The sequence below is a fragment of the Eptesicus fuscus genome, chromosome 12 (genome assembly GCF_027574615.1).
Source record: "Eptesicus fuscus isolate TK198812 chromosome 12, DD_ASM_mEF_20220401, whole genome shotgun sequence".
Classification (NCBI taxonomy): Eukaryota; Metazoa; Chordata; class Mammalia; order Chiroptera; family Vespertilionidae; genus Eptesicus; species Eptesicus fuscus.
This window is the reverse complement of record NC_072484.1, coordinates 61,971,903-62,043,991: the sequence shown is the minus strand read 5'-3', so window position 1 is coordinate 62,043,991 and position 72,089 is coordinate 61,971,903. Positions and strand designations below refer to the sequence as shown.

Here is a 72,089-nt window from a genome sequence, read left to right as displayed (position 1 = left end):
CAGAGGCTCACATAGACCCAAGGAAGATGAGTGGCTGAGATAAGCTATTGCCCAAGGGCTCTAGGACGAGGGGAGACTAACATGTCCCACTAGGGAAGAGGTTCTGTTCCACTTTGCAGATGCTCTTAGAACGGCCATTGTGACCGCATTTCAGTGACGCACCAGCGGGTCAGACCACCTTGTTCACAGCACTTCTGCTACTAATGAACGGTGATATTCATTACACACTTCCTGTGCTCCAGACCCGTGAGCACTTTATATTTTTGTCCTTATTAACATTCATAATGACCCTTGGAGGCCAGTGCCATTCATTTCCCCACTTGCTGCGCTGACAGATGAGGCATGAAGAGGATGAACAGTCTACTTTCACCCTCTTGGGAACTCAGAGACCATATCTGTTTATGAGGCTGAGACCATTTTGCCCTTTGTATGAGTTACCTATTGTAGTGCAACAAATCAGGGCAAGGTAATGACTTAAAAGAAAACCCACTTAGCTCATTTCTGTAGACCAGCAGTTAGAGCACGGCTTGATTGGTCCCTCTGATCAGGGTCTCTCAAGTCTGCAGTAGGTATCAGCTGGGCCATCGTCTCATTTGGAATTTCCAAGCTCATTCATCTGATGGTGGAAGCCAGTTCCTTGCAGTTGTAGAACTGAGGTCTCTGCTTGAGGCTCTGTTTACTGGTGACCACTTTCAGCTCCTAGAGGCTGCCTGCAGCTCCTGGCCAGCGAGGGGAGACTTGGAAAAGTCCATTTTGTTTACCTTAATATTGCTTATTTATTACATGAACATTATTTTTTTAATATATTTTTATGGATTTTTTAGAGAGAGGAAGGGAGATGGATAGAGAGTTAGAAACATCGATGAGAGAGAAACATCGATCAGCTGCCTCCTGCATACCCCCTACTGGGGATGTGCCCCTAACCAAGGTACATGCCCTTGACCAGAATCGAACCTGAGACCCTTCAGTCCGCAGGCGAATGCTCTATCCACTGAGCCAAACCAGTTAGGGCTACATGAACATTATTTAGCAAGGACATAATAGATGCTTGGAAATTTTTAGGAGCTTCACAGATATTAAATCCTAACAAGACAGTAGGAGGTAGGCACTATTATGCTTGCTATTTTACAGATGAGAAAAATTGAGGCACAAAGATTGTTGCCCATGATCACACAGCCGGCAAGTGGAGCCTAGGTGCTGACTCCCAAGTCCGTGCTCTTAACCCCTGCCTGGCACTGCCTACAGCGGTCGCCAACTGGTGGTCCGCAGACCACTGGTGGTCCGTGAGGTCCAAAAGGTTGGCGACCGCTGGCCTAGACTCTCCTCCTGGGAGATGGCTCCTTCCCACCTTGGGCACTGGAGGGCTAGGCATTGTTCTAACAGCTTGCGGGGGCTGGTGGGGTCAGCGCAGCTCCTTTGGAAAAGAGACATGTCCCCTGCTTCAGTTCATTCTCTCATGTGGACACACCACCATATAACCATCTCCTCATGCTTGAACCTTCACTCTCTCATTCTTTTGAAAGCTCTAGTACATTACATTCATTCAAATGGTTTGGATGGTGTTTGAGTTGATTTTAATTTTCCTTTCATTTTGTACAAGTCATTTAAGTTTTTTCTTATGTTATTTCTGGGAGGGGGGTGGTTATTTGGAATGATAAGGGCTAATCTGAATGGTGAGCTTACTCTTAATATATATAGCATCAGAAATATTGAAACAATTAACATTGCCACACAAAAAAATTGAATGGTTTACTCAAATCCTACTGATTATACTAGGTTTTATCATTCTTAGATTTTCAGTTAGGTTTATAATGATCATAATGATACATTGGAGTTGCTTAAATTCACATTTCCTTTATTGTTAGTGATATTGTTAGTGTGCACTTGAGGGGTGATCTTTTTACCTTTCAAATTTATTTATTTGTGTACTTATTTAAATAGCATTAAGAAACTTTAAACTCTAAAGAGCAATCTGCATGGTAGAATACACTTTCTCTTAATATAAGTTGTTATCCATAAAACGGAGTTTTAACTTTGGATTTCAGGAAAGCTAAAACTCGAAAGGTCACACTGTTGTGTGTTTTGGGAGGCACTTATATATGTCTGCTAATTGATTGACTTATTGACTGTGTTTTCATGCATCAGTTCAGCACATATCAATTTCTCCTCACATGTGTTGAAAATGACACGTCATATCACCCATGACTGAGCGGGCAGGAAAGTGATGGAGGGCAGGTGGGAATGTTGAAAAGGGAGTATTTGAGAACTACCGGAGTTCATATGTGCTTGAAAAACAACCTTTCCTCTGAGTGTGTAAACCTGGACTCTGAATTTACTTTACAAACAATGGATTCCAGGCTCTTGAGCAAGCTGGCTGAAAGTGCTGACGTGTCAGAAGAAAGCACCCAGCTGGGGTATCTCCAAGTAAAGGTCTTGATGTCAGGACTGAGTGGGGTGTTCCCCCACCTCAGGGGAGGAGGGGAAGCTCCCACTATGGGGCTGTGGGGCTGCACTGAGCTGGGAGATTCGACTGGCTTCCTCCAGGGGAAGGGGAGGAGCGGACATACAGCTAAAATCAGGCTCAGGTTGATGGGGAAACTTGTGCTTGAACAAGGTCGAGGTGATTATGGGGTCGATCACTCTAGCTGCGACGGACATTTACACAGGTGCCAGACGGCCAGTACCTCTGAGCTCCTTTGTCAGCTCCCAGCCAGCATTTCCCGGACACATCAACAGATGGTTCTCTGAAGCTGGCTGGAGAAGAAAGACCGCTTGATAATGAGCTCAGGGCTCTCGCAAGCATGCGCTCTCTCTTTCAATTTATTTCTTGGCATGAGAGATGGAAGCACTTTTGTCTTGCCCTTCTGACCAGTTGAAGAGGGGAACATGCTGACTTCCTCTCTCCGCCCCCAGCTCCCGCTTGTAATTATGCCACACCTGTCTGTTAATGCAGGTAGAGGGTAGGAAATCGCAGGGCTTGCACCTTCCAATGGATGCACCTTCTGCTTCTGCAGGCTGATGTTGGGGCAGGGGCCATCCTCCCAGCACAGGACCCAGCCTTACTGCCCAATGCAGGACTATGCACTCTGAGCCCCAAGCTCTAAGGTTTTCAGAAACCAGAGTGGATTCGCAGGAGGAATAGCTCTTTTGTGGAAGGTCCATTGCCATCCCAGGCTGGTGGGTGGATCCGAGGCCAGGCCCTCTAGGAACGACGGGGTCTCAGCCCTTAGATCAATAGTCTGTAAGGAAGTTGGGTGCCATGGGCAGTGTCTATGGGAAATATTTTCCTTGAGAGCCCAGACTGCTTTGGGGGAGGGTCTCTCTCAGAAAGGGTGTTCTTGTTTAAGTTTTCCCTTTGTAGATAACAATATGCCAAAAACCAGGCTTTGTGGCTATGCGACAGACTTTCTGAGTGCCATTTCAAACATGCATCAGCTTAGACCTTGGCCTTGCTTCTTCTCACATACGATTGAGCCAAATTCCTTATCTTCTGCTGATTTAAAAAGTCCTCTAAAAGCCATTGCATTTAAGAAAACACACAACACTTGTCTCCTTGTCACCATCACCAGAACTCAGCTTTCATTTTAGATCCCTTTCTTCATCGTTAATTATTTCCTCTTCGTTTTGATTTAAAACATTCTTCACCATCAGTTGATAATTGATAATGAATTTGAGAGAACATAATGGATCCACAGAAAGGATGAGGCTATTTAATGTTTTCCAGATGCAGGCGGCTGTCAGGAGAACTGAGCCATCTGAGAGCCGGGGGGCCCTCCAGCCCTGCTTCTCACGTGACCAGGACTCTAGGTCCACGCTCTCATTCCCAGAATCCACATTCAAACCACGGGATGAGGTTAAAAATGAGTCAAGTGATCAGGAGTGTTTGTGAAGTTCCACCACCACGTTGTCAACTTTTATTCCAGTCTCCTACTTAACAAATATTACCATGCACTGTTTCTATCGCACTGTTGAAAGTTGCATTTTGATCAAAAGTATAGTCACAAAATTGACAGATGAGAGTTTACGGACTTGAAGCATGGAAGGAAATAGCACACTTGATAAGCACATGTTATGAATATCACAATACAAATCCGATCATCTTTAGCTTCCACATTTATTTTTCTTTGGTAAGTGATAAATCATTTTATAATTAAAATTTGTTTTTGAGCTAGAAGATGGTACACAATGACCACTAATCCCAGCTGCAAGAAGTCTTTGTGGAACTGATTCTTATTTCTAATTGCAACATTGATGCAATATTTTAAAGTTTAATTTTATTTCAAGCCATAACAATGCAAATTTGAAAATTGATGGTCCCTATAAATAAAATTGTTCTTTAAAAGTACTTTTGAAGCCTGGCATGTTTTCAAACTGTTTTTTCTAGTTATCACATACGTGAGTAAAAGGAGTTAGCAGATTCTGGTAATTGTGTACAATTTTAGAACTGGAGTTACAACTCAGCGTCTTCATTTCCTAATTTGCCACTGGAATTGGAGGTGAGATAAAGTACAAAAACGTGAAGCCTTCTAACTGTGTGGCTCCCTGTGCCCTTCAGCTCCTGCCCTTTGTTTTCAGCATCTCTCCTCACTGCACATCTAATCCTCTTAGGGTTTCCGTCTCTCCAGCTGCACTGAACCTCCCGGAACAGAGGCAGGAATTGGCTCTGATCAAATCCATTGGCAAGAAACCAGACTGGGCTTCGTATTCTGCTCAGGACTTCTGTGCTCAGCGAGAAGGCCTGGAGAGATAGTGGAGGACTTTAAGACACCAAGCTGGGGCAGAGAGATTTGGGCTGTGCCTTCCCACTCCCCACATGGATGAACCAGGCCAGCAGGGATGGCTGAGTACAGAGCCAAAGCATTAGTATGAAAGCTGCTCTAAAGGCTAGAATGAAATGATATTCTTACCCAAAACTTTGACCTGAGGCAATGGGCTTTAGGGATAAGGATTTCTCTGAGTATCTACTTCCTTTTCTTTTCTTTTCTTTTCTTTCTTTTCTTTTCTTTTCTTTTCTTTTCTTTTCTTTTCTTTCTTTCTTTTCTTTTCTTTTCTTTCCGTTTCTTCTATTTATTTATTTTATTTTATTTCTAATGAGTCAAAGCGCTTTTGAGTTCCTTGGGTGCACGGCACTCTGAGCATTTCAAGGATATGTAGTGTTAGTATGATTTTGATGGGTGGAGTGCAAGCAACTCCTTCAAAGCCTTAGGAAAGGAAACCCATGCAATAAATTAGTCACAGCCTCATTGAAGCGCCCAGCCTGAGCCCAGCTATTCACACTACTCCCCGCGTCACGTGTTTCGGCTGCTCTTTTCTCTGCCCTCCATATAATCCCTGAAAAAATAGAAGCCTTTTTGTGTGCAGGGGATGGGGTGGGGGTGGGGACTGGCTGTGCAAATCCCCCTGCATGGATGCAAAGCGGGACTGGGTTGCCAGGGAGTTTTCCAGCCTTTGCGGAAATTAAGGAGCTCATGGAAGGAGCTTATTCTTCATTTATGGTGAGTTCAAGTGGGACAATGGGTCTGTGTGGCAAAGGATTACTCAGCCAATCACAAAAGCATCAGGACCTTTTAATCTGAAAATCAAAATGGTGCACCCAGTGACCCCATCACCGGAGGAGGACATAATGCTAAAATGAAGAAACTTTTTTTTTTTCTCATGATGGCAAAACTTTCTCAGTATGGAAACATCACTGGTAAGCTTCTGGCCTTCACCAGCCTTTTCAGAACACAGGCTATGTAATTCCTTTCCCTCATCCTTCAAGGGTGAGATTCCATTGAGAGGAGCAGTGGGCACTGCCCTTCTCCATGCCCAAGGCCTGTGATGCCAGAGGGAGCATCGAATTCATCTTAGAGGTAGGAAGGATGCCAGGGTCTTCAGGTGGGGCCTGAGACCAACCATCCATTCTCTCTAAGCACATTGGTTCCTTGGAAGAATATGTGAAGGATTCATTTTATTCAATATACTGTATATCTATGTACACTGAGTGGCCAGATTATTATGATCTCTGAACACATAATAATCTGGCTACTCAGTGTACTTCCCTTGAGTACCTCATTTATTTGATATCAAAGATACTATAAATCGTGCACCTGATCAGTTTTCCCCTTTGCACTGGCTAATAGAAAGCTCATGGCAAATAGGTGGTTGATCTCCAGCAAAAGTCTAGAATACTTTTGGTACCCATTTGAGATACAAATACACTGAGTGGCCAGATTATTATGTGTTCAGAGATCACAATAATCTGGCCACTCAGTGTATATCTACTAGAAATTCATGCACTGGAGGGGTGGTCCCTCAGCCTGGCCTGCCCCCTCTCACAGTCCGGGAGCCCTCAGGGGCAGAAGGTGACCTGGTGATCAGGGGAAGGCGACACCCCATCACACCTCTCTGCTGCCCGCAGCACAAGCCTCAGCCCACCCTGGTTACCTGAGCCTTGGGCGGCCCTGGGTGGCTGGGCAGCTGCCATCCAAGGCTTGCCTGCACCTCAGGCCAGTCCTGGGTGGCTTGGGGGAGGGGACTGGAAAACTCTGGAGGCAGGCATGGGGCAAGGCTGGGCCCGCCTGGGGACAGGCCCAGCCTTGCCGCACGCCTGCCGCTCCGGCGGGGCCGAGGGCACTGGGCGCCGGCATCTTGTGGCTGTGGGCACCATCATCTTTGAGGGCGTGGCAGTCAATTAGCATATTCCCTCCTTATTGGCTATGAGTGCCGCCATCTTCGAGGGTGTGGCAGTCAATTAGCATATTCCCTCCTTTTTGTCTGTGGGCGCTGCCATCTTTGCGATGGTGTAAGGGTCAATTAGCATATTCCCTCTTTATTATATAGGATAATGTATTTGTGAAATGGATTCCAAAGCCAAGAGTAAATTCATGCTAACTCTTCTTGGCTAGGATCTAGTCATTCCTACTCCCTTTTGTGTTTATGGGTAAGAGTGTAGTTTTGTATGTCAGGAAGATGTTAAATCTTACCAATGGCCTTGAACTTCTCTTGAACTAATCCTGTTTTAATGTATGTATCAGGAGACAAGGGTACACCTCTCTATATATTTTGTCAATGTTGAAGTCTCCAAGACCATCCTGTGATGTTTGAGAAGTACTACCAACAAGGTGGAAAGACTCTCACGTGCCTGACCATGGGTGTTTAGAAGTTTGTTTTAAAGGCTGTGGAGTGGCTGCTCCTGCTTTATAAATACTAGTGTGTGCTGAAAAGACCAAGGCTGATTTAAGCACCACTCCCCGAGACCCAGAGAAACGTGGCAGATGAGTCCAGGTGTGCAAAGTCTATAATAATGCCTTTTAGGGAGTAAATTATTCTTTCATCTTAGATGGGCTCTGAGCTCTTCATCGTGGGAGTCGTTGTAGATGTGCTTCTGAAAGGCATCAGCCCATCATTTTGTCATCATCCTCTGGAAGACCAACAGGAGCCTCTGATCACCACACCTGAGGGGTCCTGAGGGAGGCGAGGAAGGCACCGAACAGGCAGTTCCATGCCAGTACTCCTCCGGCACTGCTGCTTTGGGAGAGGACACCTGGGTGATGGTGTTCTCCCAGCCCACTGTCACTTGGAATGTGACAACAGCCTGTAAGGGCGAGCAAGACAAATATGGCTGCCTCCACTTTTCATGAAAAAGACTAAAAACTCAGATGGTTTAAGTGATTTCCATGGTTTCCAGCAGGTCTCCATGGCTGTGCTAAAATGGGAATCCAGGGTTCGTCAGTTCTATTGGTTTTGTCATTACAACTGTGAATTGAATGAACTGTTGGATACCTTTTCCTCAGATCACAGAACACTATAATTTAATAAAACCATTTTGTCTTAACAAACGAGTCATTTTTTGCTCAACTAAAAGGAAAAACAAATGCTAATAAGTTTATTTATTATTCCAAGAGCTGTTTTAGCCTAAAAGTCCATATCATGAAAACAAATGCTATTTCCCCTCCCCACCCCTTCTACTCCACCTCCCTCCCCTCCGCTCCCCACCAGTGTGGGTACCTTCAATTGACCAGGACAGCTTTTTCCAATGAGCTCAGAGGAAGGCTCAGAACATCACATCAGGCAGCAATTTCCAGTGTTTGGAGTTAGCCCCCCAAATGGCAAATCAACTGCAGTATTTGCAAATGTATTTGCTTAATTTTTATTAGATAATACATTAACATGTTTTATAAATCAGAAAATATAAAAATATATTATCTTCCTCCCAACACATTCCACATCTACCCAGTTTTCTCCTTTACCAAATTAGAAGGAAGCAACAAGTAACCATAATTGTTTGCTTCTTGTATATCTTCTCAGAGGTTTTTTTTCATGTTTGCATCAGCAAGTACAAATATATATTCCCTCCTTTTGCAGATGTAATCTATGCTGTCTGTACCAATATATCATGTGGACATTTACCTCAGTACATACAGAGCTTCCTTACGCTTTTTGCAGTTGCATCATATTGCGTTGCATGTATACACCATAATATATTTTGGATCATTGGTGAATGCACCAATTCCCTGCTAATGGACAACTGGATTTATACTCCTTTGCAGATACATGTATTAAATAACTTTGTACATATATTATTCTTCCCTCCCTCCCCCCTATGTACCGATATACGTATATGTAGGATACATCTTTTGGAAGTGGCATTTCTGAGTCAAAGGATGAAAGTATTTATAATTTACTAGATATTTCAAAATAGCCATCTCCAATTGTTTTACATTTTCACACACCTGCCAATTCTATAGGAAAATGTCATTTTTCCTGCAGTCTAAACATAATTGTCTTACCAAACTTTAAAATTTTTCTGTCAAATTAGTAAATTAGAAATTGTATCTTAGTGCAGTTTTATCTAGAATTTCCTTTCCTATGAGTGGAATTAAACATTTCGTCTTATGTTTAAGGTGTATTTTTTTCTTTCCTTGTTTGCATCATCACCACTTTTTAACTCATTAATGGATGATTGATAACGTACTGCTAAGGGGAATGGCATTCTCAGCTAAAGGGGCAGCCGGGCAAAGGTACAGAGCTTTGCTGGTTCATGGCTTGTTTGGGAATGGACTGTGTCTGCATGACAAGACCACAGGTCCTATGAGGTCCGGAATTCATTGGTATCTTCCTACTGTCATACATAGTCATAGCATGCCACTAAGAAATGAATTGAGTGTTGTTTGATATATTTCAAACCTCAATGCAAATTGCCTTTGAATTGGCTACTTATTGCTTTGAGCGATTTCTGTATTAGCATGAGTAGCCCCAATGAAAAATGTACATTGATGTCTTACTATGAACAGGATGTGGGGGAGGGGAGGCGGTCCTTTGATCTTTTCTGAAGCCCACATATTTATATATTATGTGTCTGGCAGAGGGAGAAGAAACCTCTGGTCCCTGTTTCAGAGCATACAAGTAAAAATATTTTAGGAGCTTGATTTTCTCATGTAAAATACATTTACCTGTAACATTGTGACATTGAAATTTATTCGTGAAAATGAACAGGTTTCATTTATTGAGTCTAGAATCACAGTAGTTGATTTTATTGAACCAAATTATGAGAGCAAATGCACAAACAGAAACACACAGGACAATTTTGATAATTTTGTGTTGAACATTCTGAAGTGTGTGAACAGGTGTGTGTGTGTGTGTGTGTGTGTGTGTGTGTGTGTGTGTGTGTGTGTGTGTTTGCATGTGTGAGAGTGTGTGTCTGGCCCAGCTGGCTTGGTTCAGTGCTTGAATGTCAACCTATGAACCAGGAGGTCACGGTTTGATTCCCGGTCAGGGCACATGCCCAGGTTGTGGGCTCGTTCCCCAGTGTGGGGCATGCAGGAGGCAGCTAATCAATGATTCTCTCTCATCATTGATGTTTCTATCTCTCTCTCCCTCTACATTCCTCTCTGAAATCAATGAAAAAATATTTTTTTAAAAGAGAGATTGTGTGTCTGTGTGTGTCTGTGTGTCTGAAGAACCACACAGCAGAAGCAGGCTGTTCAGTTGCTGTCCCATCCCAGGGTTGCATCTTCACTCAGCATTGTTCATTATCCTCTCTCTCCCTGAGTAGACAGATGGTGTTCACACTCATGTTTTGCCAGAGATAATTACTTCAATTCTCAGCAAATCCCAGAGCTCCAAGTCCCCCTGGCTTTCAGAGCTGACAGTATAGACTCCCTGGGTGGATGAGTCTGTGAGAAGTTGGCCTTCAATATCAAAATAATGAATAGGCTTTAATGTGATTCTAAAAAATCATTCAACCAGGAAAAGTTGGCTAGTTGCAAGAAGCAGTTTTCAGTGAGTTCTCATTTACATATGGCTTTCCAAATGCATTTTCTTAGGAACACAGAAATACCGGTGGCTTATTAAAAAGATTCCCTTGTTAATTTTAGGTTATCTGTACTAACCAAACAAATACCAGTTCCTGTACTTTATAACTTTCTTCAAGGCTGTAATCTCAAATTATCAGATGAAAATGAAATCAGAGACTTGGCTATTCCATCACAGTGTACTTCTTAACCCCCGGTAACCGCAAAGTAATAACCTACACATATATTAGTTTAGAGAATGAAGAGATTCTGCAACTATGGCACTTGGTTCTCATATAACTCTACAAACTCTCAGTAATATTGTTTTTTTCAGATGACAAAACAATGTCAGAATGGTTATTGAATTTCCCAACTTTCCTCAGAGGGCAGGGCTTTTTGTCTGAATCGCACAGTTTTACTGTAATGTGTGTTATACCTTGGAATGAAATTCTAAACTAGACAAGACTCTGACTCTACATTTTTCTTGCATACATTTTATTTCTAGTGAGCACAGTACTCTTTTGTACAACACAATTTTATGGATGTCCAAAGCAATAAAAGGGAAAATTTATGCCCATCTTTAGGTGAGAATCTGAAAGGCCACCTTCCAAACTCTTGGCATTACTGGAATCACCTTCCCCTTGAACCTGGCACCCCCTTCCCCCAGCAGTGCACAAGGCCTGCTTGCTTTAATTCTAAAGGTCTTCTTCTTTGCTTGCTTATCTTTTAAGTAGAAATATATGCAAACACCCTAATACTCAATATAAAAGACCAAAAAAGTCCTAGCCAGTTTGGCTCAGTGGATAAAGCATTGGCCTGGGGACTGAAGTGTCCTGGGTTCGATTCCCAGTTAGGGCACATGCCCAGGTTGCAGCTTCTATCCCCGTGCAGGAGGCAGCGGATCAATGATTCTCTCTCATCATTGATGTTTCTATCTCTCTCTCCCTCTCTGAAAACAATAAAAATATATATATTTAAAATAAAATAAAGACCAAAAAAATTAACATGTATCATTGCTTGTTCTAAATATTATTAAAATGACACATATAGAAGATGATAAGTTTGCTTCCAGCTTTGACACTCATGTGCAAATTCACTCACCTCCTCTTCAGAAAACCACCATCACACATTTTTTTAGCGTTCCTCAACTTAAATTTTCTTTACATTTTAATTGCATATATATTCATAAATAACATATTGTTTTGTGTTTTTAAATTATGTATAAATGGTATAGTAAACTTCATTTTTTAAACTCAGCACCATATTTTCAAAATCCATTTATTTTCAATCACATAACCAACACATAGCTGGATTTTAAAATTCAATCTCTCTTTTAAAATGTGTGTTAAATTAAGTTATAGTTAATGTGATTACTGGATATATTTATATTTATTTCAATTATATATATGTTTTCCATTTACTGTGCTTTTTTGAGACATGTTCTAACTTTTATTCATTACATTCATTTCCATATTTTATTTCATTCTTGGAGCAGCCCTGAGACCCTAACTCATGTGTTATTCTAAGCAAGTTTCTCTCACCCTATCTCATTTTCCCTGTTTAGGTGGTATCGTTACATGGCCACAAGTTTTTTCCACGTGGCATGTTGGTCATCTTTAATAACAATATTAACTATAGCAATAATAACAGCTGCCATTTATTGAGAGACTATTATATTTTAGACAGCATTCCTGAAAACCAATAGGCTCTTGATAAACATCAGGTCTGAACCAATTGCAAAATAGACCCAACAGTCAGAGAGTGTCCTTGCAGCTGGACTAATAATGTGTTGTGTCCACCATATCAAATGAGACTTCTCATTCCTTCCTTCTAAGTTTAGATGGAAAGAAACGCAAATATACAATTATACCAAGAATCTCTGGCCTAGGAGATTGCAAATACCCTTGAAACTCACCCCTCAGATAGAGGCTAGAGACATTATGATACAGATGTCTCACTTTCCATTCGTATGCATCTATTACTGGGATGCATTCTTCCTCCATCAATCACTTTTACATTCTAGCACTGGCAAGGTTTAGCAGTGGATATGACACTCTGAGTTGATAATTCATTAATTGTCTAAACAAATCAACAAGTAGAAGCAATCTTTTACATCTTGGTTTGCTTATGATCCAGAACATTCTGCTAAAACCAACCTATTGCTTGTCAGTTATGATAAACCCTAAGGAAAAAACATCCTAAATTCAAACAAAAAAAAATATTGAACAGGGTTATTGGATAGAATACTATCTCTTGAATATCTGGGGCTTGAAAGAAAGAGAAACGCACAAACTGAAGATGTATGGGAATATTATTTCCTGGGAAGTCTTTGTGATGAACAGGGAGGAATATGGCAAGGTCACTATCATCAGGATCTGTTGTAAAATGATTGTGGGATATGACTGAACTTCTTTTTAGAACATATCTGTGAATATCATCCGTTTGCTCTTGCTACAATTTCCCATTTCAAATTTCTGTGTTTCTGTGTGAATCTGGAGCTTAGCAGCTCAATAGATATTTGGATTGAAAAAAGAGGTCTGTTGGGATGAATGCATAAGATTCTCACCACATGAAACAGTCTTTGATGGAGTCACTTCTGGTCAGTTAGGATGCAGCGCATCAGGACTCTATTGCTGTACTTAGATGGAGATACCAGGGCATATGGACTCGTCGTTTGCACCCTGCATGTTATGCCATCACCATGAGCCATGAATCAAGGCACATTATTCTTCCATTATTATGGTGGTGCAAATTTTAAAATGATTGCTCATTTTTAAATTCCTGTAGAATGATCCTAGTATGAATGCTTCTAGTGTTCCACCTATTGGGCAAACGGTCTTTTACTCTATTTTTTTTTTTTTTGAAACAGGTATCATTTGGTAAAAATGACCCTCATAACTACCCTTGGATCCCTGTGCAGTTAGACTGGTGTGCCTGTTGGATTAACAATGACCCAGCCCTCTGAGCATTCTTGTGCTTCTTAGAGGGATGAGCAGCGAGTGAGCCCTCCATGCTTATGCTATGGGACTGTGCCATGGGAGTTGTACATTCCATGCTGGGCTCCATCTACTAGTATACTGTGTGCTCGTGAGACTGCTACTCTTCTGACTGCATTCACCTCCCTGCTTACCTGGAAGGAGCTATAGCTTCAGATTTGTCATCAGTCATTTCTGTAGTTAAGAATGAGGACAAATGTGGATTCTGTTTTTTAATTGGTTAATGTTTAAAACAACTGGGCTAAGATATTTGGGTTGGAAAAAAGGAGTCTGTTTGGTTAGTCAGTGCTCGGGGCGATTGCACTCATTAGCAAGCACATATTTACATTAGTTTCAGTAAAAACACGTTTGTTTGTACAAATATGGGACAGAATAGGAAAATGTTTACAGCAGCCCTGTTTGCCAACTCAGAAAGGACTCACCCTGCAGACAAACAGATGAATCAACCTCCCCTCCTCTGTCCCCGGGGATCAGCAGGGAACGCAGCCTTGGCTGTTCATGGCTGACTTCTAAGCCACGAGCTCGCCTCTATGGAGGAACCCTGGCGGCCTCTGGTTCCCCTCCCCATCCCAAATTGGAGTGGAGTATCTCCTCCAGCATCCCGGACAGGTGCTTCTCCAGCTCTTCCTGAACAACTTCAAAGACATGATCTCTTCCTCCTTAGGGAATGGTCATTGCTTTTCTAAACAACTCTGTTAGAATGTTCTTTTTATACTGATACAAAGCTGGGTCCTTGTAACCTCTTCCTATCTGCTCTTATTCTGTCTTCTGGAGCCAAACAAAACAAAGCTTTTTCCTCCTCCAAACAATAGTGCTTCAAACATTTGAAGGAAACGCTGTCATCTACCATTTGCTGTTTTGCTTGCAGTGAAAATCTAGTGCTTTAAGCATTTCTCTTAAGACCTGGTTTCTAGTTTTTTCACCATCCCAGGTGCCCACCCTGCCCTTGGGTTTAGGCTGGTCCAGAGCCAAGAACATCCCCCCCCCCCCCACCTCCACCTTGCAATCTCCTTCTTCCTCCCACTGATTTGGATTTCTTCTGATAGATTTTAAGTACGCAGCCACCATTTAAAGTCAGAAAGTAGTTGTTTTTGAACATAGTATTATTATTATATTATGAATATGTATCTAATTTTCTGGTTATGATCAATCAGTAGTTGGGGTAGAGACGTGTGTTGTGAACGTTTATAAGATTTAGTCGCTGTTGCTTCTCCTCCTGCACAGATAGTGTAGAGGCCCCAGCTGGCCATGCCTTGGACAGAGGCTCTTAGTGAGGGGAGGGCGCAGGCCGAGCAGTGGAGGAGTGGAGAAGTTCACAAAAGGCTTCCTGTGACTTTGGTACTCATCTGTCCCTTTTCAGGACTGAGCAACCCTGCCCAAGGACTGCCCTGCTCTTTGAAAAAAGACACCTGGTTTGTCGCCCAGGTTCCACAGAGAATTCCTGCTCACCAGCCCAAGTGCACCCACTAATATCTGTGGCTCCACTCTGTCAGGATCTTCAGGAAGAAAAGTTTTCTGTGGGTTTGACGCTGATTCTGGACTCTGATGTCCACACACAAACTATTTGTAAAGAACGCTGCATCCTATGGGGACACCAAGCACCCGAGTGTATGGCCTGTGTGTTTCCTCCCAGGGCCCCCTGCTGATCTCTGCCTGGATGTTTTAGGGAGGCCCAAATGACAAGAGCAGAAGGGATTACAATCAGAGATTATTTGGAAGTTTAATGTCTTAGAACATTTTTCTTTCAAATTTGTTATTTTAAGGACACAGTAATTTAATGACTCTTTTTGTTAGTTCAGTTTGCGGTTGAGGTCCGAGTGCTGAGGAATGCATGTTTAATTTTTTTTTTTTGATCCTATAACCAGTATTTCATCTTAGACTAAATATATGCACATTTTCGAATTCCCACAGAATCACTGAGAGGAATACTGATGTTTATATAAATGCTTGCATGTTTGAGTGACTCTAACGAAAGGAAATAATCAAAGCTGCTTCTAAAGGCTTTGTGGAATTTTGTTAAGTCCTAAATTCCCTGTCAGCATCAGTCCCTCCCTCGTCTATGTCCTTATAGGATGTTAGGTATAAGCACAGCACTGCCACTTATGTAGGGACACTGGGTCGAGTCTCCCCACTGACTCTGAACCTTTGAGACAAGAGGATGTTACATGCATCTGGACCCAGCACCTAGCTCAGTGAGTGTTCGCTTGCTGGACTGAGGCTGGACTCTGGCTGACTTGGACATTTTCATCTTCTCTGAAGAAGCAGTGAAGGGAACTACATGGCTAAGGAGAGGGGGCACATGAGGCGGGGAGGGGCCTGGGGGGGGGCTTTACGGTGCAGCCTGTGAAGATCAAAAGTCTCCATCTTCCCCAGGAAACAAGGAGAAGGAACAGATCACTCTTTCAGGTTCCTTCTAGTCCTGATGGAGGCAAGGCTAGAGTTTCAGTTGGATAAATGTCTCTGAATACCAGAGAGTGGAGAACTCTTGGCCACAGAGGAAAGAACTGTCTAAAAATGTCTCTTTTGTTGGCAGTGCTCAGTGGACTGTGTTTCGAGAGAACAAATGCACACCTTGTTAATTTCTGGATCAGTAGTGCAGAACATGCCAACCATGCCAGTTGCCCAATGAAAGTGCACTGGATCTCAATGAACAAAAAGGTAAGAGACTAAATCAGGGTCCAATGGAAAACACACAAGGATAGTTCCCGGGGACCTCACAGCCACACGAGTGAAAAAAAAAATTATTTAAGAATGTGCACATGATTTCCCAGTCATAGGCACGGAATTCCTAGAACCAATTGTTTCTGTTTCCACTATTGGACACGAATATGCAGAAACTGACACTATTACTCAAATAGATGCGGGACATTAATAGAAAAGGAAACATTACAGATAAACAAATGAATCAGCTTGAACAATGTTTCCCAAATCAGAATTACAGCCACATGAAAAGGTAGTTTTTAAAACAATCAGCGAATTGAATGTCTGGAGAGTTTTCTATGAATTCTATGACAATTGGAGGACAAATGTTTTCTTTGGCAGAATTCTGAAGTGGGAATAGGTGGGGGGAGAGGGTCACTCCCGGGCCCACCAGCTGGCAAGGGAGCTCCAGCCTTTTTAATGGTATCGAGTAGAGCGCTGTCAGGGTTTCCAAGAGATTTTAATAGTCATGCGGTCAGAGTTCCCTGAGTAAATAGCTTCCATTTCCACTCTTGCTGCCAGCTGGCCAAGGAGGGGACCACCTAAGTTGTATACCCCAAAAGGAAATGGGGAGGCAGGTTCTCTTCTCCCACAATTCGGCCTCTCACTGTCTGCCTGAAACACCACCATAAGAGTGCAGTGCCTTTAACTTAAAATTTATTCCCAGTTAAAATGTAAATACTACCAGTAAGTATAGAAGCTTAAATTGTGTTACTCTTTTCCAAACCTATTTTCATTTACTAATGGGTTTTAGAACCTGTTTGAAAATAGGTATTGATTGGGAGGAGGTGAAGAGAGCAGAAAAGCTCTGGTCCAGGAGCCCCCAGGAGCAGTGGGTCCATTGTATTAGTGTTCAATCTATTCACATCCTTTCCCATGTGACTTTGCAGCTTCTTCCACTAAGAGGTGGAGACTATTTACCAGCCCCTGGATTCTGAGTTTGGCCATGTGACTTCACTTGACCAATGGGACAGATGACATGCTTGAAAGGCACTTGTGCGATTGGGATTGGGCTTGATGTCTCTTGCTCCTTTGCAATTGTTATGAGAACATGCGGGCGTGAGCCTGACGGAAGCGGAAAGACACATGGATCAAAGACGTGTGGCACCAGCTAGTCCAGCTGAGGCCACCCTAGGGCAGCCAAAAGCTAGCCAAGCCCCAGAAATGCAAGGGGACCACTCAGATCCATGGAATGGCTCAGACTCATGAGTTAAGTAAATGTATATTGCATAAATCACTGATGCTTTGGAGTTGCTTGTTGTGTGATGCTATTCTGGGAGTAAATAGCTGATACTCTGGAGAAAAAAGGGCCCATGATGGAGATGAGCTTGCCTCCACATTTGAGCTCCCAGAAAATAGCAGAATATATAAACACTAGAGGCCTGGTGCACGAAATCTGTGCACTCCAGGGGCAGGGGGTTCCCTCAGCCTGGCCTGTTCCCTCTGGCAGTCCGAAAGCTCTCAGAGGATGTCCGACTGCTGCAGAGGCAGCAGAGGCTCCTGCCACTGCTGCTGTGCTCACCAGCCATAAGCCCAGCTTCTGGATGAGCAGCACTCCCCCTGTGGGAGTGCACTGACCACCGGGGGCAGCTCCTGCATTGAGCATCTGCCCCCTGGTGGTCAGTGTGCATCATAGCGACCAATCATTCTGCCGGTCGGTCGATTTGCATATTAGCCTTTTATTATATAGGACTAGAGGCCCAGTGCACGAAATTCGTGCACGGGGGGGAGGGTGTCCCTCAGCCCAGCCTGCACCCTCTCCAATCAGGGACCCCTTGAGGGATGTCTGACCACCAGGCAGTTGGACATTCCTTTCACAATCCAGGACTGCTGGCTCCCAACCTCTCGCCTGCCTCTGACTGATTGCCCTTAACCGCTTATGCTTGCCAGCCTGATCATCCCCTAACCACTCCCCTGCCAGCCTGATCAATGCCTAACTGCTCCCCAGCTGGCCCGATTCCCCCTAACTTCCCTCCCCTGCCAGCCTGGTCACCCCTAACTGCCCTCCCCTGCCAGTCTGGTCACCCCCAACTGCCCTCCTCTGCTGGCATGGTCACCCTTAACTGCCCACAACTGCCCTTCCCTGCAGGCCATCTTGTGGTGGCCATCTTGTGTCCACATGGGGGCAGCCATCTTTGACCACATGAGGGCAGCCATCTTGTGTCTTGGAGTGATGGTCAATTTGCATATTACTCTTCTATTAGATAGGATGATAGTAATGCCACAGTCAGCCTCCTCTTCACAGTCAGTGGACACTGGCATATCCTCCCATAAATATGAATACATGGCATCTGTGTCTTGGTTGGAGGGGTGGGTCAGAGCAAAGAGAGAAGGACCAAGATTCATTTCATGGCCATTATGCACCAGTGACTGTATTATAGGTTACATAGAACTCATGCAATCCTCAATATGTTCCTGTGAGTTGGGCATCCTTTTCTCCATTCTACAGAAGAGAAAAGTAAGACCTGAAAAGATTAAGTGGCTTAACCGTGTACATCAGGGACTGGCAAGCCTTTTCTATTAAGCAGCAGGTGGTAAATATATTAGGCTTTGCAGGCTTCTGGGTGTCTCTGTCACCACTACTCCCCTCTGCTGTGGTGATGTCAAAGTAGCTGTAGATAACGCCCAAATGAATGATTGGGCACCAATAAACATGTATTTATGAGCATGAAATTGAATTTTATGTAATTTTTACTTCACTAAATAACATTCTTTTGATTTTTTCCCCAACCATTTAAAAAGGTAAAAGCCATTCCTAGCTCATAGTCTGTACAAAACTAGGCAGCAGGCCAGAACTTGCCAACCCCTGCTGTCAATGGCAGGGCCTGATTCAAGCCTATAAAAATTTGCAACTAACTGGGAGGAAAAAAAAAATCTAGAATCTGAATGTTTCTTTGGTCCTGTAACCTTCATGGCTGCCACTTAATAGTCTCTTATACAAAAAGAGATAAACATCAAGAAAATGTCCAACTCACTCTTGAGAAACTACTGACACTTTACTCACAGTTCTCTTGGAATCAACTAGATCGACTGAGAGTGTGCATGCATGTGTGTGCATGTGTTTATTGTGAGTGTGTGTTGATGTGTGCATTTGCGTGTGCACATGAGTGTGTGTGTATGTGAATATGTGTTGAAGATAGACGTCAATGAAGTAATGGTATATCATGGAAGACAATATAAATATGAGGTAGATAACACTAGGTTATCTACCTCATATTTATATATTTATATCTACCTCTTTGCTGCAGCTAAGGAAACTGGGGCTTAGAGATGATAAGCAACTTGTAAAAGTTTACTCTGTAAGGGGAGCCACAACTCAAACGCTGCTTTGTCTGGCTCCAGAAACAGCACTCTAACCATCCACTGTGCTCTTCACTCTCCTGGGAAAAGGCAGTCCCCTTTGGCCTTGGCTGTTCCGAGAAGCCCTTGCCTGCCACCAGCTCCCTCTGCGTCACACTCTGCCACCAGAACAAAACAGAAAAATAAATAGTCAAGACAAGATAAAAGGGGCCAGAATGGACTGTTTAAAATCATGAGTGAAAAGCAAACTATTGGAAGACAGTTCTCCTCCCGGGCCTTTGTGCTGTGTTTATGAAGTTCTGGTGCTTGGTGGGGTCAAATGCCATCCCATGAATATTTGATTCCTGTAAGAGAAGCTGGTCCAGCACCAATGTGTCACATGCTGCATGCCCCATAGCAGAGTTTCACCCACAAGACAAGCCAGGTGCCCTTTCTGACCATGAATGACATGTCCACAGCCTTCTCAGAACAAAAGCACTGACTTCTCCTCTCTGGTTTGTCCAAAGGGTTCCCCACCTGGTAAAAGCACACGTCTCCTCCAGGTCATTGCCACCCTGGCCATTCCTGTGCTACCAGGGCCAGAACCAGCAGGCTCGGGTATGATGATCCTCCACTTGGCCCTTTACTTCCCATTAATAAAGCATGAAACACATCAAATTGTCTATAGTGTAGGTCCTTCTCTCCCACGTGTGACACAGTTACATCGAATTTGGCATGAGTTATAAAGTAGGATACAGAAACCCTAGTTTCTATTTCTTTGAGCAGCCTTGTGAATATGGACAAGATATTTCAATTTCTGAGACGTGGTTTCCTTCCTTGTAGAATGAGTGGCTGAAATCATATTTGTAAAAGCATTTTAAAAACTCTAAAAGCCCATGTGTATGTAAGCGAAAATGCTATCAAATCCACAAAGAGTCCATAGCTCAGATTGCGACAGCGCTCAGCAGTCAGGAGGCTATTACTGCACTGAATGTGATTGGAGTGAACTCATGAAACCCACTGGGTGGGCCAGGGTGTGGCCGTGCACCAGCCTGTCAGAACCCCCGCTGCGTATCCTGTGGCCCCTGCTGCAGGTGCTCTGCCGCTTCCATTGCTTCCCTTCTCCAAATGTTTTCAATGCTGATGCATCAATTTTTTTTTTTTTTCAAAATGGCAACCACCACCTCTTTACAAGCTGATCTGGCAGCAGTACTGATTCTGCCTAAGTGTTGGAAACAAAAAGCGGAAGGAGTTATAAAGTATAATATGCAGTCAACATATGAGATTTAAGAGGTCATGCATTCTTGCTCTTTGTCATGCAAGAATGTTTGATTAGTCATAAAACAGATATGGTTTGATCTCAACAAATAAAGTAATAATGGAATGTATATTTACCTTTTCTTTTGGGTCTTCCTTTTCTTCAGGTTCTGGCAGCCACACTGTTTACCTATGCTGTTTACTTATGCTACACGCTGTATGCAATGCAGCACTAGCCATACAGGTTCCATGAAACAGCTTTGGTCTACTGAGTGGGCCTGATGGGATATTCTCAACACGCTGGTCAAGGTGTCAGTTTTGGACAGGTAGGATGGGACCAGATAATGAAAGATCTAATCATTGGAAATTGCCTTACAAATCGTGGAGGGCAATTAAAAGGCTTACTGTGGACTTATTTGCATCTTACAAAGATTACTCAGGCAGTGGGATAGATAATGGTTTGAGGGGAATGATAAAGTCAGGAAGATCAGTTAGAAAGCTACTTAAATAATCCAGCAGAGGACAGATGACTGTTTAAATCAATAAAGTGAGGCCAGAGAAGGGGAAGTAAATTTGATGGCTACATAGGGAAAAACAGCTATGGGACTTGCAGATCAGTTAGATGAAGAGAGCAAAGAAGAAAGAAGACTCCCAGTTTTTTTTGGATTGGGGAAGGGGGGAACATAGTGATGTTATCTGTAAGGGAATAAATGGGGAGCTAGATTGTGGAGGAAGAGGATGTGTTCAGTTTTGACATGTTTGGAGTTTTGCAGTCTTTTAGATACATCCAAGAAGAGATACCCAGCAAGCATTGGATAACACATCAAAGCCAGAAGAAAGGAACCAACTTTCAGGTGGTAGCAGAAACCATGGAGTTTCAATGGCCGTGAAATCACCCAGGAAAATTGGATTGTGTGGGAAAATAAGGTTACAGATGAAGCCATAATAAATTCCAACATCTGTGATAAGGACATAGGAAAAGAAGACCTTGATGTGGGCTGAGGAGCTGTGAGCAAGGAAGGAGCCTGGAGTCAAGAGATGCCAGAATGTTAAATAATGGATGTCCAGGAGTGTCAAATATTGTAGAATTTGATAAAATGTCAGGACCAAAAACTGTCTGTTGGAATTTGCCATCCAGAAGGTGGTGAAAAGTGGTGACATAGTTTCAATGGAGAATAAATTACCTCTAAGTTCTTGTTCATTCTAAGATCCTATGAGTCTGTGAAAGAAGTTCAAGATTAAGAGTTCTACATATTTCTGTTTTGTATAAATATGTATTTATATTTAAAATTCCTAATAATCACCTACCTTTTCTAGCCAAGTTATATTCCAGTTCAATATCATTGAGAGTTTATTTAGTTATTTATTTTTACCTTCTGCCAGATTGAAGGGCAGCTAAAACAGGTGTGGCACACCTGAAAACTAGAGTCCATTGGGTCTAGAAACTAGACTCAGCTCTAACTGCCTGCTAATGTTTGTTGACATCTTGATGTCAGCTCTGATTTTCCACGCAGAGCAATAGCAGTGAACTTAATTTCCTCTTCAACTGTGCGGTTCAGTGCCTGTCCCCTCAAGCCATGCAACAGTTTCCCACTGCTGGACTAAATGTCCCCATGGCCTGCTATTTGGTGATGGGAGGCAGAAACTATTCAGTGATTTCATTTTTTTTCTTCAAGTTACAGAAAATGTACTGGTCCCTTCCTCTGGGTCTTGTGTCAAGAGGTTGGGACCCAGCTGTGGCAGGTGAGCAGCTCCCATTCAATTGATCAGTGTAATGTGTGAGATGAATAGAGGCCCCGAAATGTTTACATAGCATGCCAAGGAGTCTTAAGAGGCCAAAATTAAAATCTATAATGTTCCTTCTGTAAAGCACAGCCCAAACGGAATTAAGTAACGTGCCGAACTACACATGCACAGCCAGCAGATGAAAGTCCATTAGTGAACATTTTAAGCACTGTGGAGCCTGGAGCTTTATGAACTAGAATAACTAATGTGTAATGGTGATATTTCTATTGTAAATTCCACACTGGCCACTAGGATCTTTCCTGCTGCCTAAGTTTTTCTCAAATAACTTCACTTTATATTGTTACTCACAAAGAATTATCTACTCAAAAACTATTGTAAGTGCATTTATTTACTTCTGACATGAACTGAGGAGACGTGCCTGTATTTTTTATCTCACACACTCAGACACCCTCACAGGTTGCAATTATTGTAAATCCATGCATGGCCTCTTAAGGGATTTTAAGTCATAAATGTTAGAGGACAAACTTGTAGCTAGAATTAAAAATCTTGTGACTTTCCTTAAAACTCTTTTTTAAAGGCTCTGGAAAAGTTGCCTTCAAAAATTAGTTGTATAATTTAACTTTTATCCTTAAAATTTGCGAGCCCCAAATTAAAAAAAAAAAAAAAGGTTAGTTCTCAGAGCACACCCACACTCAGCTGACTTCCTTCTCCATAAGCCTGAGCCAGCAGACTCTAAAGTTTAACTGATCATCTGGTTTATTTTATCCACAGTCAATTTTCATTTGTTAGGAGAGAAATAAGTCCTTTTTATCTCTGTCTTTCTTCACTAGTTAAATTATATCAGCCCTCAAATACAGGGGAGTACTGCAGGCAGAGTTTTATTCTTGAATGGCATAGATCTAACTTTCTAATTTCAAATAAAATGTTTCTTACTTATTAAAGCTTGCCTTTATCTTCCTGATAACTTAAAAGAAAAAGTCATATAGGAATAATAGTAACTCACACCGAACTTACAGGACGATAAGACCTATTCAAAAGACAACCTTTGTTGTAAATGATTCCACATAGGTACTAAGCAAAACCTTGTCAGAATCATGCTCAGAAAAGTCATGGCAACCTTCAGGATTTAAAAAGTTTAAGAAAAATATGGAAGTAAGTTTTCCCTTTTGCCTCCATGCAAACACTTTTCTGCAGAGTTGTGTTTCTAAACTGGAGTTGTAAAGCCTTTGAGGGCATCCTGGGCAGGACATGGTGCATCTCTTAATGATGTGCTGGGGAGGGTCAAGGAGGAGGGACTGCTGGAGGAGGGACTCATCCCTTCCCACATGACAGGCTCCAGCCTCAGCCTCCCAAATCCCAAGAGGACATGACCATTAGGATCACTATTTCTTCTTCAGGGGCCATGCAAGCCATAGGTGCTAACCCATAGGTGGGGTGTTGGGGAGCAGAGGTTTGAGGCAGGAGCATGCCCCACACTTGGAATCAGGGTTGAGCTTACATCTTACTCTGGGAGGCATGGAAGGAGCTAACTGAGCTGCAGGCCTGAAAGAACCTTGTTAAGTCAGAAGCCACTTGGATTTGGCCTCAGGAGACATGGCATCACAATGCACAGAGCTGGAGGGGCACAGACTTGGAGCATGAAGGCAAAAAGTGGCAAAAAATAAACCCATGAGCAGGCTGTGACTCCACATCACAAAGTATTCTGTGAAGTTTCTGGAATAGCTTATGCTTCGCTTCCCATCAAATTTGGACTGGCCACGGCAAAGGAGGAAAGAGAACAAATACAGGAAATCCACAGATAATCCCCAAACCTCCATTTGAGCTAATAGTTTAAATTCCTTCTATGCCAAGTCAAGCCTATTTTGTTTGCTTGTTTACCAAAGTTGAAAATGAACCAATCCTCTTTTAACCTCCTTCCTGTGCTTGCAGATGGAGAAAGGCAAAGGGCTATAATGTTTAATTGGAACAGATCTGCATGAGCCCCACGTTGGAGGACTGGCTCCCAGGGAGCAGGGCACGGGCCACTGCAGCAGATGCTATGGAGGAGGGCCTGCTGGGAGCCACAGTGTTGGTGGTGGGGCTGGAGGGTACCCAGCAGAGCAGTGAGGGGCAGTGTGCAGGGATGCCCAGGTGGTAGCAGCCAAGGATGAGCGTGAGAGTGGACCTGGCCATGAGTCCCAGTCAGGAGCCACCTGACATGGCCTGAGTGAGAGGCAAAGAGGCAAGGAAACAAGCTGAGAAAGTGAGTGACTGGGGGGGCTACCTAGGATTGAGGCAGGAATCTCTCTCTTGCTCTTTCTACTTAGACACCCACGTGATTAAAACCACAAGATTGGACATGACGAAACCAACCCTGAACTAAACGTTGCCTTTGGTGCATCGCTGCAGTTTCAATGAGTCTGAAGCCACAGCCCCAACACCAATGCACAGAGGCAAATGGCTTTCTTTACGGTTCCAGGCTTAGAGCTTCAAGATGCTCACCGTGAGCTCTGCGGTGAGATGACTTCACCGCCTTTTCTGACCTTCTCAGGTCACTTTGACTGGGGACACCTCCAGGAGAGTGGAAGCAGCTCCAGGGAGGCAGGGCTGCAGGGCGGGGCCAAGGTCCAGCTGTGTCACTAAGGAGCTAACCTCAGGTAGGTCACTTTTCTGCTCTAGGAGCCTTTGCCTCCTCTGTAAAATGGGCATTAAAGTAGCCCATCTCACTTCAGCTCACAGGGCTGACACAAGCTAGAACATGTCCTTTCTATTTAATGAACTAACTGAGAATACATTTTAGGGACTTTTTCTCTTCCTTTTTTCCTTTCTACCTCCCCTCCTTCCTTCCTCCTTTCTTTTCTTTCTTCCTTTCTATACATTTTTTTCCCTTTTCTTTTTCTTTTATTCTGTTTGGGAGTACCTCCCAGCATTCCCCTACTGCTATTCTGATGCTTTTCAACTCTTTTCCATATGGTAATAATTTTATAACTGTGTTCTGCAAAAGAAGAATTTTAAAGATAATATGATATCAACACAATGAAACAGTGGGCAGGAAAGTCTTTCAGACACTAAGAATATAAGTTTATAAGTTATTATTTAAAAACTGGAAACTTCTGGGGACACAGGAGGTACAAAGGTCAAATTGAGCCTCAAATTCCAAGTAGTTTCAACCGGACTGATTCCCATTCAAATTTCTTCTAGAAAGTGGAAGTCCTGAACAGTCCTGGAAGGACATTGATAACAACCTCATGTTCTTTTCCTTTTGGTATGTGAAATGCTTTAGCATAACAAGAGCCCCAATGCGCCTCTTGCTGGCTTTCAATAATCTCAGGCTCATACGTCAGTATTGCCTCTATCTTTCTTCTGAAAAGAGAAAAATCCAGCCTACCAGTTCATTGCTAAGCCCTTAAAGAGTCCCTCGTCCCAAAAGTCAACTCATCCTGGTCCGTTTTCCTCACTCTGAGGACAGAAAATGGGCTGGCCCTTCCTCAGACTTCCAGAGGATTCTCTCCTGCTTCCCTCTCCTCCTCGCTCCCCTCCCCCTCAGTCCTACCCCTCAAGCTGCGGAGGCAGAGAACTAACGCATCTTTGAAGCAAGAAAGGGGCTTCTCTCCTCTTGGGCCACATCTCCTGTGTCTCACAAGTACTCCCATTGCGTTAGTCCTGTCTCAGAGCCCCCTGACGCTGCTGTCCACTCCTGCCGAAGCGAGCAGGCCGATGTCCCCAGGAGACGCATAGCTCAGGGCTTCCTGGGGAGCACTGCTGGCACTGAGAGCAGACAGACAGAGCACATCAAACAGCATCCAGACAGAAAAGCTGTTGTTGGAAGTAGCACCCCCACCAAGAGAGGTGAGGCGGTGGTTCCGGGAAAACAATCCAGGGCAGCCTGTCCTGTTCTGTTTTCTTCTCTCCCTTTTCTTCCCTTCCCTTCCCTTCCCTTCCCTTCCCTTCCCTTCCCTTCCCTTCCCTTCCCTTCCCTTCCCTTCCCTTCCCTTCCCTTCCCTTCCCTTCCCTTCCCTCCCTCTCCTCTCCCAGCGGTCCCCTCCTCTTCCCTCTCTTCTCTTTTCTCTGTTAGGACATTAGGTACACATGTCCTCAGAATTAATATGAAACTGCTATTACTGCGATTACTCAGTTGTTTTGGAGAAACGCAGTGATGAGCTCCAGCCCTAGGACCTCGCCAGCACGTCACTGCTCTTACATGTCACAGAAACAGCAATCACAGGGGTGGGTCCACCCAAGTCAAGAGAGAGGACCTCCTGGTTTTTGCATACTAGTAGATCTTTGTGATCTAGGAGGTATTTGCCTGGTCTTGGCAGTCTGGTGTCCCTTGAAGGACTTTTTCTAAAACATGAGACTCACTCCATATTAGGCATTTAAAACTCAACCTTTTTTTTTTTTTCAGTTGCAAAAGATATTATTTTGCAGACCATCTGTTATTTAGCCATGTGCATATTATGAATAAATAATCCCAGATTCTTTTTTGCAAGCCCAGCTATAAACAAATGCGCCGCATGCCAAAATAGAAGTCATTCTCCCTTTGAAAACTCATTAAGTTACGCGAGATTGGAAGAGATGGGGGGAGAAGCTTCCTAGCAGATGCCGGAGAGGGTTATTGCTGCACGCAAATAATGACATGAAGCCAAACACGGGCAAGTCTTCGGGAGTCTTCCGCCTGCTTCGCATTCTCTGCAGTGAGAACGGATCTTCTCCTCCTGGGGCACATTCTCTGCAGCGTCTCCCCACACGCCGTCCATATGCGCCTATAAAACCCCTAGGGCCGGTTTATGTGGACAGGTCTCACTCTTTCTTTGAGTCAGATAAAACATTGGCAGTCTATGACTCTTCTCCTCCAAAACAATAGAATATCACAAGTAAAAATTACATTAGACTTGTTTATTCCTAGAAAGTTGTTGGGAAACCAAATCTCGTAAGTGCTTCACTAAACTAGCCACCGCCACTCCACAGGACACTCTTGATTTGTGACCCTGCTGAAATGATTCTCGAGGGAGGGTTGATGGGAAGTAGGAGAAAACTAGTAAGGTGGGAAGTCTTAGGCGAGCAGAGTGCCGCTCTCTCCAAAGTTGACTGTTTATTCTCTTGGAGAAAAATCAAATTTCCAGGGTCAGCAGTAAGGCAGAATTAGGGCATGGGTCAAGTTCTCCTGGACTGTCTGTTCCTTTCTGAGGGGTGTTTTCTATTTACCTATATTCTGAGTCAAGTTACTTGACCAAAAGGTCTGACTTGAGAAAGGCAGTTAGCTTTATAGCAAAAGTTTTTCCATCTACAGTTACCACCTTCAGAGAGCTGACATTACAGGGCTGATGTAATCTGCCGGCTCCCTTTGAACCGTGTGCAATAAACTATGTCAGCCCTATAGAAAGTCAAACAAGTACCAAAAAATAGGACAAGTATGCACGGTTCAGTAAAGTATAATGTTATCTTCTCCCCATCTACAGATGAATCAATGAAATAAAACATGAACGATAGTTGACTTGGTTTCAGGAAACACCACTGAGAGTTCCATTATTGTTCTCATCTCATCTTCAGTCATAGACAGGGATTTTGTCGGTCACCATGCTGTTTACTTTGTGGATTGTAGTAGAGAAGGAATGCAGACGGACTTGCTCAGAATTGGTAATGAACTGTGGTCCCGACTCTTCTTTCCACTTTTCAGGTACAACCAAATATTTGTTGGTATAAATCAGTGGATCAAATGAACAAGAAACATCCAACAGCAGCAGAAATGTCACTGTAGCTGCAATCTGTCTGATCCCCGAATGGATTTTTAGCTGGGGTCGTTTTCTGAAACTTTCCTCTGGGTGTTCTGTTATCTTTGGCAGTCTTGCCACACTCAATATCAAACTGCCATCTTTCAAGGACCTCACCACTTCCAGTAGTCGAGATGACCCCCCCCCACCCCATTTTCTGCACTGAACACTTGTATAACCAATCTCTTCATTGTTCCACCACATTGTTTAGTTATTTCGTGAGCTCATATTTCTGCACTCGAGTAAAGGTTTCAGATGGATGTATGTCATGCTGTTATATAAAATGCTGTTGATATCAAATGAGAAGAACTCACGCCAGGTTACAAGGTGACTGATGCCTTGCTCAGGGAGAGCTGCCTCACCAGGCCAGGCCTACAGACGTGGTGCATGCCCACTGCACATGGAGACCACAGAGCCCCACAGCCAGTGGTTTCAAAAGTAACATGCAGCACACCGTCACCTCATAAGATAATTTTTTTAAATGAAAATGTTCACATAACTATAAAGGAAAAGATTCAGATACAAAGAATCCCCAACCCAATTTCTATAGAGACTGTATTCTGTCCATTAAACATCAAGTTACAGTATAATCTTAACTAAAGAGATTTAAGTAAATTGAGAAATATGCCTGCTATTTTCAACTTTCTTTATAATAATCCCAAATTTTTAAATTTGGAAGAAGAAAAACTAAAATACTGTGTAGATGTACATGGTGAAAATCGTAATATAAATGATAGTAATTTATATAATAAAACAAAACATTTCATAAGATTTTCTGGATAAAGACAATTTATCCCAACACATTATGATGTATGCACCATGATATGTCAATTTTATGGTTAATAACTGAATGTAAAAATTCCTTTAATATTCTTATTGACATTTCAGTTGCTATTCTCTTAGTAGAATAGTTTCTCCAAGTTGAAATTAATTAAAGTCAATGCAATAACTACAATGATTCAAGAAAGTCTGCTTCATTTGGCATTAGTGGCAACAGAACACAAATTATGTAAAAATTTTAATTATGGAAGCATAACTAGTGACTCCATTAAAACAAAGCCAAGAAAATAAATTCCATGGAATAAATATATAATAGTTTATTAATTACATGGGTCTTTATTATTTTACTCTCCCAAAAATTACTAGCCCATCAACATATCACTCAGATATATGAAATAATAATTAAATTTAGTTATCTTTGATATTTTGCCAACCATCACTGTACACGTATTTTCAATTTAGATAAACACAAGTTGCCAACAGCAGATTTAGAAGAAGTAGAAAACCAAAATAGTACTATTTTTAGGAAAAAGTTCAAATTTGCAATTAAACACACTCCCCAAATCTCCAGAACCAGAAGGATTTACTGGCAGATTCTTCTTACCATTTTTACATAAGCTTTTCCAAAGAAATAGATAATGCTGGCCTACTTTCTAGCTCATTTTATAAGTCCAGAATCACTAAATGACAAAACCTGACAAAAACACTAGCATGAAAGACAAGTTCAGGTCAATTACCCTCATAAGTAAAGATGCAAAAAGCCCTAAATAAAATGTTAGCAAATACTTTAAATCATATATACTTTATGATGTATAGTATATTTTGAAGTACATAGTATCAGCAATATATAAAAATGACAATCTATCAGAAACAAGTTGGATTTATTCTAGGAAGCAGGGTTGGTTTAACCTTTGAAATGAATCACTACATTAATAGAATAAAAGTGAAAAGAAAACATGATCATATCAATCCTATCTAATAAAGAGGAAATATGCTAATTGACCATCACGCCATCACAAAGATGGTGGCACCCACAGTCACAAGATGGCAGCGCCCAGTCCCCTCAGCCCCGCCGGGGCAGCAGGCGCTCGGCATGGCTGGGCCTGCCCCCAGGCAGGTCTGGCTGCTCCACACACCTGCCTCCAGAGTGCCCCAGTCCCCTCAACCTCCCAGCCACCCAGGGCTGGCCCAAGGTGCAGGCAAGCCTCAGATGGTGGCTGCCCAACTATCCAGGGCCGCCTGAGGCTCAGGTAACCAGGGCCAGCCAAGGCTTGTGCTGCCGGCAGTGGCAGCAGCAGAGGTGTAATGGGGACATTGCCTTCCCCTTCACCGGGTCACCTCCTGCCCCTGAGGGCTCCTGAACTGTGAGAGGGGGCAGGCGGGGCTGAGGGACCCCCCTCCAGTGCATGAATTTTCATGCACCGGGCCTCTATTCCTATATAATAAAAGGGTAATATGCAAATTGACCCTAACTGCAGAACCACTGGGAATGACCAGTCGCTATGATGTGCACTCACCACCAGGGGGCAAATGTTCAACACAGGAGCTGCCCCCTGGTGGTCAGTGCACTCCCACAGGGGGAGCTCCACTCAGCCACAAACTGGGCTAATGGCTTCAAGTCCAGCAGAGGTGGAGGGAGCCTCTCCCACCTCCTTGGCAGCGCTAAGGATGTCCAACTGCAGCTCAGGCCCTCTCCCCACGAGGATCTGGCCTAAGCCATCAGTCGGACATCCCCCGAGGGCTCCCAGGCTGCCAGAGAGTGTCTGACTGCCAGCTTAGGCCTGCAGGGGATGTGTAAAAGACATTTAATAAAGTTCATTGACAATTCATGAAAAAAGTAGCTCTTAGCAAATTAGAAATGGAAAGGTAACTCAGTCACTATCAGTGCCTTATCCATGTTACAGCTATGACTCTCTCTAGGCTTTTTGCTACCCTGGGAGGAGAGCAGGTCACAAATATTGGGGAGTTGATGTTTAAGACCCAGCATTCAGCCCCTTTCTCCTGGTGGAGGAGAAAAAGGAGGATAAATACTCCAGATTCCTCACCCTCTGGCCAGGTTAACTGAGGTGCTCTATATAGCCTTCAAATGTCCCCAGGGCACTTAGCTCCAGTTGCCCACGTGCTAAATGGCTGATCTCTCTGTGTAGCTCCCTCCTTGCCAAGATTTTGCTTCATCACCAGCCAGCCTGTCCTCCCCAGACTCTTGCTCTTTCTGTTCCACTCCAGTGCCCTCCTGTGCTGTGGCTGGAAATCTCTCCACCGGTAGTGAGCTTGGATGGTCATGGAACTCAGCACATCACTCCCCTGTGTGAAAATAAATAAAGACCTCACAAATGGAACAAGCAAATCCTCTGCCTGGATGCTGTAGGTGTGGAGAAGCTGTAGAAAGGCTATCTAGAATTTGGGCATCTTGTCTGATTGGTTAGGAGTACATAATTTGGCTTTCTCTGGTTAGTTTTGAGTTGGAGGTGGAAACAAAAACCAGGGAAGCTGTCGTTTATTACCCAAGTCTTGGCTATTTGGGGCTGATTGTTTCAGGGGTTATTGTTTGGCTTCCTGGAGAGGTTACTAGAGATGGAGGTCTCACTTCCTAGGGACCGGTTACTGCAGGTGGTAGGTTGGCCTCCTGGGCTGGTGGCTACAGGTTGTGGGTCAGCGTTTGATTTTTATGTGTAGTCTGACCAGGGTTTGTGTATTCAACCTCTCACTCCCAGTGCAGCCTCTTGGTAAGGTCTGAAAACTATGATTTCAAATGTTTTGCTCAGTGTGTTAGGTTTTGGTTTTGTTTGTTTTGGTGGGAATGTAAACTCCAGCCCTGCTACTCTCTTGGCTGACTGCAGAAGTCTCAACCTCCCAGAGTGAGTTTGGGGTTAGCCATCACCCTATAATCTGCCTGCTTGCTTTGCCTCCATCTTCTTCTCCCATTTCCTCAGCCCCTAGACTTTGACCTTGGTATTCCCTTTTGCTCTTCTTTGTCACCGGTGCATGGCAGCTGGACACTCCTCCTGACCCTGAAATCTCTGCTTGGATCCTGTCATACACAGAAAAGAGCTCCTGCAAACAGCAGGCAGCACCCATTTAACCATCCACCCTGGGTGCTTCTCGCTGCTCTGCTCTGGCTTTGCTGAATCCCAGGCACTGCTCTTTCCTGGGACCACAGCAGGATTCCCGAAGCTTTGCTTGAACTCACCTGTCTTCTGTCTAGGCCAGCTTCTGTGCCAAAGATGCTCCCAGTAAAATTTAACAAACAGGCGGATCAATGATGTTTCTCTCCCACCGATGTTTCTATCTCTTTCTCTCCTTCTCCCTTCCTCTCTCTCTAAATAAATAAAAACATATATTTAAAAAATTTAACAAACAGAAACCTCAATTAAAATGAAGTCGGGAGGCCAGGAAGGGGAGCTCTTACCCCCTATGTCATTTGTGGGGCCCAACAGGAAGAACTCTGTAATAGCTCTCTGACTTCCTCTTTGCTATAAAAAGAGTTGCCTCTCCTTTGTTTCTGGGGACTCACTTGTGGTTTGCCTTTAGACTGCATATCCAAAACAACCCAATCTTTCTGGACATATATCTGGCTGTCTCTTTGTTAAAGGTCAGCACCCCCAACTCTTCGTCATACACCCCTACCATAGTCTGTATTTCAGACAGTCCAGAAGGCCTTGCTTTCAGACACACTCCCTTTAAGACCATTTAATTGACTAGAATCTCTGAAACACTCCAAAATGTTACTTGGAGAATCCTTGCCTTTTTATTTATTTACTAGAGACCCAGTGCACAAATTCGTGCACCAGTGGGGTCCCTCAACCTGGTCTGTGGGATAGGGCCAAAACTGGCTCTCCGACATCCCCCAAGGGGTCCCGGGTTGCAAGAGGGTGCAGGCCAGGCCAAGGGACCCCACTGGTGCACGATCAGGGCCAGGGAGGGATGCAGGAGGTTGGCCAGCCTGGGAGGGACCATGGGAGGGCTCAAGGGCATGTCCAGCCCCTCTCACTCAGACCCGATCAACCAAACCCCAGCAGCAAGCTAACCTACTGGTCAGAGCATCTGCCCCCTGTTGGTCAGCACATGTCATAGCGAATGGTTGAGTGGCTTTAGCATATCATTAGCATATTATGCTTTGATTGGTTGAACGGCCAACCAGATGACTGGATACTTAGCATATTAGGCTTTTATTATATAGGATTTTACATTCACTAATATAATAGATGGTCATTTTAGCTGCATATGAAGCTCTTCATCTTGGACATTTTCTCTTTTCTGTGTTTGTTCAGCATGTTCTGCCTATGGCAGGTTGTTTTAAGGGAATTATCTTCAGAACCTAGAAAAGTGTCTCTTTCCCTGGTATACAATAATATGTTACATTTAGTCATTAGATTTGAAAAGTGTTTTTAGCTTTTAGATGAAAATATAGGTGTGAGTGTATAGACATTTGTGTATATGCACACACAAATACAGAGAGAGAAGTCCACAATTCATTGAATGTTTACTGACTGGACGCACCTGTGTCGCCAACATCAGATCAAGAAACCGAACACTGAAATTACATTGTATTTATATTTTACTTGGCTGTATCTGCTATGAAACTGACGGTTAGTTCCATGACTTCATCTCTATTGTTCGCTCCTGTGTCTTCAGGGTTATATCAGTGTGTCTGAGCCGCACAAGGGGATTAATTTGTTGAAGTGTGTTGGCTGATATTGAGGAGAAGGAGCCATACTCTTACTGGCAATAAATTGAACCACATCTGTAAAAAATGAAATTCTTTTTCTGTGGCTGTTACTAATATATTTCTCCCATACACAACAGAGCTCACTAAAATTACTGTTATTGAAAGTAAATTCAAATAATTACAAAAACAAAACAAACTCTTTCTCTCTTGTACCTGCAAACAAAGCTGCCATGGCCCTTTGCAATCTTGCAAATGATAGCAATTAAAATAGCTCACTGTAAGGATGGTGTGAAAAGCTGTGCGTGTTTGTGAAGGCAAATGTGTTTGGGGGGAAAATGCACTAAACTTGGCAAAATCCATATTGAGGCAAACCAAGTGACAATAAGGATCTCATTCTGCTCCTCTTGGATGAGAAGGTGAATGATACTGCTCAAGGCCAGAGTTTGAGCCCAAATTCTGTAAGCTGAGTCCAATGTCTTATCCATGGTGAATATGGCCATCCTCACCACACTCATCTTCTTGTATTTATCTTTGAGAGACATAAAGGTGGAGAAACCTGTGGCCTAGGTTTGCTCATCTGCAAACTTGAATCACTGTGTTGGGTGTATATTATCTCCAGTGCTGGACACTCACCAAGATAATCAGAGGACGGTCCAAGGGCCCTGGGCAGAGGAGAACAGACAGGGAGAACTAACCCAGCCTTCCCACCACCATCTTGTTGCTGGTACAGCTGCTGTGTTTTTTCCCTTTCATGAAGGCTGTCTTTGTTCATGCTCTTGGGAGGAAGAACTCAGTTAGAACCTAGTTTATCTTGTGAAGGAAATGGGGAAAGCCTGGTATAGGTGATAAAAGCAACACCCCTTAATAGCTAAAGAGATGTGGTGGAGGGCTCCACTGGGCCACCCCACTAGATATGGGGATGGGCAGAGGTGGGGCTGAGTGGGTGGAAGAAAGTGCACTGTGGTAAGAGCAGGAGTTGCACTATGTGTGAATTGTTCCAATCCTTCGAGCTTCCTGCCAGGGCATTGAAATCTTTGGCTCATTGTGAAATTTGGATCTGGAACAATTTGCTCTAAAGGGGGTTTGGCATAGATAAGTCATTATTATTAATAAACACTTGGTGAATGCCAACCATATGCCTGATGCTGAAATAAAGCTCCCGCCCCCTTTTTCTTTTTCTTTCAGGTTAAGTTACCAAGTAAAAGAGAATGCAAGTTGGCTGCTTATTATCCCAGAAGAGGCAATTTCATAGTCCTCCTGGCCCTACACTTATGTCTTTGAACCCCTGGGTGCATTTTCCCAGGGGTCTTTTCTATTTCAAGAAAACATTTCAGAACATCATAACTGGCGACTTTACACTCTATATCCCTTTCATTATTGAAAAAAAAATAGATTTCTGAGAGGAATGTAAGTGTCTTCTGACACAGCCTTCAGTCCAACCTGCTCTTATAGGGTGACTCATTTCACACTGGCTGGGTTTAAAGCTGTGTGGCATCGAGTGGGGCTGCTTCTAAATGACTGATCTTGAATTACACAGCTGAAGCTTTAAAAATATACAGTAGGATGAGCTATGTTTATTTCCCGGCAGTGACCTGTGTTTAGGAGAACTGGCACCAAAACAGGATAGCTCCCTCTTAAAGAAGATTGGGTAAGGGTTGGAGAGAGAATCAAAGGAGCACCTCAAGCGAGAGGAGGAGAAACAACCACGCTGGTGTCTTTATGATGATTTTCATCTCAGAATCTATAAGCACTTTATAGACATGTTCAAAGAAGATATCACTGACAATTTACAAAATAAAGAGGCCTGAGGAAAGCAGAAATTTAAACAAAGAAAAGCTCACATAGTGCTTTCCGTATAGTGTTTGGGGACACTGGCCACATGATACCCCAATTTCTCTTACTGCCTCTCTCATTCCAGGTTCGTTTGTAACCATAGGCTGCATAAATTGACCTTATTGATATAATTTGTGAAGTCATGCTCAGAGCTCCCACACCCTCCAAATCCCTTCCTGGTTAGCCCCTCAAGGTGCTTGAAAGTTTACCACTGAAGAATTATTTATTTATTCATTCATTTGTTCAACAACGTCTTATCATGCGCCGATTATGTATTTGAGCAGAATGACCTAGGCTTGGTGTGAGTTGCTGGTGTTCCCCATCTCCCAAGACCATGGCTAACAACACTAATAGATCATTCTGCTGTTTCTTGAAGAACCAAGATCCTCCCATCAATTTGTTTATATCACTCTCCTACTTAAAATTCTTCAGTGGCTTCTCTCTTTGTAAGATGAAGGTCAAAGTCTTCAAAATGGCTCCCCAAACCCTATGGGATCTGACCCTGCTTCCTCTCCAGTCTCCCCTTAGACCAGCCTTATCTTTGCTCTCTGTACCCTGGCTACATTAATTTTCTACCAGCTCTCCCAAAGTTCCCTATTCCTTTGGCTTTGAACTTGCTGTCCCTATGACTAGAATAGCCCCTGATTGTTCCAGCACACCCTTGTTACCTAGTTAACTCCTATTTATTCTTGAAATATCAGCTCAGATGTCACTTCCTCAGGAACTTTCCCTAAATCAGTTCTGTGCCTTGTCTTACTCCTCACCTTCGTGGAACATGGTCCTATTCTTTCCAGACCTGACTGTAGTTTCCAATTAGAGTCATCTGTGCTATTAACATGTCTCCTCTGACAAACCTTCATATCCTGTTGTCTTGTCACATTATCCTGGAGTACAATTTGACTCCTGATTCTTAGTAGATTGTCAACTAAAATTTATTGAATAAATGAGTATGAGCAGACACGTGAAATAAAATCTGTTCTTTACTGTTTTCTAGGTTGAGCATTTAGGTAAAAGGTGAAATATAGTAGAAGGAGCATAAACCTTGGAGTCAAAGAGGGAAAGGGACAACGCCAATTCTTCACTTCTACCCATGTGACCATGTCAAGGTGCTAATTAGTAGCTATCATTAATAGAATGAGTGCCCGTTCCAAGAACTAAGCTAGATATTTTATATATACTCTCTCATCTAACCCTCACAACAATACTATAGTTTGATATTGTTGTCTTTATGTTATGATTAGCAAATTGAGAGATTAAGAGATCACATCACTAACTGTCCCAGAGACAGGAGTCAAATTCACGTCTATCTAGTGACAACACCTTGAGTACTACCTGTATTGTTTAACGTCTGCCAGCTTTGGTTTTCTCATTTTGCAATGAGGTAATCACTTTGTAAGTAACTGTCTACCATGAGAGCTTGTGTCTCACAACCTTCTCGTCCTATTAAGTCTCTTTACCCAACACTTGCCACCATCAGAAAAATCCCTGTGCTCAGTTGACGGGTAGTGGCAAAATCTTCCCGGGGTGCATTCCTAGGGTGGGGTTGTAAATTTGTCAAAGTCACAATTTTCCCATTAGTTTCAGTTTGCCTTTACTATACTACAAAGCACCCCAAAATGAGGTGGTTTAAAACAACAGCTATTCATTATTTCTCACAATTCTGTGGGTTGGCTGAGTGGCTTCTCAGCTGTGTCACCTGGGTTCATTCATGTGTCTCTGTTCAGCTGGAAGGTTAGATGAGCTGGAAGGTTCAAGGTGACCTTGCTCAGATGCCTGGCAGGCAGTGCTGCCTGTAGGCTGAGGCGCCTTAGCTGTCATCCTCAGGCTCTCAGGCTTCCGCACATGACCCTCCCAGGGCATGCCAAGAGGGGAGATGGACGTGCAGGGCTTCTGGATGCCCAGTCCTGCGAGCCTCATAGCATCACTTCTGCCACATTCTGTTGAGCAGGACCAATGACAAGGCAGCCCAAATGTGAGGGAAGTGGGAAAAGAAATCCCTCTTCTTGAAGAGAGAAGGGATAAAGCTCATTGCAGAGGAGAATGGGAGAAATTAGTGTGAACATCTTTGACCAAAAAAATAGCACAACATATGATGGAATATGACACAGTGACTAAAAATAATATTCACAAACATTTGCCATCAATACAAGAAAAGCCTTATGAAAAATAGGGGAACAATAATATGTCCTATCATCACAGCAAAGTTTAGAAGCAAACAAACCATGCATAGACTGAAGTGCAAAAGAAAAGAAAAAGCCACATGGGTAAATGAAGGAGGAAGAGGTTGGAGTGTGACCTTCAAGTCACTCCAGGATTTACGGCACCAGGAAGCTGTCCAGAGCAGAGCTGGCTTTGACACCTCCTCTTGGAGACTGCCTTCGGGGATGGCACGCTTACGGGCGTGGGGCCCCTTTCATCCTCTTCCCTGTGGAGTCTGTCCTGGTTCTGTAGGGCTGGGCCTGCTAGCTTCACCTTTCCTTAATCCCCTGCCTCCTTCTGGATCCTCTCTCACCTTTCCAGCCCACATTGTGCAGCTTGACCTGAGCGGGCAAGAGCCGCAGCTAGGAGGACTCCCAAGTGCAGAATGGCAGAGCAGTCTGCCCCAGGTCGTGAGGAGAGCAGCTGGAAGAGGAGAACCCGTGGTGTCCCAGAACCAGGACTGGAGAGGGTGAGCTGGAGCAGAGAGCAGCGGCTCCCCCTCAGCTGGGAGGGGCTTCTTCCTTGGAAGGAAACCCAGATCTCGGTTTAATAAAAGGGCACCAATGCCTTTAGGCTCTCTGGGGCGCTTGTCCTTTAATGCAATGAAGGCCTTCTTTAAGGCCTCTGCACAAGGTTTATGCTTTTTTTTTTTTTTAGAATCTTAGGCTTTAGAGCTTAAAAGAACGCTAGCCTCATTGTGCTCTCATAGTGCCCCACCCAAGGACCCTGAACCCCAGGCGGCTCTGTGTTTAACCAGAAGTTTTTGTTGAATGCAATACTTAAAAAAAAAAAAAAAGGCTTTTATCTTAGTTTTAATAAGTTGTAAATTTGATATTCTTTTTTAAATAAATCTAATTGCTTTAATGAAATGAAAGTCTCAGTTTCTGTTAAATAATAACTTTTCAGGAAAAATAAAAAGACATAGCTCTGTATCTTCACGTGTCCCTAAGCTGGAGTATCTGGGACTGAGAAATAGAAGTATAGCAGAATCGCTCTTTCTTTCTTTCTTTTTAAATATATTTTTATTGATTTTTAGAGAGTGGAAGGGAGGGGGATAGAGAGATAGAAACATTGATGAGAGAGAAACATTGATCCCGTACTGGGGATCGAGCCTGCAACCCAGGCATGTGCCCTGACCAGGAATCAAACTGTGACCTCCTGGTTCACAGACCGACACTCAACCATTGAGCGACACCAACTGGGCTCAACTAATTTTACAGATGAGAGACCAAGGCCCCAAGGTTGAGAGCCGGTCTTCAGTCACGGAGTGGCCTGGCGACTCCGGCTTGACAGGTCCCCGTGCTGGCCCTGCCTGGACGTCCCCCTCACAGACATTAGTGCTGGCGGTCCCACAGCCTCAGACTGGAGTTTGGTTGGAGAGAAAGGAGACGAATGGTAATATCTTCCAGATGTCAAGAAGATGACGTTACTTCTGCAATTTAATTGCTTGTAATAATGAAGGGGTTGAGAGAAGCAGGGAGTAATTAAAGATTCTGAGTAAAGCAGAAGTTCAGGTTTAGCAAGTTAATGATATTGGCAAGTGCAAAGGACAGGGAACTCCAAAGCCACAACTACCTACTCTTTTTGAGAAGAATGTGGCTATGGTGACTGTATTTTATAAACCCAAAATATGGCCTGACAAAAGAATCAAAAACATGCTTTAAAAGAAACACCACTTTTGACTTAGGAATTTATTTTTTATAAGCCTTAACAAAGGAATAAAAATAAATCTATATACTTATACATTCAAAATGGTCTTTGGAAAAGTATAAAAGCACCTATAATTGGGACTTTCCCAGAAAATCTGCCTTATAAATATGCCTCAAGAGAGAAAAATGATTTCTTTGCTGTATTGTATACATTTGTTTGTGGTTTTAGAAGTTTTCATTTTGCTACAGACTCACTTCCTCCATCAAATCACTGAACTCCTGTGGGTCCATTCCCATGTCCATAAAAGGATCAAATTATAAAAATTACTATGGACCTCTAAAGTTTTAAAATTCTATCGATCTATACCTGCCCCTCACATTTATTTTTTAAGGGGCCTTTCATATTTTATCTAACAAATTACTTTCGTGGTTGGTAGCAGAGAAGCTAGAGGGACAGGCATGTGCACCCCATGTGCTATGGCCCCTGAGAGAGTGAGCTGGTAGAAGCAGGGACTTTGTCTCTCCTGCTCAAGGCTGGATGCTCAGTGGCCAGAGAGGGGATGGCAAGTGGCATGTCCTCAATGGTTATTGGATGAATGACTGAGTCCATTTTTGCTGTTACCATGTATGTTAATTCAGAATATGGCTGCCCCCTCTCCTAGAAGAATATAAGTATAATTTTATTTAAATACTTTGTAAGGTTTTCAAAGTAGAACAAAGTGATCCCTCTTACAAGCTCACAATTTATATACAAACTAACATAAACTGATATTCATTTTAGTATAAGGTGATGGAAGAAAATTGCAAAGAAAATATGGAATTTATTTTGTGAAATCTTGGTATGTAGCTAACTGAAATATTTTTAACAGCTTTATTGATATATAATTCACACACCATAAAGTTCACCCAATTAAAGTGCACAACTCAATGGTTTTTAATGCATTTACAGAGTTACTCAATCATCACAATAATTTTAGAACATTTTTATCACCCTAACAAGAGACTTTTTATCCATTAACGGTCACTTCTCAACCACTCTCACCTCGTCTGCCCACTCTCCAGTTCTAGGCTACTTTCTTTCTCTATAAATGTGCCTATTCTGGACATCCTATATAATAAAAGCCTAATATGCAAATTGTCCCCTCCACCGGGAGTTCAACCAGAGAGGGCGGGGCCAGCCAGCCAACCACGGGAAGGGAGGCCCCTGCCAGCAGCCACTAAGGACCCTATCCCTGCAAGAATTTCATGCACTGGGCCTCTAGTTTTATATAAAGTAGAAAAAAGTTATTGTAGCATAACCCCAACTATGACATATTCAATGTGTCCTATGGATATGCATATGCATGTTCACATATATATATCTCCAAATTGAAGGAAGCACACCTAAATACTAAAGTTGATTGTCTTCAGTCATTCAAACTTATCGTTATTTTCCAACTTTCTGCACTGATAATACGTTAGTTCTCTATCAAAACGTGTTTTTGTTTTTAGTTTATAGAACATTTAGGTCATACTGATGATGTTATGAAGTGATTATAAAGGGTACATATGATCTCCCTTTTTGAAGAGATGAAGTATTAGAGTTAGGTTGAAAATTTCTACTTAATAAATAACACTTCTTTTTTCAAGTTTAACAGCTTTGCCTTTGCCATCCACGGTTTTTTAAATCGTTTATTAAACATTTTTTTCAGCTTATATATGATACAGTTTGTAAGAGGCTTTAAAATCCTTTCTTGAATGAAGCCCACTTTAAACACATAGGTAAATAATACAAAAGATTGATGACTGTAATACAGATGCTTTAGCTAGAGGTGGATAGAGGGGAAATTCATTAGGAACTGAGACCTGTGATTACATATATCAGTTTGCCGCTTCAGATTTGCTAACAAAGAGAAACGTTGACTATTTCGGTTTCTCTACTTTCTTCTCTTGTTCCCTCGAGGAGTCCCTTACAGGGTAAGAAATATTTCAAACTTAGGAACTAGACAAATGACATCGGCATTATGCATGGTGTTTATTCAAAATGTGAGACGTATTGAGTCAAAAGCTCCAGAGGCAGCATCTGGGAGTTTATCCTGAACTGCTCCTCCAGGTGCGTCTAGTGTACACAGAAGTTCAGAAATCCAGGATGAAAGCAGAGGTGAGACACGGGGCATTGAGACGGAGAGGGGGAGAGCACATGGCCACAGCCCACCTGCCCCACAGGACCCTCCTTTTCTGGAGAAGGCACAGCAACTTGGCAATGGTGAGATTCTAGACCGCTGTCAGGAAAAGCTGCCTGTCCCTCAGCCAGGACCCCGCCCTATAATCCTGCCTTCCCTCCTATCCCCACCACAAGCTCAGACCCCAAAGATTTGGGGGGCCCTAGGGACTGAGATTTTATCAACATGGATAAACATAAACATGTGTAAAAACCTAGTGGCCTCACCATGAGACCGCAAACCTACTTTATCCTGCTTTTCCTACACGTGGCTGTGCTGAGGCCAGAGTCGCTTTTTACTCGAGGTTTACTTTTCCAGGACGGCCTCCCTGTGTACCAGCCCGGCTCCAGCCGGGGTCACTCTGGGGCCTTTCTGCACACCGATGAGGTCTCACCAGGAACACAGCTTCAAGGACTTAACTTGTCTCAGGCTTGGTCTTGGAGAGAAACATTTTATTCCCGGGTGCAAATGCAGAAAACAGGTAAACATAAGTTGCTTGCTAAAGGGAAAAATGGGAACATGGACATTCCTTAAAATATGGTTTGTATTTCAATGTAAGTTTCTTGTAATGTTATGGTTAATGGAAAAAATAACTTGAACTGGAATCGAGAATTTGGTGACTTCTATCTTGCTTTTAGGTTTGTGCATCCAGAAAAAGACAGTTGCTTCTTTATCAAGAGCAAGAAATCTAAAGGCAGTCTCAGATTGCGAATTTGTGAGTGAGAGGTGTGTGTTTTGTGGAGGGGGGGCGGGGCAGAGGGAGGTACAATTCCAAAGGTTCTTTCCAGTTCTCATAGTTTCCACAACCCATCAACAACTTAGACTATCAACAGGGTTTTCCTTCTTTTTTCAATAGAAAATAAGTTCCCTGCAAAGCAGATATAATTTATTCTCTTTGATTCTGGAAAACAAAGAGGCTTCAGAATGACTCCTTCCTTTGCTGACAGTCTCCCATCCTCTGACGTCATGGTTGTCAAGGCAGGCACTTGAGGGTGAGTGTGAGTTTGTGTGTGATTGTGTGTGTGTGTTTATGTGGGATGTGTGTTAAGTACACGTGTGAGAGTGTGTAAATATTTGTGCAGATATGAGTGTGTGAGCTTGTGTGGTATATGTATGTTCTGTAAATATCCTAAAATGCATAAGGTCTGGAAAACACGCAGGATGCTGGGGTCTTCCACTTCCGGTCACTGACTGAAAACGTGCCCGAGGTTAATCAGTCTCTCATCTTCCCAAGCTGCTGTTTGGTGCTGGCGGCTAAGGGGGTTGTACAAAATGGGCTGGGGTTCAGCCACCTGCCCAGTGACTGCAGATAGGGTCCCCCTGCCCAGCCTACAGCAGCTGGTGCTGACAGGCCCCAAGCCTGGACTCACCTTTGATGGTCTTGACTTCACTGCCCCTTCCAGTTGCAAAGCCTCCAGCCTGAGACTGAATAGCATGGTCCCCCCGCCACCCAGACCGTTCAGTCCAAGCCTGGGAGGAACTCTGCCCGTTCCCATGCAATGGTGCAACTCCCACCGCTGCTGATGAAACTTAATAGAGGGAGAAGTTCTCACACTCCCAGAAGAATGTATTGGAGGCAATGTTTTTCATATAAGTGATTTATACATTTTTAAAACTTTTATGACTGTCAGTACTATTACTAGTAACGTAAAATGGTATCCAACTTAGCCAACATGATACAGCATATTTCTTAAACTCTTGAGTACACTCCCTCCCCCATATTTTGACATTCTTGAATTTAGGGTGCAACTCCCTATCAATGGCATGTTACAATTTAATTAGCAGCAGCCCTTCATTCTTTTCAAAACACAGTGTATTGGTATGTCTTTCAAACCCATGAGAGATGAGAGCATCTTAGCTTTGATAAGATTACTCCACATTAATCTACATAAAGCGTAATATTTCAGAATTGCAGGGATGTGTTTTAAAAGGGGTCCTTGCTCTTTCGGAAGTGAGATGTCGCTGCTCCTGGTCAGAAGGACTCATGACCAAGGCCGAGGTCAGGCAGGCAGCTGAGGGGGCGGCATGAGAAAGCCCTGCTGATGTCCACCGCGGGGCTTCCCCAGCAGCCTCACCCGCCTCTGCATAGTCTCAGGTCCAGCCTGCAGCCTGGGGTCCACCCCCGGGGCTGGGTCGCCTGGCCGATGGCAGGCCCTCTCCTACTGGTGTGCGGCCCGGCCCGCTCAGGGCTGCCCTGGCGCCCTGCCTCCGCATTCTGCAGGGATCATCTCTTTGAGTCTCAAAGTGGCCCTTTGAGAAATGCACTCTGGGCACTTCCATTCACAGATCAGGAAGTGGAGGCAGCAGGAGCTCCCTCGTTCCTCATGGGATGGAGTGAGGCCTGAGCCGGCAGTGACCCCACCTTCCCCCCAAGCCTACACTGCTCCTGTGTCTGGGGACGTCATGGACACTGACTTGTCGGCCTGGGACCTCAGCCTGGCCTTGCACACCCCTGGGAAACACACAGCGCCTTCCAGGCATTTTACGTAGGTCCCCCTGTCCTCCCTAGCGTGGAGGCTTCCTTTCCTTCTTCTTCCTCCATGCTATAAAATCCTCACTGCCTCATGCAGGGGAGCCCTGAGGAAGGAATTTGGTGAAATGCATTGACACTAAATTGTAGGGGACAGATGGGCTTGGGGAGTTTCATCCTGAATGTTTGTCATTTGTTAGCATCTTAAAGAGCCATGGAAGGGGATGGGGGCAGAGAGTGAGCAGGGGCAATACGAGGCATGGGGCAGGGGTGAGGGATGGTAATCTCAGGCGCCAGGCATGGCTGGGTCCCTGTCCTCTCTGCCCACTGGCCCGATCTGCTCCCCAGCCTGTGCATCATGGGCCCGCCATGCATGCAGAGTCAGCCCGAGACCCGGCCATGACCACGCAGGCTCCCCGAGCCCGGGCCCTGGGACAAGCAACTCTCAGTGCTCTCCCCACGGAGGCCGGCTGCACGCGGTGCTGCCAGAGGGCAAGAGGTGAGGCGGCCTGGGCCCGGCACACGCTCACCCACTCAGGCCCTTCCAGGAGGGCAGGCCCCCTCTGTGCACTCACTCTTCAGCCACTTTCTTCTCTTACTGGAAATAAGCCGCCCTCCCCCCCACTTCGAATTCTTTTTGCCACAGCGGGGCTAGTGGCCAACTCCTTCTCTGAGGCCCCTTGTCCAGGCCCCCGCGGATGCACACAGACAGCGATTGAGCAGCTGCCCGGGCCGATGGGCCCCGCCGGCAGCCCCGTCGGAAGAGGAGGCCAGGCCCCAGCGAAATCCCTAGTGATGTGGTCACCTGAGCCCGGGGAGGCCAGCTGCCCAGTAATGAGGGGAAGAGGAAGGGGAATGGCAGCTCCCCAGTGGTCACCCCCAGAGTTAGTGTCTCCCTTGTCTTCCTCTCACCGTCCCCGCCCCCTTCCAAACAGTTTCTTCTTCCGAGAAGCAGGTTGAATGGGTTCATTTTTGCACGCGTTTCCCCCCTCACTTCAATGACAAGTGGCCCCTTTTCCTGGAACTTGCTGCTCCAGGAGCACCACAGGCGCACGGCACCTGGAGATCTCACATGGGCTGCTTCCCTGGACACCCGTACCCCGAGATCGGCCTGCGGCCCTGCCTTCCTCCAGGCATGACGTGGAGCCCCCTTCCCAGCCGCCCTAACCTGCACCTCCAGCTCCCTGCTCCCCACAGCACAGCCCTCTTCTGGGCTGCTCATCGTTTGACATAGTCTAACTAATTATTCATCACGAAAGTCTAAGGCCCACAAGGGCCAGGATTTGTTTCTGGTGTGTTCATCGCCGGCCAGCAGTGCCTGGAAGAGCATCTGGCAGGAGCTATGTGCTCGCCATGTTCCCGGATGAAGAAGAAATGATAAAACTCCTAATTAGAGAAATGACTTTGATGTGTTCGCTCTAATGTTTACTTTCATGTCCTGTGCCTATTCCATCGAAAGACACCCCTCTCCCCATCATCTGCTCTTCCATCAACAAACGTGTAGAGAGCACCCAAGACACGCCTGCTCGGCGGGGTCAGCAGGGTGTGACCCTCTGGAGCAGATGCTGGTTTCCTGGGAGACAGCAGTGTAGGCAGATCTCCAGGGCCCGAGGTGTTTCTGGCTAGCTAGTCCAGAAGCGGTGCTATCGTGGGGTTTGGAGATGTGAGTCAGCCTTCTGCAAGGACATGAAGATGAAGGGGAAAGGATCCTGTGCTCAGAGGGAGGAGGGGGGCCATTCGGCAGAGGCAGGAGCACGGGTGCCCTCAAGCATGCCTGGGAGAGTTCGGGCAGAAAGGCGGGAGCAGGAATGGAGAGGGGACTAACTCCATACAAGAGGCCCGGAGAGAGAGACCCAGGGGCCTGGGTTACTGCTTGGATGTGAGGGCAAGGCGACCAAGGAAAAGCAGGAGAAGACATGGCCCTTCAGACTCTTGTTGGGACGACTGAGCATGTGACAGGGACATCCTCCCAGTGGGCGCCAGCAGACGCAACAGAGGGCAGCACACTCAGCCCTGGGGGCGCCTCTCCGGACTCTTCAAGGTTGACTGAGATGGGTCAGAACTCTTCCCATCCACTCCTCCTGGAAGGCTTTGTCCTTTTCGTGTCACGTCGAGACTTAAGATTAAAAAACAAAGCAAAACAAAAACTCACTCTAATACAAGTGATTTCTCTAGATTAACCCTGAAATGGAAATAGACTTCTTAAAATTTCTCACAGAAGAGGGATATAGTGCCTGAGAATATTTTCATAGTTTGAGAAACCCAAAGAATTCCGGTAGATGTGTTTTTTTCCACCAGGGGTGTTTTTCTTTTCTATGGACAAAAATGCTTTCATTTTCATCAAATCAACATTTCCTAGCAAATGACACTCATACCACTAGGGTTGTGCCTGACATGGTTTCGAATTTTAAAGTTTATGTACATATTGACGGTATTGTACAGGTTCATTTTTCAGAATCATATAAACTCGAGTACAACAAATGCAACCTTATAGCTCTACAACCATACTTTTATTTTGAGCCCCTATTCTGCCTGGTACTAGAAACCTTAATCTTACCACCTCCAAGTTTTAGCTTTAAGAATGTAAGGACTCGGTACATAATTTGGTCTTTGTCTATATGTAAGAAACACTATGTAAGTAACAAAGTAGGCCTGAGTCAACCGTAGAGCTGCGAAGCAATGGTTTTCTCTTCAAAGGGGGTCATTCACATTTAGCTGTGGGGCTAGCTCACAAGACTGGAGAGCACTGGTAATGGAAATGCTTTGTCCTTAGTCTCAGGCCTATTTTTGGTGTTTTGAGGACACTTGCGTAATGGGCTGGGGAGCCTTGCTGAGTCTCCGGGCCCTCTCTGCACATCCACATTCTTCTTCTCTGAGCATGTGATTGCACACTGGTGTGGTGTTGTGCCCAAAAAGAAAGCACTGGGTGGGTCCTTTGGGCACAGAGCCAGCACACAGGGTACAGGGATTAGCGTTAAGTTACAAGAGAGGATACCCAAGGACAGAGAGTCCTCTCGCTAATTGGTTCCCATACCCCAGCCGACTTTTCTTTTAGTCAGACTAGAAGGGTTGATTTGCTCAAATTAATGTGTGTTGGGATTGGGGGGAAGTTTGCAATTGTCCAAGTCCCTTAAAAAAAATCCTTAACACTTGTGTGTCCATTTCTGCCCAGGAGTTATAGTTACATACATGTTTGCAGCACTGGGAGCTGCCATAGCTTAGTCAGGTGGCACAAACCTAAGTTAACGTGAGGTGAGGCTCTCAACACGCCTAACGTCAATTCACAGATGTTCAGCTGCTCTCATGAAAGCAGAATGAGTGGCTCAGACAACACATGAACAGACCGGTGATGCTGAGTGCTGCTCTCTAACAGGAAAGAGCACGGGAGATCACTCCTGGGAAGGCTGGGGCCATGCACAAGGGAGCAAAACTGGAAAATTAAGTCGGCAAAAGCACTTTGATACTAAGAAGTATCAAAGTGTAAATGTGATGACTACCATTTTAATTATTCTATCACATCCCTTTTACAAATGAGCATCTAGAAGGAGCTGAACTGGAAATGCTTGTTTTATATGGATACATGGTTACATATACTAGTATGTATTTGCCTGTTGGCTCCCTTTACCCAGTGACATTAATTGCCATTCTTTTTCCTCAAACCCAAAGCTCATCTATAGATAAAAATAACATTCATTTGACATGAACTGGCCATTTTGTTTTCCTTTGAGCCCAGTTTAATTTTGTCATTGGCCTGTGGTCCCAGGTTTCCGAGGTCAGAAATGCAGCCCTTCCTTCTCCTTCGGTAACCCCGGACCATCTCAGGGGACAGTGGCTGTCCATTGGCAGGCTGGGCAATGCTCAGAACATTCACTGATTGTGGCAGGCGCCATAGGGCAGGGCTTTTCCCCAACGTGCCACTTAGCAGGTGTCACTGGGTTCCCTGGAATCTAATGAGAATCAGGGAGACGCTGGGAAGCTTTTCAACTCTATCCAGGGTTCGCAAGGACTGCGGATAGGATGCGAGGGTGACCCTGTGGACAGTTAAAGAGATGAAAGAAAGCCTTTGGGATTAAATCAGATTTAGGAAATAAAAGGATTAGCAGGACACAAAAGCTAGATTTACGGGTTTGTTTAGCCAGTGCCGTGTGGCATGCTGGGATGTGGGGCATCCAGAAAGAGATAAAAGAGACTAACTCAGGGGTCGCAGGGCAGCAAAGACGAGCAGGCTCCCTTCCCCCAAAGCCTGTTAAATCTTCTGATAATTGAAAATGGGCCAAAAAGGGCTGCTCTCCTATTACTAATTCTGACCCTCCACCAAAGTAATAAGAAGAGTTACAATGATGAGCCATCTCATGGATTGGGGGTCAGGGCTCAAACAAGCTTAAGAAATGGAAAGCTCATGTTATGAAAAAAGTCTTTTTCACAGATTGTTTCTATCTTGAGCAACAAAGCAAGTTTAAAACTAGAGGGCAGGGATTTAATATCATTTGTGGATAGCGAAATTCCCAAAGAAAATTTTCTTACATTGGTTATCTTTGCTCAGAGTTTCTCTTCTCCCAAATTGTCGAACCCAAAATCCCAAAGCTAGAAGGGGAAAAAGCATGTCTGGTCTACCTGGCTCTGTCAGTGGGGTGACCTCTCCAGTGCCCTGAAAGATGGGCATCTGACATGCGCAAGGCCCCTCCTGGTCATGGGCAGAACGGTGTGCATGAGCAGCACGCTCCTCACTGTAAAACAGTTTTCCAATAGTTATTCCTGACATAACACCCAAATCTTCATCACCATTAGTCCTTGTTCTACGAGATGGAGCAACCTAGAACAAACCTACCCTCTCACTTACGTGGTTGCCATTCAAACATCTAAAAATAGCTAGCATGATGCCCTTTAAATATTCCCTTTTCCTGGTTGAACTTGTCATCCCCCTGGATAATGCCTATGATTTGCTTTCTGATTCCTTCACTGGGACACGGAAAGGGAGGAGCTTCCTTCCATACGACTCCTCATGCGGTGCCTGGGATTGCCAGTGAGGTTTCTCTTCCTAATCAGGTGTCTTCTAATCCCTGGATCACTGGTACTTGATGCGACTATCCCATAAAGCTGCCTCATCAAAGTCGTCTTCTCTTGGCGTGAGACTACAGAAACTGACACCAGAAACCTTTCAAAACTATAACTGATATACTGTATGTTGTACAGCTAGCCATTTGGTATGCATCAGACATTTATTGAGCACTGGCTGAGTATCTGGTGCCTACTTATGGTAGGAATAGATGATAAATACATGGCCATGGACCTGGAGGAACTCCCAGTTTAGGAGAGGAAAGAGACACTTAAAGGCATCCTATTAAACATGATAGAAGCTGTAAAAGAAGTAGGTTCCAGAAATCAGAGAGGGAGAGAGAGATAGAAACATCAATGATGAGAGAGAATCATTGATTGGCTGCCACCTGCACACCCCACACTGGGCAACAAGCATGTGCCTTGCCCGGGAATCGAACCCTGACTGGTTCATGGGTCAATGCTCAACCACTGAGCCATGCCAGCCAGGCTGAAGTTCTTATTCATCAGAGTCGTCCTCCGAGCTGCAGTTCTCCCACGGACAACAACTTTCTCTCAGCCTGCAACGTCACAGGTGTCTTCACGGTCCTTCTCTCTCCTGAGGTAAAGGCTGATGTTGAGGCAGAGTTTGGTTTCTCCATCAGTCCAACCTCTTTGTCCTCAAAACATCCTAAAAAAAATTCTGCAAGTGGCACTGTATTTGTTTTGCAATCCTACTATGGATTTATTCTGTTCTTATCCAATCTCACTATTGACATAGAATTTTGACTGAAAGGAAAGGCTTCACCTTGAACTTGAGCCTTTTGAGTTTCTTTTTAAAGTTTTGCCATCCCCTATTTAGTTACCAGTGCTAGCGTGCTTTTCATCTCGGCCTGCATATTGGCCTTTATCTCTTTCTTCATAAAGTTCATGTTTTGTTGAGATTTATTGAGAACATGATCAGATGTTTTCTAAAACTTTAATCTCAGTAAAATGATTATCCTGATATGCCTTTACCTTGCCTTTTAAATATAATGAGCTCTTCCTGTGTGGTTATAAGTATTTCATTGATCTTATTTTTCCCCATCTTGATTGAGGACAAATCTATCCAGACAATCAACAGATGGGATAGGTGAAGTTCTCTAATGTTGGCAAATAGCCCTACTTTCTAGCGCTATTGAGATTTTTGCTTTTCTTTGTGTAATGCTATAAGTAATTTGATAGGAAGTTGGGAAAGTAAATGAGGTGACTGGCATGACCATCTTAAATGTAAACATGAAGTGATCAAAGGAACAGCCAACGCAGATGAATAGACTCTGAAATATTCTAAGTGAATATTTCTATGAAAGATACACACTTTAGAAGTGGTGTGGGCTTTTAATTTTTTAGTATTTTCTTTATTTCTGACACCCAGGTACAGCAGCTGGTTTTCCCCATAAGCATACATTGTAGCTTAACTTGCCAATTTTCTCCACTAACTGTTAAAATATTTTTGACAGTCCATTGTCTCCTTAAGATTATATGATTTCCATTAGAGTTTATTTTTTAAGATTTTGAATGTGGCTGACAAAGCCTTGCTTCCAGCTAAAAGACTGGGATTTTTAGGGTGAAAATAATAAGTATTTTCTTCTGCTAATGCACACTAAACATTCTTGGAAAAATTGAGAATAATTTAAACCAAAATGAATAAAGCCAATACTTATTAAAGCCAGAAAATATGAATTCCAGTATTGTACATGGTCATGGAGAAAGTATTTTTACAGCCTGAGCCTGGCCTGGCTTTCCATACAAGGGCAATGAAAACAACCCTTCCAGATCTGGTCCACTGTATAGGAAGTACTGGTGACAAATGCATGTTGAAATTGGGTGGTGGGTGTGGGCCTTATGGCAAAACACAAGTTGATTCCGAGGAACGCTTAAACTTAGTAGCTTTTCACATCATCGAACTTTAACCTCCCATTTTACAGATAAATAGACTGAGGCCCACAAAGTGGAAGATACTTGCCAAAACCACACAGCTCATTTGCAACAGGGCCAACAAGTTTTGTTTGGCCAATATTATTTTAACTGTACTGAATGATTACCTTTTGTAAGTTTGCCAAAACCATCAGGCCTAGATGACCCACAAGTTAGTAGATCACGAGGACATAAAAATTAGGAAAAATTAGGTATGAACAAATTTTCATCAAATTAGCTTTTAACAAAAAAAAAAATTAAAGGTTTTTTAAAGTTGAGAAGCAATAAATCTTTTCAATAGATTTTAAGAAAAATATAATACAGAAAAGTTGACCTAATCCTGAACCAGCCATATTTGTAATCTTGGATACATTATTGATATAATATTCCATCTCTCTGGGTTTGCATTTCTCCATGTATATTTTTTAAATATATTTAATTGATTTTTTACAGAGAGGAAGGGAGAGGGATAGAGAGTTAGAAACATTGATGAGAGAGAAACATCGATCAGCTGCCTCCTGCACACCCCCTACTGGGGATGTGCCCGCAACCAAGGTACATGCCCTTGACCGGAATCAAACCTGGGACCTTTCAGTCCGCAGGCCAACACTCTATCCACTGAGCCAAACCGGTTTTGGCATCTCCATGTATATTTTTTAAAATATATTTTTATTGATTTCAGAGAGGAACGGAGAGGGAGAAAGAGATAAAAACATCAATGATGAGAATCATTGATTGGCTGCCTCCTGCATGCCCCACAATGGGGATTGACCCCACAACCTGGACATATGCCCTGACCAGAATCAAAACATGATCTCCGGTTCATAGTTCAACACTCAACCACTGAGCCACCGCAGCTGGCTCCATGTACATTTTTAATGGTGCTTCTATACTGATATGTGGATGTGATGTTTGTAGGTAGTTGCTCAATAAATGGTTTTTGAGGCCAAACTCTTAGCTTTGCTGTTCATTTCCACACTCCACATCTGATCCATCAGCAATGCCTGCAGCTCTGCCTGTTCTCACTGCTACCTAGGGTCTCTAACAAGCCTTTCTCCAGTCCTGGTTGAGCTGGCTGCCACAGTAGCAATAACTGCTGTTAGTTTGTGTTTCCAGCGCCCCTCTCCCACTGCTCTCTTGTGTTAGCAGGAGCACAGACACCCCTCCCTGCTCCTCAAGAGGACCAATCCTATCTGCTTATGGAAGCAGGACCAAAGACACAGTGGTAGCTGGAGGGGGCACTGAGGGGTGTGACCATCAGGGCACCAACAGATCCACCCACAGGCTTAAGTATGCATGAGAGGTGGTGTCTTATAAAAACCACCCATCTATCTAATTGCAACTGATATTTTGTTAATCAAAAGTCAGTTAGAAGGGAGAAGTCATAAAAAAATGATACATATATTTGTTTAACTCAAATATTTAACTTAAAACATATGATTGTGCATGCATTGCCAACATTTTGATGTAGGGCTAAGGTTTTATCTTTGGCTGTAGGTTCACTGCTTTTATAATGTAAGGAAGAAAAAACGCATTGACAGGAAAAAAGTGGAGAGAGGTATGTTCTTTGAGCTATGTCATTGTTGTCATTAAATCATCTTAGTCACCCAGCAAATCAACCACAGAACCTGATACCAATGGCACTGACCACAGCATAACATTAATTGATTTCAAGGTGGCAACCTGGTTATCTCACTATGTCTGAACTCCTCCAGGTCAATTATCCTCAGAAAATGATCTAAACTCGGCAATACTTTTGACGTTGGTGTGATTTGTGCCTTATGTTTGATTTTTATAGACAGAAAATATAGTGTCTGTTCATATAAAGTTTATTATGAGTCTGCTGGGTTCCGCAGTTAGAATTTAACTGCATGGAGAATATTTTTAAATGCTTTTGCATGAAAATATTATCTTGCTTTTTATCCCATTTTTACAAGAGATATTCAGCCAAACATACCCATATATACCCCTCATACATATATACAATTGCTTCCTCAAAAGATTATGGTTGATTGTAATTTTTAATAGCATATTTCAATCCAAATTTAGAGGAGGCAATTTTTATGTGCCCAAGGAATTATTTAAAAATGGATTAAAGTACAGAAATGTTATGCACATACAGAAAAGGAAGGTAGCCCAGGGCTCCACAAGTCATTTGCAGCTCAGATCCTTGCCAATCTCCACATCACCCACTGTATGGCATGACCTTCATCCTAAAGGCATATGATGGCTGCTGGAGCTCAAGCTGCAATATTTATATTCTAGGCAATACAATGGAGGAAACAGCAAAAACAAACAAATAAAAAACCTAATACCTCCTTTTAAAAAAGACTTCTAGAAGTCCTACATAATACCTTCTGCTATAGAGCATTGTCCAAATCTTAGTCATATAGTTACAGCTAGCTCTGCGGGAGGCTGGGAAATGCATAACTTTAATAGGGAGCAATATAATTTAATACCTTCAGCAGAAAAATAATCCATCTACTAGTTAGATTATGTGGTAGTATTTCTGGGAGATGTCTTTGATTACTTAGATTCAACACTTCAACTATAAGTCGCTTTGGAAGAGATGATATTGACCATACAGAGATCCTGGGATCAGTGTGTATCTGAGTGAACTTGCTCTGAGGATGTTTTCTGTCTCATCTGCCTCATCCTGGGCTACTCGGATATCTTCTCAGTGCACATTATCATCTCACTCCTCTTTCTTTACTTCTGTTGAAGGTGTACTTCTCCACTCCTAACCTCGGCTCTGTTTGTTTAAATTCAATTCATTCTTCAAGATGCAGTTTAAATGCCTCTCACTCTTTTGCCCTCAAGTTGTATTATATCTATTGTTTTATTTCATATTACAGTTTTGCATACATGTCTTTTTCTTTTATTGGAAATTATACACCTTGAGAAAAAAAACACTCAGTCATCTTTGCATGCTTCTCAGTACCTGGTACAGAGGACTAATAAATAGAAGGTGCTCATTAAGAATGCATTGAATGAATAGGTGGCACATAAATTAATAAGGAGGGTGCATTTATTCCCACAGCTAGGATAATTTTCAAATGCCATAAGAGGAAATTTCAGATACATATTAGTGCAATTCTCTGACATGTGATTGTATTTTTGTTAAATTTTGGTGCAGTTAGGTCTTACCTTTATTTCTCAGAAATACAGTTTTGGTAAATGGATTATCATATAAAGAAATATGTCAACCAACAAGGCTGCAGTCAAGTAAGGTCTGAACTTTATAACTCTGCTTCCAGCTTGTCATCATGTCCACTAAGTTAAGCTGCCGGCCTTGTACAATGACAGGCTGACCTATAATAAGTCTACTTTCGGCATTTCAATTACATGTCACAGTGGCAGTTCCTCTTTCACTTACATTGACTATGGGACAAGGAGAATCATGGACTTTGAAAAAGTCCTGCTTAAATATAAAGGAAGGTATTAAAGGTTAGAAGCCACAAAGCTACTTAAATAAAGACATAAAACAGTGCCTGGGTTTAACATCTAGCACTAGACACTAAAGGAATGCCTGAGAACCAGGGAAGCTATTTAAGAAGGCAGGCTAAAACAGTTAAAATAAGTATAATAAAAGAAGTGTAATATTTGTACACATAAAAGTGCAAAACAATACAGAAAGAAATTAAGGAATATTTAAATAAGTAGAATTACATTCCATGTTCATGAATTGGAACTATTAATATTGTTAATATGGCAGAACTCATCAAAGTGAACTACAAATTCAACACAACCTTTATCAAAATACCAGTTGTCTTTTTTTTTTTTTTTTTGAGAATTTGACAAACTAATCCTAAAATTTATATGAAAATAAAAGCACCTGGAATAGCCAAGATAACTTTGGGGGGGTGGGGTTTGAAGGACTCATACTTCCTGATTTCAAAACTTATTTCAACATGACAGTAATCAAGACTTGTGATATTGGTTAAATGATAGACACATGCATCAGTGTAATAGATTTGACTGTTTAGAAATATATCTTTACATTTACAGTCAATTGGTTTTTGACAAGGGTGTCAAGACAATTCAATGGGGATGAAATCATCTTTACAACACTTGGTGTGGGGACAACTGGATAGCCACATGCAAAAGAATAAAGTTGGACCCCTACCTTATACCATGACCAAAATTAACTCAAACTGGATGGTAGACTTTAACTTTAAAGCTAAGCTATAAAACTCTTAGAAGAAAACAGAAGTAAATTTTATTGTCTTTCAATTACACAATGGTTTCTCAACCATAACACCAAAAGCACAATAAAAGAGGAATTAAATTAAATTTTATCAAAGTTAAAAACATTTGTGCTTCAAAAGACCCAATCCAGAAAGCAAAAAGCCAGTCTAAAGAATGGAAGAAAATATTTGCAAATCATATATATCATAAGGGTCTATTATTCAAAATATATAAATAACTCTTATAATGCAAAAACAAAAAGACAAATAATCCATTAAAAATGGGTTCAAAAACAATCTGAACATACATTTCTCTACACATCATCTAAAAGATGTATAAGTGGCCAATAAGCACATGAAAAAATGTTTAGAATCATGAGTCCTTAAGAAAATGCAAGTGAAAACCACAATGCGATACCATTTCACACCCATTATGACAGCTAAAATAAAATAAAAATAATAAACATCAGCGAAGATTTGTAAAAATTAAAACCATTATACACTGCTGACTGGATTTTAAAATAAAGCAGCCACCTTTGAAACTGTTTGAAAGTTTCTCAAAATGTTAACTATAAAATTATGATATGATCCATTGATTCCACACTTATACTCACAGTCTGGAATCAAGAGAATTGAAAATATTGTCCACACAAAAACTTGTACATAAGAATTTATAGCAGCATTATTCCTAATATTCAAAATGTGGAAACAACCATAAGTCCATCAATTGATGAGTTGAGAAACAAAATATGGTAGATCTATTCAATGAAATATTATCCAGCCATAAAAAGGAATAAAATACTGATAAATGCTGCAACATGGATAAACCTTAAAAACATTATATGCTAAGTGAAAGAAGCCAGATACAAAAAGTCAATGTTGTATAATTCTATTCATATGAAATGTCCAGAATAAGCAAATCAATTGGTTTTTGACAAGGGTGCCAAAAAAGTGGGCTGGCTACCAACCACTCCGGGTTACCATGAACACCAGAGGACATGACACAAACCTGAGCACTACACAGATATAATTATGAGCTAGTTCACAGATTCTCAAACTCCATGAACCTTTGGGTACCTCATGGGCCATCTCAGAGGTAAAGGGAGTCAAACAAATTGAACCCTAAGGACAGCCCACAATTCCAGCAGCCTTGTCTAGGTTTGCTATATACATAAAGGCTTTATATTACTGCTTCTACTTTAAAAAGAATTCCATTGATTGGGGGGGGGGGGAAGTTTTTTAAAAACTACTATTAAAATTTAATCTTCTCATTTTACAGAGAGAAAAACTGAAGCCCAGAGAGGCTGACCCATCTGCCCAGGGTCACACAGCAGCAGAAGTTGTTTCTAGCACTCTTGTTTCAGTGCTCTGTCCACTACTTCGTTGTTAGTAAAACAGACGCGGGAGTGTTCTCTGAACAAACGAGAGAAAACAACTCCAAACCCCAAACTCTGTGGTGCAAGTATAAAAAGAAAGAGCTGTGTGGTTTATAAACCACAGTTCGAACCCAGGACAACCGAGCGACTCCAGAAAGGGGGAGGCGATGCTGCAGAGCTCCCATGGCGACATGTGGTTGAGCTCTGACAGTGCAGGGACATGCTCTCCAGCCGGTCCAGATTCCCTTTCTTTGGCACTCACAGCCACTGCCTAGCACACAAACATCACAGGAACCCCCTCCCTACTCCATCTCTTGCATACTTCAGGCCACTCCAGCAGGTGTGGTGTCCTCTCTTAAAAATTCAAGTGGTATTCACTTTCAACAGCATTCTCAGCCCCCACACCCAAAGGAGTCAAATTCCTTCTTCTGAAAGCACAGCTCCATTGGATTCAATACTGAAGTTCAAATTCCAGATTACCATTGGGTGGAATATTTGGAAAATCACCTCATTCAATAACAAGGTTTTATAAGCCAGTGTGTGTTATTGAAAACAGTTTACTATTTTTAAATAGGAGATTTCAAAAGTTCTATTTTTACTTCACCCTTATCTGATATATTTTGTTTTCTACAGGAGGGAAAGGTCTTCTCCTTGAAATAAGAGGAAATATTCATAAGAAGTATGTTGAGCCATATCATGAATGTCGACTGATGTCAGAGAAATGGCCTTGATCTCAAGTTGCTTCCAGGTTTATTGGAGAGGTATGATATAAAGTTGTATGTTCCTGAAAGTCTTTCATGTATATACATGACATGTGTGTGTAAATGCATGTGAGTGTGTGTATGTGTGTACCATCTGTTCTGATTACTGTAGATATTCTGAGGCCATCACTGGCTGGAACAGAAGAACAACATCGATGCCTGCACAGAGGCCATGGGTGGATTGGGAAGAATAGACAAAGGTGTTCTGAGCCAAGGAAATAAGAAAACCAAGGCACAAAGACAGGACCAGGGCCTGCAGGGTCCAGGGGAGACTTCGCATGTGAACTAATCTTCTAGATCAGATGCCAGGATCAAAATCAGAGCTGGGGCTTTGGCTAATGTCACCATAAGCAGAAGATCAGAAACTAATTGAGAATCAAGCCAGCAGGAGCTCTACTCAGTTCACTGCACAGCAAAGTGTACATGATTTACTCCCAGCGTTGGAGACACAGGGCCCAACTTGCAGCCTCCAAAGTCACAGTGAAAGAACCTCACCTGGCTGTGAAAAGGCAGACATGCCTGCACCTGGGGCTTCCCCAGCTGTGTAGGCACCGACAGAGATAACGCGTTTTATCTTCAGTAAGAGAAACCCAGAAGGCAGATGGGATTATCCTCCCCATTCTGCAGGTGATGAAAGGGGGGTAGAGAGAGGTAGAATAACTTGGACCTGAGGTCATACAGCTCTAAAAGGTGGAGTACAGTATCAAATGCCAGCAGCTACCTCCAAGGCCCACACTGCCCATTGTCACTAAAGCCTTACCCATGCTTGTGGCACATGTTCTGTATTTTTCCCCTCCTCTTGGTGAGTGAGTGAACACCGAGCAAGCACTCAGTCACCTGGCACACAAGTACCGCTGTGGTCATTGTCTCGTGTTCAAAGGGAACCTCGAGTGGTGACGGTGAGTGGGTCCTCTTCGTCAATGCTGCAGATATCCTCTTAACTGGTCCGATGCCCATTTGTTTAAAGTCTCAATTTCCAACTACATTTTGCATTCTTTGTAACTCAGGGCATTTCTTCACAGTGTAATAGCATACCAAAGCTCAAGAGAAGGGTTGCACAGAAGCAGACAGTGCGGTGAGGCAGGTGGAGGAAGGTCCAGTATCTTTCTTGTGCAAGAGCAGAGCTCAGTGCCCTGAGCTGTCTCAAAGGAGCTGGCCCCAGAGCGAAGGGCTACCTGGAGGGCCTTGCTCTCTGACAAGTGCATTGCTGAAAAGACTCATTTATTGGAAATGATGGTGGGAAATTAACTAAGAAGCAGAAGGGGCTGCTTTCCCCTCTAGGGAGCTTAGCCACTGCCCAGGTGATTAAATGGGACCAGATACCCAAGGGCCTCCTGGATCAGCCTCTGAAGGGGGACAAGGAGGCAAGAGGGATGAGCATTGTAGTCAGGCATGTCCCCTTCCTTACACTCCTAACCTCTTGAAAGAGGTTTTTCATTTCCCATCCTTACGCCAACGAACGTGGAATGACTGCCTGAAGCCATTTAAATTAAAGAAGACATTGGAAGTGGAGGTGTGGGTGGCGAGGCGCCAGGCACTGGCCAGCTGGTCTCAGTAACCTCTTTGTTCTAGAAGGAGCTGCCCAGTGGTTCCAATGACCCCAGGTCCCTGAAGCCCTGGGCTGAGTTGGGCAACTGACGCCCACACACACACTGTGGACGTGGCTTTCCAAAGCCGCCTTCCTTTGATCACAGGTGTGTGCTCTGATGGCCGTGCCACTGCTGTGACCGCACAGATCACCTCGGGGAATGGAGGTGACTCAGGAGCTGTGACAAAGGGCCACGCACAAAGCCAGCTTTATGGCACGACACGGAAGGAATCTTTTTTCTCATTAGGAAGGATGTCTTTCTTTGCCATTCAGAGGGATGATAAAAGACAGCCATGGCTGAAAGGATGTGTGTGCAGCTTTGAGATGGCTCCAGATTGGGGCCGGAGGTGGAAGCGGTGGAGGCCGTGAGCTGCTGGCTGGTTCAATAAGGGAGTGGAAGTTCTGGGACATTTTTATTCCCTTCAGCCGTGGTTATGAGAACTCCCCAAACTGCTCCAGAAGGGAAGGTGGGACCACTTTGGTCCAAATGGTCTTTTTATTCATTGGAATTATGTCTGGCGCAAATAATAGAAAACTCCCAAATATCAGTGACAAAAGAGAGGGAGGCGAATGTCTCACACCAGTCCGGAGGTGGGCATTCCAGAGCTCTGTGTGTCTTTGGAAATCCTCACCTGTCAAGATTGTGCCTTCCTGAGTGTAAGTGGCAAAAATAAGGAGGGTGAGGGAGAGCAGAGTTTTGCCTTTTGGGGATACTGATTATTTTAAGATGGTTATCTTTTTAGAAACAAAAGACTCAGAAAGAACCTTCGGCCCTTCCCCTTACCTGAATTCAGATAGAAAAACCTGCTTAAAGGTGGGAGGTATGGCCTGAGCATCATAATGTGCCATCATACGAGTAGCATCCAGGGAGGAACCTGCAGAGTCTGTGTGTTGAACTCTGTGTCCCATTGTAGGGAATGGCCCCGCACTGTTCACTACATGTTTGCTCTTTCTCACCTACCTGTGAATTGCCTACTTTCCCTTTGAAGTCCCAGACCCCTGCCTCCCTCTGCTCAGTCTAGAATGTCATATAAACCTTAACTGCTCAATGTGTCCTCAGCTCCCATAGTCTTATGGTATTCCTGTATATGCATACATAATAAATTGGTGTGTTTTTTCTTGTTAATCTGTCTCCTATCCATTTATTAGCCCAGCCAAAAGAACTTAGAAGGATAGAAAGAAAATTACTTCTCCTCCCCGACAAGGGCATGGAAAAAGCAGTGAAGGGCATGTACCAGTTGTCTCTGAAGAAAACACCCACAGCTCTTCTGCTTAAATTCTGTTGGCTAGAATTTATTCTGCTGGCTTCACCTACCTTCAAGGGAGATTGCAAAATGCACTCCTGGCGCTGGCTGGAAAGTCTAGAAACCTGGAAGAAGTGAAGAGCAGTTACGGGAAAATCAGCAGCATGCTCCCACACAGCTTCTTTCAAGAGAAGTTTATTCTTTCCACAAACACCAGCATCCTGCACTGGCTTTGAGCTTCTTATCTCCACCAGAATCTCCCTAATGCAGATTGACTCATGTCCTTACACTGCTTTGAATCCTTCTGTGATTCTCCACTTTGAACAGGAAGACGTAACATTGTTATCCAGCCTAACAATGGTACACACCAGTCAGACCATTTGCTGCTTCCTGCTGAAGCTGCCGCCCCTACGCCAAGTGGCAGCTCCCCATTTCCTTTCCAGGCTGGCTCTAGCACTTGGCGCTCACCACTAGGGCTTTAATGAGATCATACCAAGTTGTTACATTTCATGAACACCTGACTAAACAAACAAAATACAGACTCACAAGTGAGAAAGACAAGTGGGTATCTAGGTTAGAAGACTATTCAACCAGGAATGGGGCTGTCGCAGCCAATCTTGGAGACGGAACCCGGCTGACAATGTCCTCTGCCTTTCTTCCAACATCCTGTTGCCCACAAATTGCCTTGCTCTCCTGAGGGTGAGGTGGATCAATTACACAGGTAGGTAAGCTGTGTTTGCACTGTGGGTAATGAATCTGGCATGCTTACACAGTGCGCCATCACAGCGCAGAGACTCCCGAGAAAAAGCAGTCACACATTGACAATACAGGGGACTACAATCACGTTGGTGAGACCATGAGAATGGTCCATGTTGTCAGGAAAGGGGCATGTTCTAGAACTTGAGTAACATTGCTTCTGCGTAAATAAATTATCTAAATCATATCTTGCCCTTTATTTATAAAAGAATAGGGGAGGAAGGATCACATAGGGTAGACCTGAGAGCCCAGATAGGGTATTTTTCCCTATAACTACTCTAAATCAATCATAGATCTTCCTTTTCCAATTATCAAGGGGAATGTGTCACCCAGGGCCCCACAATTATCCTCAGAACAAGTCTTCATGAAGTTGAGCTCACTGGCACCTGATTTTGTTGCCACAGATTCATCAAGACACATTTGCTCTGCTGTGTAGGGCACTGCCTTTAAAGAAAGTGGAGATGGACGCATCCGGACTGGCTCGGAGAATCTCTGCGTGAAGAGCAAAACTGTATGTAGACAAACAATAAAACCCTACATCTCCTCATAGCTCATAGTCACTCCCTCCCACCTTCTGATACTTTCTAACTCAAGTCAGAGGCCAGCTCTGGTCACCACTCAGCGAGTGTTCATTCACAGGCTTACTTATGTTAAGAGATTTTCTAGGCACTGAGGATAGAGTGGGGAACAGAAAACTAGAGTTTCTCCCTTGGGGATCACCACCACTGTCTATCCCAAAGTCCCCAAGGAAGTCCTCTCCTTCCCCCAGGCCAAGTAATCCCTCCTCATGTCCTTGATAACTCTCCCTTCAAGCTTCCTCAGAAATTGCTCTATGTGTCGACCCATCTCCCCCTGCATTTTTTATTTTTGTGAAGTTTCAATCCTTTCATTCAAGTAGGTTCCTTTCCCACCATCTATAAACACAATCTCTCAGTTTACAAGCCATCTTGACACCCTCATCCTCTCCCCTATGCTCTCCCTCTCCACTCCCTACTCTTCATAGCCAAGTTCCTTGAAAGACTCTCTCTGCTTACTCGTCATGTTATCACCATTAACTCACTGTAACCTCTCTCTTCCTCGTCCCACTTTCTTCCATCATTTCCTTCCTGGGCATGCTATGGCTGGCTCTTGGAATGACCTCTTGATTTCATAAACTCTTTCATCCCTTGGCCTATGTGGCACCCTCTCTCCTGGCTCTCTCCTAGCCCTTTGCCAGTTCCTCCTTGGTCTGTCTTGTGTGCCCCTAGATGTTCTCACCCAGACTTTCATTTCAGTTGGCCGTGCTTGGCAACTTTTCTCACTTTACATGACTTCGCTGTAAAACCCTAGCTACTCATGTTTTTACTATCGATAAATAATCCCCAGCCAGGACTGCTTCCCTGAGCTCCACAAATAAATAACGTATTCCAAGTAAAGCTTGTATTCCTCTCTTCCCACTCCTAATCATGCTCTTCCTCTAGGACCCTCATCATTGTCAGGGGAAACAACCATTCATAGGGCCATGTTGGTAACTTGGATTCAGCCCAAACACCTTCTCTTCCCCACCTCTGACATATATATAAGTGTAGATCCCAACAATCCTTCCTTCCTGCTTTCCCTCATATCTTTTTCTTCCTTTCTATGCCTGCTATCAGTACCCAAAATTAAGCCTCATCACCTCCCACCTGATCTCCCTGACTCCAACATCTTCCCATCCTCTTTCTCTCTCTTTTTTTTAAAATATATTTTATTGATTTTTTACAGAGAGGAAGGGAGAGGGATAGTCAGAAACATCGATGAGAGAGAAACATCGATCAGCTGCCTCCTGCACACTCCCCACTGGGTATGTGCCCGCAACCAAGGTACATGCCCTTGACCAGAATCGAACCCGGGACCCTTGAGTTCGCAGGCCGATGCTCTATCCACTGAGCCAAACCGGTCAGGGCTTCCCATCCTCTCTTGATCCTTCTGCATGCTGCCATCGAGGCAATCTCTGAGAAGAGCATATCTGATTCCTTGCCTCTCCTCTGAGTCAGGAGGTGGGGAGAGTGTGAAGCAGAGGTGAAAGAGCTTTAGAGAAGCTCCTACAGGGCCCACACCTGACTACAGTGGGAAATAACCAAATCAACAGTTTGGAGGTTATGGGACAGATTTGTACTCAGTCTGTTACTCCACAGGGAATTCCCATAACAATCACAAGCTGTGCTGTCCTAATGACAGACGACCTATGCCCGGGCTGTGCTGGCTTGTCTGTCTCCTTGGCAGGGATTGTTCTAAAACAGACCTTGGTCCCCCAAGTGCCATTCTTTGAACACTGGAAAGCATGATACACCTTAGCTAGGCTCTTCTTATTTAAACAAGTCAACACGCATTTCATTTCCAGAAATAGTTCAGCTGGATCTATGCTAACTCCCCTGTGCATGAGGTCAGCAGGGCCCTGTTCTGGAAAGCCAGCGAGAGCCGCTCTGTATCTTTAAAAACTGGACATCTCCCATGAGCTTGGAAGCAGCCCTTTTCTCACAGCGGGCAGAATCCAAGTTCAGCTACTGCCTAGCAGAGTGTGGCCTGCGGGTGGGTCCTCACTTGAGCCGTGTCTGGTTCCATTAAGATCTGCTCTTGAGCACTTCAGGGGGCAGGAGAGCTGGGCCAATGACACCATGAGATGGAGGATCCACTGTGGCATTACTGATGGCATTATCCCAACTTCTCCAGAGCAGACAAAAGTCTTAAAATCCTGAGATTGCACAGGAAACCAGGAATTTATGAAAAAAATAAATCTTTTCCAGCATCTCTGGGACCGTGGTATTTGCAAGCCAACTGGACCCCGGAGGATGAAAGTTTCTCCTTCAGGTAGGCTCTTGCCACACTAGTCATGCTTTCCCAGGAAATATTCAGACTGACATGAAGATTGGGGGGATTATTCAGGCCCCTGTTCTCCAGCTTCTCACTGGAGTGGAGTGTGTGGCTTGCTGCCTCAGTTTGGGGGTGCTGTTCTGCCCGGAGGAGTCTGGTTAGAGCGTGGTGTGTCAGTCAACTGCTGCCTGCACCCCGAGGCTCACAGCTTCCACAAGGAAGCCCGGCTACACTCACAACTGGGGAAGAGCCTGGTCAGCTTCTCTCTTCAGCATGTGGGGCTGTCCCCGTCCACAGCTCCGGGAGCCCCATGGGATGACACAATGTCACTTAGCACTTTGTTGCAGGAATGACCAATTAATCCCTTTAAATCCTGCTCTAAAGGAGGTCAATGACGTGTTCTCAGAAGTGTGGTCATTGGTTGGTGAAGTTAGTGTATGAGAAATAGCCAGATTAACTCCTTGCATCACACCCACCAACTTAGTCCTGTGGCAAAGGGGCCTGCCTGGCCCAGTGCTGTCCCTGGGAAGTCCTGCTCCAGAGCCATCCTGGCCTGGGCTGCTCCATTCCGGCAGGCAGGGTGAGGATGTGGTGCTACCTGTGGATGTCAGAGGAAGGCTGGTGCATACACCGAACCTGCTGGGTAGAAGTGGAGCAAGAAGGGGCTCTCTGTCTGAAAGAGATGCATGTGGCTCCTCTCCTTCTACCAACCTCCCCTCCTTCCCTTGTCTCCTCATGTTTGTGTGCTCATTCTTAGCAGATATGCATCCTGGAAATGTTAGGGAGCTCAGACACACTGACCAGTATCAATGTCCTGGCAAGAAATCATTTGGATTCTCTTGCTTAATTAAATATTATTCCAACAAATATTTATGAATGAGTTTCACTGAGCAGGGCACCATGTCAGGTTTTAAGGCTACTAAGCATCCCCTTGCCTCCCAGTTAGGGACACCCCAATGAAGACGACAGGGAAAGGATGTTCTGAAACACCCCTGGGTCGTGTGAGAGACATGGCTGGTGAGTGGAGCATTAACATCCCTGGTCTCTGCGTTTTGGTGTCAATGGTCCCCGTCACACCCAAATCAGGCTAGAGGTGTGCGGTCCTGCCCCAAGAGAGAGCTTGCTGAGAACAGAGTGACTGGTCCCCAGACTCCCCTAGATGCCCAGCCCATCCAGCAAGGAAGGATAGGCCAGGCAAATAGATGAGCCCTATGAATTCTTAAAGCAAATGTACCAAGTAAATGTGATTCCAGGAGCCAGAAGCTTTGTACCCTCTTTAGAAAGGGTATGTATGTCTCCTCCTTTGATAGTTCAATTCAATAAATGTTGACTTGGCTCCGACAATGAGTCAGGCTCTGAACTAGGCTCTGACTCAAAATGAATACTAAGAGAGATTTCTTGCCCTCAATGAGTTTATAGAGGAAATAGACATAAGTGCATTTAATTTCACAGTAAATAAAAAGATCTGTTTATATTTTCAAATGTGCAAGTAACATTGTTTCCTACTTTTTTTCTATAACTCCATTTGATTTGCATTTTAAGTCCTTATGTTTACAGAGGGGTGGAAAATTAATCCCAGTAAATTTTATTCCTGGGGCTGGGAACTATGCACAGTGCCAAGAAATTGGACATGGAGCCATTCTTGCCCCATCTGTCTTCATGGACATCTGAGACAACCATCGCCCTGCTTGGTCTTTAGCATTGGCCTAGGTGAATCATTCCTAGTCCCTCACAAGGTCCCTTCCATGCTGGTCTGCTTCATTCCTCTCTGCCTCTCTTGGACACTAAGTGCCACTGGGCGTTTCCCATCCACACTGGGCCATGGCAATTGCCAAGAAGTCTAAGGCTGTGTCCATTTGCATTTTTTTTAACTGAAGCTGTTGGCATCTTTCCACCAATCACAACATTATCCTAATGTGGCAACTGGCATATCCATATAAAATTTCAAAAAACATCTTGAAACTTCCCAGAGAGAAAAACAAAACATCCCTCATATGAAAGCTTGGAGAACAGAATGTCACCCAGCTTCTCAATTGCTGCCCCATGAAGCAATACCTTCCAAAATAAGGCAAAATGACTTCCGCCCTGGAATTCTCTGCCTAACTAATTTCTCAATGAAGTGTGACAGCGGAGTACGCGTGTCTTCAGGCAGGAGAAGTCTCAGAAAATGCTCTTTCCAGCCATTCTTCCTCAGGAAGCTTTTATGTTATTTGGACTGTATTACTTTTATGCATAGTTGAGTCATATAATATAGTATGACTTCTTTTCCTTGGTCCAATGTAGTCATGAGCCAGGAGGGAGAAGACCTAAGATTGCAGAGCGCAGCTTCGGGACAGAAGGAAAATGAAGGGAGCGCACAGGACAGTACAGGAGGGAAGCTGGGATGAGGGCTGAGCAGTGAGCCTCAAAAATAGCCCGGCCTTGGAGCAGGACAGGGAAGGCTCTAGCAGAAATACCACCATAATAGCAGTAGTGACAATGATAATAACAATGCATTGTATAAAACTGATAAAACACACAACAGCATTGGAAGTATTCAAAGGAAATTTTAATTTCTGTGGGAGAATTTTGGAATGAATGCATGCTAGGTACTTAGAAAACGAAGCAAACAAAAAGAAAATGAAATAATTATTCATTCAAAGAGGGGAAATTTATACAAAAGGAAAAGAAGTCATACTATATTATATGACTCAACTATGCATAAAAGTAATACAGTCCAAATAACATAAATAAGAAATATTGACTTAACCAAAAATAGGGGCATAATGTTGAGAGAACAGGAGGAGGGGAAGCATACAGGCGAGGAAGAAGAGGGTGTGGAAAGTTATAAGAAAGTAAATGATTCCATCTGAAATGGAAAGCCAAGAAGTAGCCAAGAGGCCTGTAGACATTGGGGCATGTAGAGTTAAATGCCCAAAGAAACGGGTGATGCAATTGACAGAACTTGCCACAGGAGAGCAGGAGTCAGGAGTGGGGAGGGGCAGAGTGAGGAACTGCTGTTTTTTCATTAAATTCCATTTACAGTTTGTATACGCAAACCTTTGATTATTTTTTGAAAAATAACAACTGTATGGTGCAGTTGGAAGAGAGAAGGCTTGATGGGAATATATTGTTGCAAAAACGGTTTCTAACAGTGGTTCCGGAGTTTGTCTACACTGACGAGAGAGGTCACACAGCCTTTCACTCACATGAGGATTGGTGTCTCCTAGACCCGGCCCAGAGGGAGGAGTTTCCGTGGCTCCTCCCTGCCGAAGCAGGTCTGTGGATAAACACACCAGCCAGTCACATGAGAGACTCTGGGACAGCCATTCCAGGCCCTCCAGGTCCTCCTGCTCCAGCAAGGTGCCTCCAACCTCACCATTAAAGATCTGTGCCTCCCAAAATACAGGTGACCTCCTGTAAGCAAACAGCCAAATGACTAGGGCGCCAATCCTGGTCAGCTCCAAAACTTGGATCCTGGCCCCCAGATACACACACACACACACACACACACACACACACACACACACACAAGCACACACATGCACCTATGTGCACACACACATCTGAAAGCACACACCATCATGCTTTCTAACAGAGAGCACTGATGGGGCAATCTTTGCTGCAAACTTGCCACACCCTACTACAACCAATCCAGACATGGCCCCAGCCCCTGCCCTTTCCAGAGGAGGAACGGAGGCCACCCTAATCATGAGCATAAAATCCCTGCAGCCCAAGGGCCTGACCTCTCGCCCCTGGATCTCTGCATGCACACCTGGGCTCTCCTCATGATCAGTTACACCAGCAGGCCTAGCACACATGCCATCTGTCATTGGGCTTTGTTTTTACATCTCAGACTCCAAATCTCATGTATTCTTTGAGTACCCTAAGCTTCCCCACTATACAATTTGGGGATGGCCTCTACCTTAAACTGATAATCCATCAAACCTCACCCCAGTTTGGTGTGATGTGGAGAAAAGACACATTCTTACATCTCAGGGGCCTGTTGCCTAGGGAGAACCACCTAGGTGTTCTCTGAAGTGGTGGTGGCTACAGTGGTGGCTCCTGTTAAGGGAGGAACACCCTCTCCTGAGAGTGGGGTCTTTGCACCTGCTAGTAATCCCATCATTGTGATGGTGAGTGACAACAGGACTTCTCCACGGACATGTGGTTTCTGTCTCTGCTGTGGCTCCTAAAATATTTGGAAAAGAACGAATTTTGCAGAATTGGAATTGCTTAAGAGCAAGTAGAGTCCAGTTTGAGTAAGAGTTGGGTGTCAATGGGAATAACAAGACCACGTGGATATTTACTGGCTGCAGGAATCCAGGACAAATAGGTTCTGGAATTGGAGATTGAGGCCCATAGTAAAGACTTAGAAAAACAAAAACAAAAAATTGTTGGTAGTCACTTTTGCATAAGAGTGTCAAGTAGAGTGTCAGTGAAGGTGCATGGTTTGCTGCAGGAAAAAAAAAAAAAAAAAAAACCTTTCTCTGTCAATTCAGGGTAAAACCACAGCAATAAAGCTGAGAATAGATTCCAAATTATCTCTTTGTCTGCAGGAGCTTCTGAGCAATATGAAATCTCAACCCCCACCCAAGAGTTAGAGTCTGCATTTTATAAGATCTACATGCTCTGTTCATGAAAGTTTGAGAAGCACCAGACAGATCCCCACCACCTCTGCCCCCTCTTTGCAAGGCATTTGTTTAGTGAAAAACAAAAGGTAGCAGTGGCACTGGCCAGTGGGCCTTTGCAACATGGCTTCAGTGCCCTCAGTCTCCTTCCTCCTTTATAAAGCGCTGCCAATACTTCCTGCCCCTTCCGGCTTGTGTAAGGAGTAAGTGAGAGAATGCAGGGAAAAGCATTTCATAAAAAGCAAAGGGTGCACAGATGTTGATTCACTTTTTAAGGGAGTTTTCCTTTTGGCCCTCTGGCCAGGTATTGGCCAGTCTGTGGCGTGGGCTCTTCGTTTGCCTGGTAAAGTCATCACAAGGGGCCTTAGAGCACCAACAACTGAGCCCTTTAAACTCAGAGACTGTTTACTGCAGCTGTCTCCTCACAGTCTGAGTTGAACCAGACAACTCTTATTCTCATAACTCAAGCCATGGAGTCTCCTGCTAATCTGGCTTAATTGTTGCAATGTTTGTTTTTGTGGTCCTGGTTGTTGTTGAGTCATATGACAATGGCTTCCATGTTTTTAATTTCCAATTCCTGGTGCCATCTCTCTCTTTCTACCTTCTGGGTAACAACTGCAGCATCCAATACCCCACTGAAGCGGTGAAGAGAAACATGGCACCTGTGTGAAAATAATCCCAATGCCAAATTTGCATTTGGGGAGATGTTGTTAATGAATTTACACTTGGAGAGCATTTATAGTGAACTGAAATTTCAAATCAGAACTGATCTATGCTGGAAACCCAAATTCACAAGCATTTGGGAATGTGAACTCAGAGATATTCAATGGAAATGGCACATGGTCATAAATTCTTCAAACAGGTTAGCACAAAGCTAAGAGAACAATAAATGCAACCCTAAATTTCATTTTTAGAAAGTGACATAGCGGAATTTTTAAGAGAATATAAAAGAAAGAATTTATATCTTGGGAACTGATGGAACTAAGTCATTTAGCATTTTACTGTTCAATTTCCGCTGATAGAAATAGGAAGGAAGCCGTAAAGGGCCTGTCCATTGAAAAGAGACCAAAGTAAGAATGCAAATAAATACTGGAGCCCAGTGGTTATGGTAACTGACAAGTTCAGAGATTTTCCACATCCTCTCTAGGGAAAATAATATTTTATGCTAATTTTTACACAGTGATTGATGGCATTTAACCTAATAGTAGAACACAATAAGAAAATTAAAATTTCCATGAAGAAAATACTTTTCTGCTTGGTGCCAGTTCCAAGGCCTCCAAGGCTTAAAAAGGCAGAAGTGTTTTTGTTCCAGTCAAACGCAACTGATAGTCTTAAATCATTATAATTAAATTTTCAGCAGTAACGGCATGTCCTCTGCTTCTATTTTCTTTGTGTCTGAGGCTTCCATGCAAGACCCGTTGTGTAGAGAACATGGCCATGATGTTTCCTCTGGGCAGGCACTAAGATGCCCTGGGTCTTGGGTCTTGTTGATCGCGTCCTCGGTTAATCCAAGTTGAGTGTCCATTGGACACCAGCAGAAGTCCCCATGGAAAGGAAAGGGCCTCCACTCTGCCACGGGGACAGTGAGTGGACGGGTCTGTCACATCGGGCCACCATGCACTGCACCAATCACCACAGCTGTTCCTGTTTGGCTTTCAACTTCAAAGCTGCTTGCTTTCCTGAACACGCATTCCGAGTTTTATTTGCCAGCACTCCGAACCATGCAGTTCCCACCAGCGCTGAAGGTCAAGCTTTCATCCCAGGCCTAAAGGAATATGCGCTTGGATCCTTTCCTTTCTTGTTTTCCTTTGGGGAAGTCATAAAAACAGCTTTGATAATTAGTAAACAGCCAACATTTTCCTAGCACTCATAAAACACAAAGGCATTGTGAAAACCCAGCTCTGCTCTAAGTGTCCTGGAGGCTCCTGTTCCAGGGGCCCCTGTTCTTCTCCTGGGTGCAGGCGAGTTGTTCAAGCTGCTCTGCTAGGTCTGTCTGTAGAGCCTGGTTCACCCTGGGAGGAGTGTGACCAGGTTCAAGTGTCTGTCCTGGCTCCGGGAGGTAAATTCACTGAAGTAAAGGAGAACCAGCCTGATTTGTGACAAATTAGAGGCTAGAGTCAAACCCTGGAGACTGAGAAAGTTATTTCACTTTCATTAGATAGAGGAGCGCCCTAATTTTTTTATTTTTTTTTTTTTACATTTCTCAGTCTTCCTGACAAACTCAGTAAAATCACTACAACTACAAAGAACAATTTTTAATCTGTTTTGAATTACTTTAAAATTTTCAACCCAGCGTCTTCGTTGACTCAAGGAAATGAAAATATTAGTGGCCAAATTTGAATCCAAAATAAGTGGTTGCCTGATGACACATCACAAGAATTGGCAAAGGGATCACCTGTCTGTTCGCACAGCCTAATGGTTCTTCAAAAACCAGACGAGGTGAAAATCTGCTCCGGCCACGTCTGAATGGTGCTCCCATTTCAGCGGAGAAGACCTTGGCTACACAAAGGAGAACATGACGGGGGGCGAGGGGGGGGGCGGGACAGGGGGCAGAGTGCCTCCCGTGTCCACCAGGGCACACAGTTGAGTCCTGTGGGCCATAGTAGCTTATCTCAAAACATGAACAAAAAGAAGATTAATATAAACAAGGAAGGAAAAGAAAATGTTGGCTCCTGCTTTGCAAAGAAGCAGCACCTTCAATTCATGAACTACGCAGAAAGTGTGCAAATAACAAGGGAAAGCTGTATAATCAAATACATAAATTAAATGACACAATATCTAGTCAGACTTGTTCACTGCAAGTACAGAAACCAATTGGCTAATACTATATTAGCCAACACATTTTTTGGAGCCTAAAATCACATCCTAGGCAGCAAACACATTTTTTGGAACCTAAAATCACATCCTAGGCGAGGCTGGCGAGGACATACAGCCCTCCCTGCCAGGCACACAGCTGGGCAGCCGCTGGTGCAGGACTGTCAGTGCAAGTTCAGCTGTGTTTCAGGAACATTTCTGGAGTCTCAGGCTGATTCTAATTATCAGAAGGAGTGTGGGGAAGCAGGACTTCTATCCTTCTCAGGGTGCTGGCGGCTCATGAGAAGTTAGAACTCTATATCACCCACCACCCCAAAGAGACGTCCAAAAGCACAGAATTACAGTGATTCTAGTTAAAATGCTGATAACCTAAAATAAATCTATGAGTGACAGAGACTAGGCACTACGCTGCCAAGACTTTAGCAACAGAGGGAACCCTATAAGAAACAAAGAGGACTTTTTTGACAAAAACAAAAAAATCACTTTCTAGAAATTTCTCTGTGAGGTAAGCAATCCATTTCAAGAGGAAGGAATAAAAGAAATGTGGAAAAGTTCAATGGCCACATTAACAAAATTTACATTTGACTAGGCTCATATGTTAGTTTCAAAAAGAGGTCAAACTATTTATTTCAACTTTTCTGTGCTTCCAATAATACTTGACTAGAGAGTGGTGTTTTGATGGCAAGATCCAGGGAATACAAACAGATTCCCATCTGTTTAAGATTTGATCTTTCAAACATCAAGGGTACTCCAAGTGCCAACTGCTAATCGGCACAAACTCTCCACTAGAGAAACATTGATCATATGTCAATAGCCTGTGAAATGGCAGAATCACGTATTAAAATCAAATGGTTTACTATCTGTTTGCTGATGACAGACGGGCAGACCTGTTCATTTTGATGGGCAGGGCTCAAGGACCCCCAGTGAGTGCTCTGGACACCTCCCCTTAAGATGTTGGCTCTTGAAAATCCCCCAGGCACCCAGCGGTCCCAGATTATTTTCATCTGGCAGGAAACAGATCAGCTTCAGAATTTTTACCTAAGCATTTTGTGGGAGAAAGGAAAAATAATTCAAGTTTCATTATCACTAGCCTCCTGAGGATTCTAAAATCCCTACTGAAAAACGGCA

At 43.7% G+C, this 72,089-nt stretch overlaps 1 pseudogene; it reads right to left on the bottom strand.

Annotated features, from left to right (window-relative positions):
* Positions 1 to 27,777: 27,777 nt before the first annotated feature.
* Positions 27,778 to 60,730, bottom strand: LOC103304507 (mitotic spindle assembly checkpoint protein MAD2A-like; annotated as a pseudogene).
* Between the last annotated feature and the right edge of the window lie 11,359 nt (positions 60,731 to 72,089).